This window comes from Silene latifolia, chromosome 6 (genome assembly GCF_048544455.1).
Source record: "Silene latifolia isolate original U9 population chromosome 6, ASM4854445v1, whole genome shotgun sequence".
In the NCBI taxonomy this organism is placed as follows: Eukaryota; Viridiplantae; Streptophyta; class Magnoliopsida; order Caryophyllales; family Caryophyllaceae; genus Silene; species Silene latifolia.
This window is the reverse complement of record NC_133531.1, coordinates 61,214,704-61,286,792: the sequence shown is the minus strand read 5'-3', so window position 1 is coordinate 61,286,792 and position 72,089 is coordinate 61,214,704. Positions and strand designations below refer to the sequence as shown.

At 35.9% G+C, this 72,089-nt stretch overlaps 1 protein-coding gene and 1 non-coding gene across 2 annotated transcripts; one reads left to right on the top strand and one right to left on the bottom strand.

The window, feature by feature from the left end:
* The first annotated feature begins 34,964 nt into the window (after positions 1-34,964).
* Positions 34,965-35,071, top strand: LOC141588916 (small nucleolar RNA R71). Its single transcript, XR_012519882.1, has one exon. It is a non-coding gene; the product is annotated as a small nucleolar RNA R71 (small nucleolar RNA).
* Positions 35,072-39,526: 4,455 nt separating this feature from the next.
* On the bottom strand, positions 39,527-41,000 carry LOC141588142 (uncharacterized). The gene is made up of 5 exons (XM_074409596.1): positions 40,780-41,000; positions 40,550-40,710; positions 39,955-40,472; positions 39,643-39,861; positions 39,527-39,592 (listed from the first exon to the last, which is right to left on the bottom strand). The coding sequence occupies exons 1-5, from the start codon at positions 40,998-41,000 to the stop codon at positions 39,527-39,529; spliced, it is 1,185 nt and encodes a 394-aa protein (XP_074265697.1).
* Positions 41,001-72,089: the final 31,089 nt, after the last annotated feature.

Genomic DNA, 72,089 nt, shown 5'->3' with positions numbered 1-72,089 from the left:
AATTCCTATTTCCTCTTTATGTCATCATACAAGTCCGGTTCTATCGTCAAGTCCCCGATGGCATCGCCCTTTCAAATCATATGGATCCCCATGTTAGACATCTCATCCCTGAGTTTCATCAAAGACATAGTTGTGCACAACGAATGTACACTCTTTCTTCTCAACGCATCTGACACCACGTTAGCTTTACCCTCGTGATAAATGATCTCCATGTCATAGTCCCCAGTCAACTCCATCCACCGTCTATGTCGCATGTTCAGCTCTTTCTGTGTGTAGAGTTACTTCAAGCTCTATGATCCGAGAACACCTTAAAGGTCGCCCCATAAAGATAGTGCCTCCAAATATTTAGAGCAAAATAACGGCACCCAGTTTCAAATCGTGAGTAATATAGTTCTCCTCATACGGTTTCAGCTGCCTCGATGCATAAGCGATAACCTTCCTATTCTGCATCAACACACAACCCAACCCATTCTTTGAAGCATGAGTGTATACTTCAAAGTTCTCACTTCCCTCAGGTAGAGCTAGAACATGAGCTGTGGTCAAACGCTCTTTCAAGGTTTGGAACGCCGTTTCACAACTCTCATCCCAACGAAATCTGGTCTCTTTCCGCATCAAAGCTGTCACAGATCTGGCGATCTAAGAAAAGTCCTTCATGAACCTCCTGTAGTAGCCAACTAAACCCAAGAAACTCCGAATCTCAGCTACATTCTTCAGTGCTTCCCAGTTGGTCACTACCTCAATCTTACTAGGATCCACCAAGACACCCTCTTGTATATCACATGGCCCAGGAAAGCCACTTTCTCAAACCAAAACTCGCACTTAGATAACTTGGCATACAACTGATTATCTCGCAGTCTATAGTACTAACCTCAGGTGCTCCTCATGCTCCTCCTTAGTCTTAGAGTAGACCAAGATGTCATCAATAAAGACGACCATAAACCTATCCAAGAACGGGCTGAAAATCCGGTTCATAAGACCCGTGAAGACTGTCGGTGCATTAGTCAACCCAAAACGCATCACCACATACTCATACTGATCATACTGTGACCGAAACACTGTCTTTGGAATATCCTCATCTACTATCCTCAACTGGTGATATCCCGGTCTCAAATGGATCTTAGAAAACACTCATGCGCCACTCAGCTAATAAAAAAGATCAACAATCCTTGGCAAAGGCCTGTTCTTCACGGTGACATGGTTCAACTCTCTATGGTCGATGCATAGCCTCATACTCCCGTCTTTCTTTTTCACAAAAAAAAAACGGTGCACCCCAAGGTGATACACTAGGTCGAATGTACCCCTTGTCAAACAACTCATCCAGCTGTTTCTTCAACTCATCTAACTCTTTAGACCCCATCCGGTACGGTGCTTTAGATATAGGTCCCGTCCCCAGTTTAAGTTCAACACTGAAATCGATGTCCCTCTTAGGAGGTAACCCCGGTATCTCATCTGGAAAAACATCACCAAACTCACAAACTACTGGTATATCAAAAGCTGACGGCTCCTCCACATGCATATCCCTCACATGGCAAACGATTAAAGGACACTTCTTCCTCAAACAAGATATTAAAGTCATTACCGCGATCAACTTCATCTTAGGTCTTACTATGACCCCCCTATATGATACCTTTACTCCCTTAGGTCCCCTTAAAGACACCCTCTTCTGCCGACAATCTATCTGTTGGACCATATAGATATATGATTATTTTTGATAATGACAGGTGTGTACTTTATATTATATATACTCTTGCTCGTAAACGTTTATTTAGTCTTTAATAGATTGATTAAAGTTTACAATTTAAGCAAGTAATGTTATAGCAACCTTGGCTATAACATTGAAGATTTGTGAAGCATCATTCAAGTAATGTTATAGCAGCTTGAGCTATAACATTGAAGATTCTTAAAGCGTTATAGTAACTGTAAAAAGTTTCAAGTATGATGATCACTCAAGCAAAAGGCTCGATCAAGTTTACAACAAGCTCAAGATGAAGAGCTTATGATCAAGATAAAGAGATGATCCTACCACTGAAGATCTTCAGAAAGATTAGCTAGTATAGGACTTCGTCTTATAACGGTATCTTAAGAAGTAATATTGGGAAGGTAAAGTTATAGTTACTTCACCTATAACTTTACTTACCAAACTTATGGTTATAGTCATTTCTACTATAACTTTAGGTTGCATTTTAAAGGCACGATTTTAATAATTTTAAAATCAATTTTCAAAAGATAAAATTCTTCAAATATGTTTCGAAATCATGTGTGTATATGATAGAGATGAAATACGGTTTATTTAGAATGAATAATTTACGTTATCCTATTGGTTAGTAAAACGACTTATGAGTCGTCATGCTACCTAGGGTTTGCTAAATTATCTAAACCTAACCCTAATCTACACCTTAATATTTTTACCTAGGGTTTCGGCTAAGATGGGCTTATGACCGTGTGGGTGCCGAGTTGCCTTCCTATGCAAGTAAATATTATTAGTTCAAATCTATAATATATTGCTATAAGATATTTTCATATCTTATCAATTATATTAGATTTACCTTATTTACTTAATCAAAATATTTAGTAGATCTAATTAAGAAGAGATAAGATTTGTTTCTTATGAGACGAACTTCCATGCCTCACGGCACACTTAGGGTTTCGACCAAAACACTAGTGTCTCTCTTCTATTATATATACGCATGATGTTCATTAATTCAAATAGGCTTTTCGAAATATAAAAATCTTGCCAACAAATTGAGTTTAAATTCTAATCGAGTATTTTTTTTGTTTTTTTTTGGTGAAATGTGAGCTTTGATTAATGAAATAATCAGAATTACATGTAGTCCACTTTGGATAATACAACTAGGCTTTAAATAACATCACATATTAAGTCCTAAGCTTACAAGCCAATCCTTATCCCCTACTAAAACAGGCCGAGTAACCACTTGTATCAGCCTTGCCATCACTTTAGCTTTTATCTCGTCTGCAACAATATCAGGTCTTCTCAGTTTAAGATCAACACGATAATGGTTTCTCTCCATCCAGACTGCATAGCAGCAAGCCAGTCTGATCACTCTATAAACCTTCTTCTGTGTCTTAGATATACCAGTGACAGTGCTCAAATTAATATGTAACCAATCCTCTAGCACAGCAACAACCTTAGAGCTATAATCACAGCTCCCAAAGAGATGGCCATGCCCTTCTTCTTCCTTCTCACAGAGAACACACCTGTTAGTATTACACAGGCCTAATGAAAACAAATGACTTAGCTCTTGTGTTCAATGCTTCATGTTTGATAAGCCAGCCTATGAGAGAATGCTTAGGAGTAGCCCAGCCATCCCAACCATCCTTATACCAGTGGACAGGGGGGGTGTGTTCCCTGCATCCACTAGTAACCAGAAGTGACAGTATAACCATTTGGACTTGCTAACCAATGAGTGCCCTGAAAACCAGCAGCTAGCATAGTCCTAACCTTACAGATATTCCTCCGTTCGGTTTGAATCTGGAGGAGGTTGATAACTGTTCCAATCTGTCCCTTTCATATACACATGGTCAATCCATAGAACCCATAGACGATCAGCTTTAGTATAGATCCAATTGACAAGTTTACCCACTGTTGCAATATTCCACACCCTAGCATCTTTCACACCTAAACCACCTTCCTTCTTGCTGCAGCAGACTTTCTTCCATGCTACAAGAGGAACCCTTTGATACTCAGCATCACCAGCCCATAAGAAATTTCTGCAAATCATTTCAATCCTACTGATAACTCCTTTAAGAATCAGAAATATTGACGCCCAGTAATTATGCAAAGTGTTAAGAACTGAGTTAATAAGAATAAGTCTGCCTGCATAGCTTAACTTTCTAGCTCTAATTCCCCTGATTCTGCAAACAATTTTCTCAATCAAAACCTTGCAGTCACTTCTTTTTAATCTCACTACCTGCACTGGAATACGCAGGTATTTGAAAGGCAAAGAGCCTTCCTGAAAACTTGAGACTTGAATAATATCCAACTTGAGGGAAGCAGCTACACCATTGAACACAACTTCAGATTTTGAAGCATTAACCCTCAGTCCAGAGGAGGCAGAGAAGGTAGATAAAGCCCTAAGAAGTAGCATAATAGAATGCACATCCCCTTTACAAAACATAAGGAGGTCATCAGCAAAAAGTAGGTGAGTCAGCTTCAAGCTTTTACAAAGAGGATGGTATCTAAAGAACCATCTATTAGTAGCATAATCAAGTATTCTTGATAAGTACTCCATACAAACACAGAAGATAAGGGGGGAAATAGGGTCACCCTGTCTAAGCCCTCTCTTTCCCTCAAAATATCCAAAATGTACACCATTCAAACTTAAAGAGTAAGTAGGAGAAGAAATGCAACACATCACCCAATTCTTAAACTTGCTAGGAAAATTCAAAGCATCCAACATTTGTTCCACAAATTGCCATTCAATTGAGTCATAAGCTTTTTGCAAATCTAATTTGAATAAGCACCTAGGGGACACCATACTTCTATTATAGAGCCTTACCAGGTCTTGGCAAATGAGAATATTCTCCAGAATACTTCTACCTTTAACAAATGCCCCTTGGTTCTTACTAATAATATCTGGAAGTATAGCAGCCAACCTATTGCACATGATCTTTGAGATAGCTTTGTAAAGAACATTGCAACAAGAGATTGGACGAAAGTGCTTCACATTGGTAGGCCTGTCCATCTTAGGAATGAGTGTAATTGTTGTAGCATTGATCTGAGTTAGTAGCTTACCAGTATCAAAAAAATTTCTAACAGCATCACACACTTCATCACCCACAATATCCCATGCATCTCTATAAAATTGGCTAGTATAACCATCTGGACCTGGTGATTTGTCCTTAGGTATACTGAAAATGCTCTTCTTCACCACCTCAGCAGTGATGGGAGTGTCTAAAATGTTCCAGTGTGCTGCTGTACAGCAAGGGCCCCTGGTGACTACATGATGCTGGACTGCCACTTTATCAGTGTGAGAGCCTAGCAGGTTCTGATAATAATCTAGAAAAGCCTTTTGTATAGCATCACCAATGGTACAAACATTACCATTCATATCTTCTATCTGCATTACCTTATTCAGCATCACTCTCTTCTTGATAACTTGGTGAAAATAGGAAGTGTTGAGGTCCCCTAAAATTGACCACTGAATTTTTGCTTTCTGAGAAAGGAAGCTATCCCTGGCCAAAGTAAGATCCTTGAGTTCATTAGCCAGGTCATACTCCTGCTGAATCAGGTCCAAATCCCTAGGAGACTCAACCAACTTCTTTTGAATTTGTTGCGATGCAAAGACCAGCAATGTTAGTCTTTTTTTTCAATATCGAAAAAACAATTTTTATTTAAATTCTTGAGAACAGGTTTAAGAGCCTTCAATTTCTTCACCACATTAAACATTTTAGTCCCTCTATATGACTGCTTCCACACACCATCCACACTAGCACTGAAACGCTCAGAAGCTCCCCACATATTAAAGTACTTGAAGGATTTTTTCCCATTGGATTCAACTTTCCTGTCTACAATTGTGCATGGACAGTGATCAAACATACCCTCGGGATGGAAATCGGCCATGTACTCTCCATAATGACTCATCCATTCAGGGTTTCCCATTGCCCTATCCAGTCTACTATAAACTCGTCGAGGGTGCTTGCTTGTTAGACCAGGTAAACAATGCCCCAATAGCCTTAATATCCTCCATTTCACATAAAGAGACACATTCCTGGAAGTGTTCCATCTCTGCATCTGTAGTGTTACCCCCTAATCTTTCAATTGGAGATAAAACAGTATTAAAATCTCCTACCCACAACCAAAGCATAGTGCAAGTAGAAGCTGTTTCTTTCAGAAACTTCCAAAGAATAGTTCTCTCCATCAGGTCATTAAAAGCATAAATCACAAATCGGAGAAATTTCTTGTTATCCACTTTGGATTGAACCAACATATGGATATACTGAGAGCCATAGTTCAGAAATTGAACATCAAAACAAGTAGGATTCCAGAGCAACCAAATCCTACCCCCTTTATGCCAACTACAGTTGGTAGATATGCTCCAGCCATCACAAATTGTAGTTGCCTTGTTCAGTAAATTACTAGGTTTAAGTTTAGTTTCTAATAAACCAAATTATTATGCATGAACCACTTAACAATCTTTTGTTTATTCAGGTCATTGAGACCCCTGACATTCCAAAATCCAATGCTATGCATGATTAACTTGATGAGGAGGGTCTTTACCACTGTTCTCTACCCTGAGTCTAGGTGTAGCAGAACCATTCAAAGGATCCGAAAAGTGTACTTGACTGAACTTACCAGAGAGCCTTACTCCCACCATATTCTCCTGTCTACTGACCCACGTAATTTGTTTTGCAGGTGTAGCTTTTACAGTAGGAGTGGACCTCACCATTGACAGGGGGGGGGGGGGGAACACTTCAGGAGTAAAGGCAGGAGGGGGCTTAGAAGTCTCAGCAGGTTGAGCTTTCTGTACAGGCCTCCAAATTTGTTTAGGCTTGGGTTTAGGTTGCTGCACTTTAGACCTCTGAGTCTTAGGTTTCCTGCACTGGGACATGTCATGCCCTATCCCATTACAGCTAGAACTTGAGATAGGATTCCACTCATACTCCACATTAACAACAACCACATGCCCAGACTCATCCAAAAACCTAACTTTATCAACAAGCTTCTGGTTAAAAGGCACTTCAACCATAACTCTTGCATAACTCAGACGAATCTTATCCTTAGTAGCATCATCCATACGAATAAAATTCCCCACCAATCCAGCTATCTTAGGCAAACAAGCCCCCCAAAATCTCAAGGGTATACCAGATAATCTTGCCCACACTGGAACAATATCAACTTTCTCCTTAATCAACTCAGTTTCAGGAAGCCAGGGACGGATAACCACAGGCTTATTATCAAACATGTAGTACCCCGAGTTTAATAAAGCCTCCCTGTTCTCAAACTTAGTAAAACGAACAAGGAAGATTCCATTGTCTAAGAAAGAAACTTTGTCTATCCCAAATTGACCCCAAATACGATACACAAAATTCTCAATAATCTCAGCAGGAGGGTTAGCACCCAAAATATAGCAAAAAACAGAGTTGTTCCAAAAGGCTACCTCTTGTTTAACATCCTCGTGTGTGAATTGCAGTAAGTCTGAGAGCTCTTCCTCCTCTGAAATAGTTTCCATGATTGGGATACTTTTTCCTTGGTGTTTCAGCATCCACCCATCATTGAGGTGTTCAGGAGCACCTTCACTTAGATTCAGTACCGGGATTCCATTAATTTCATTAACAGACCTTGTTTTACCAGTATCAATAGATGAAGGACCCTGAAAGGTACCATCTTTATGTTTGTTTTGAGTAGTATTTTGAATAGAAGGACGTATTATTGAGTGTTTAACAGGTGTTGTAGTTTTTGAAGAGGACATTAATGGCGAAAAACGGTTTTGTGTTGCCTTAACAGCCGTCATTCTCACATAATTTTAGGTTAGAATTTCAGAGCTTTTTCTCTCTCATGTTTCTCTCTCCCTACTCATTACATTTGAAAAGCTATTTTATTTGTTTTGCATTTAAAAATCTTTTACAAAAATTCATGCTCTTTATTTTGCATATTAATTCTTAAGTTTACGTTATAAGATAATAGTACTTCATATTGTTTCTACTCATTCAATTGTGTGAACACCTAGAAGAACAATCAAGTGCTTTCTTAGTAACTTAAGATAGTCAAAACCGAATATCTAGTGATATTCAAATCGAGTTATAGCTAGAGTTAGTTATACGAGTAGTTTGATAATTTTGTAATCTTGAGAAAGGTACTAAAATTATTAATCGAGAATAGTGGACGCAGGCTTCGACGTGTGAAGCTGAACCACTTCAAATATTGTGTGTCCTTTCAATTTTATTTATCGTTCATTTCATTACGTTTATAATTGTTTATTTAACTAATTTAATCAATAAACTTTAAATAATTAACTACTTAGATATAAAATAAAAAAGTGGGCCTAAGTCTTTAAATACTCAATTCATACCCCCCCAACCCCCTCTCGAGTATTTCGACTTGGACAGACTGTTCAATTGGTATCAGAGCCTCGTGCTCTTGTTTGCCTAACCGCAAAGAGGCTGATCCGTCTATCCCTCTATCTTTTTATTTTATTTTATTTCCGCTGCCTTACACGTGTGAAATGGATTCCAAGTATCTTAAGTGTCCTATTTTTTATGGGAAGAATTATGGACTATGGAAAAACATGATGACACACTACATAAAAGGACATGATTGGGCGTGCTGGAAGATCGTTCAAAACGGACCAAATAAAATTTTGGTCATTGGATCTACTGAAGGTATTACCTATGAGAAAAAGAAAGAAGACTATATTGAGGCTGATTACAAGAAGGCTGAGAAAAACTCGAAAGCGATAAGCCTGTTGCAAAACGGCATGAAAACGACTGAATTCGATCGTTTTTCTTCTTGCACTTCGGCCAACGAAATATGGGATGGTCTTGAATTGGCCTATGAAGGAACGTCAGCTGTTAGAAAATATCGTATTGACTTGCTGATTCAAAATTACGAACTTTTTAAAATGGAAAAGAATGAATCGCTCGATAGCATGTCGGCACGATTTTATACTATCATTAATGAGCTGAAAAATATTGGTAGAACTTTTAACTCCGAGGATATTGCTAGGAAAGTACTTAGGATTTTGACCAAGAAATGGCGTCCCAAGGTCACAGTTATGGAGGAAGTTTGAGATCTCACCTCTCTACCTTGTACAGAACTAATTGGAGCTCTTATAGCTCATGAACTCGTCCTTGATGACGATGAGGCCGAGTCCAGCAACAGTAAGAGCATGGCTCTACAAGCTTCTGCTAAGGAAGATGTCGATGCTGAAATAGAGGACGAGACGGTTTTGTTTGCTAAAGGATTCAATAAAAAAATTTTTAGAAATAAGCAAGCAAAATCGTTTAACAACAACAACAAGTCCTATAATAAGAAAACTTTTGAGTCTAAGAATACGTTTACTTATAGAGGATGCTTCAAGTGCGGAGAATCCAGTCATATGATGAAGTTTTGTCCCATATAGAAGAAAATTAAAGACAAAGCAAAGTGTGAGAAGACTAAGAAAGAGTTAAAGCAACTAATGATGGCATCGTGCTGGGGAGATTTTGACACGGAGGACGACGAAGGATCCGAAGAAGAAGAAGTTGCTAACCTATCCCTAAGCAACGTAAGCCTTGACCTATTTTCAGACGATGATAAAGGTAGCGTGGACTCCTATTGCTTCTTCCTAGGAGATTCAGAAGAAGAAGAAGAAGAAGAAGAAGAAGAAGAAGAAGAAGAAGAAGAAGAAGAAGAAGAGGTAAGCTATCTTGAACTCAAGAAAAGTGTTAAGAAACTGTCTAAGAATGCTTTAATCGAATACTTTGAGCAATCTCTTGATAAATGTCAGGAACAAGATCTGGAGTTGAAAGACTTAAAGGAACAAATTCTCGATATTTCTGAAGAGAATCATCTCCTTAAATACAAGTCCAAGAAGCTCAAATCTAAAGTTACAGCCAATATGGCTACAACTTTAGATGTGACAAATGCTGAGAAAAAGGTTCTTGAGTCTAAAGTTATAGCTAATAAAGATATAACCTCAGATCTGAAACTCAACATTAAGCATCTTCAAGCCAAGGTTACAGCTAGTGAAGCTATAACCTTAGAATTAAGGAAAGTCAAAGAGCTTCTTGAGTCAAAGGCTACAGTTAGAGAAGTTGTGATCTTAGATCAAAAAAAGGAAATTGACTCTCTAAATCAGCAATTGAAGGAATCTAAAACCGTACTATTAAATACAAAAAGAATGCATACTGAAATGGTACGAGTTCTTGACGAGAGATTCCAAAACTTTCATGACAATTATGAAGAGACTCAACCTCCCAAGGTTGTTGAGTCAGACCATTCCAAATGCAATAAAGAGACCCAGTCTTTAAAAGACTTACTCTTACATGCTAGAAAGGTCCACGAAAAGAGGGAACACTACGCCAAATCTAGCAATCAATAAGGAGCGTATCACAATGGTTTAATGCATTTAATAACGACACTTAGATTACCGTTTTCCAAATATTGGCGGAAACCTAGACCGCGTTAATAGGAATAACGGTTTCCCTCAAAAATCGTTGTTATTATAATTTTACAACGGCTTCTTAACAAACTGGTTCGTCGAGTTTGTTACTCGTCGTCAAAAGTTACCTAGACCAAAACAATATTTATAACTTCACAAACTACTCTACTTTTAGTAAAGAGGTAAGTAAAGGTCGGATCCCAAGGGACGGGTATTGATGTAGGATTTTCGATTACAAATGGTCGTGTCTAAGGGTGTCACAATTTGGGTTGAGGTAGGAGATCAACTAAACTAAATAACAATGTAAATAAAGTAATGAAAGCAAGCAAGATGATTAAAATGAGATGTAAACAATTGATTAAAAGCACTAGGGTGTCATGGGTTCATAGGGGATTCATGGGATTTGATCATACAAACATGTTCTCTACTAGATGAAAGCAATTATTGTTGTCATGGGATCGAGTTAGTGTATATCTTACAATCCCTAGGAAGGTTTGGGTCCCGGAGCTGAATCGATGAGATTGTACAACACCTACAAGTCGACTTAATCCTCCCTATCCAACTATATGCATGGTCTAATGAGACTCGAGTTGGTTTATGTCTTACAAGTCTCATTGAAAAGATAAGTGATGGGTAAAAAATGCAAGGATTCATAGGCTCACATTTCATCAAACATAACATGTGCATAAGTTGAAATCACAACAAGCAAGCAAATGAATTATGAAAGCATATTAGATTAAGCATGAATCAATCCCCATGTTGGCTTCCCCTAATTCCCCATTAACCCTAGTTAAGGAAACTACTCACTCATTATCAAGTTTAACATGCTAACAAGGTTGTCAATCATACTAGCAAGGCAAAACATGGTGAACAAATGAAGATGATTAACAATAATTAAAAAGGATTAAGAGAGAATTATACCTAAAGACGATTCCAAATAATAAAGCAAAGAATAATAGAAGTACTTGATGATTGATGGAAGGTTGTCAATCCTCCAAATAAACCCCAAATAATCTTCAATTACCCAAAATAAATGATGAACAATAGAGAAATTAAGTAAAGATTAAGAAATGAGATTTGTATTAATGCTAAATTAAGAGTTGATTACAAGATTAAGATGAGATTAAGAATGCATAAAAAGAACATGATAATCCAATTAGTACAATGGGGTATTTATACTAAGGATTAGGTACATAAATTAGGGTTACTAAGGGCCTAAATGACGATTAAGATCCTTAAGAAAAGTGGAGGAAGTGCTCCTCTCCAAGGAGATGCGCAAATTTGTTTTCATAGTCTTCAGGAAATACGCTCGTCCCGAGCGGCTTGGCTGAGGGACAGTTTGCACTGGAGAGGAATTCGAGCGGATTGGGGGTCGGGACGCTCGGATCACAAGGCCTCAAGACGAGCGTCTTGAGCACGGGACGCTCGGACTGTAGCAGGGCGACGCTCGTCCTGGGCACTGCGACGCTCGGATTGCTGGGCAGTCACTTCTCTTCTTTTCTTTCTTCAACAATCATCAAGGATCTTGTTGGAGATGCAAGGATCCTTTCACCATTGCCCAAGCTACTTTATTATCTACGTAGGCTTTCTAGCATTGTCTTCCCTTTGATGCTTGGTCATTGAATTCGATCAATTTAGCTCCATTTTGCCATGAAAATGCAAAGTTCTTACTCCTTTCCTACCAAGGGATCAAAACCTCAAAGAATACGCAAAACGAAAGACTAAAGATAGTAAATGACCCAATTATGCACTAAAAAGCATAGGAACGAAGCTAATTCGGGGACATAATATGCTCAAATATGAGTCACATCAAATATCCCCAAACCAAACCTTTGCTCGTCCTGAGTAAAGAGGTGACAAACACTAGGACCTTTATTCAAACTAACCTACTAATATAGCCAATGTGAGACAATTAGCGGGTCTCACTCCGCCCCATCAACTCACAACAAGACAACCATGAGGTAGGATGCCTTCTTGCAAGGCAAGGTGGGGCTTGCCAAAACGGCGACACATCCAAGCATTTATGCACACAAAACAAGTAATGGATACATCTACAAAAGAATAGCCACTTTCCTCATCTAAGTGGCGGAAAATATCTAAAGGGGAAGCAATTCAAGGGTACATATTCCATCATAGATACAGTTTCTTCAAACTACTAAGCCTAGAAGGATACCAATAAATCACCTCCAAGTTGTGTCAAGCTAGGGTAACTTTGTCTTCAATCGTTAAATGCTTTCGTCGAGAGTAGGCTCCCTATGGTGTTAGAAACACTGGAGGATCGCTGAATTACCCTTCTTGCCTAGACAAGAAGAAGGGTCGTCCCCTCTCTACCGTGCACAAAAATGGATACGATGGAAAAGGGATCAATAGATTTTGAGTTTCATGTGGGAGTTTGCTTTTGTTGTTGTTATTCCCCCCAATTTCTTGTGGTATTTGACATTTTGAGAACATTTCTTTTGCCATTTCTTTGATGTTTGGCATTTTCAACACTTGACAATTTTTTAACTTTCTCTTGCATTTCTTTTGAACATTTTCAAAGCTACCCCATTTGTAGTGAGGGTGCTTATATTTGAGGCATAGGAGTTTTCATTTTTGTTACTCCTCTTTTCTTTTGATGCAATTGCAAACTTTTTCTTTTTCATTTTCAATTCTTGATCTCAAATATTTGAACAATTTTTGTGCCCATTCCCTTTGATGACAAAATGTGGTAGAATATGGATGATGGATGGTTGCATGGTTTCAAGGGCCACCTTGGAATAAACGGTAGCCAATGAGTTATCACACCACAAGGTACTCTTGACTAGGCCTTAATCCATGGGTCAAAGGATACTAGCATGACACACCCTAGGGTGTTTTACAAGTATTCTAACAAGCACAGTCTTAAGAAGAAAAAGTATCTACAAGGGCCTTATATACTCTTGTCAAGCTTCCCAAATAGATGTTTTCACAAAATTTTCCTAAATGCAACTATATGCCATGATGCAACTATCATTTATACATCCTAATGCATATGCTTCTACCAACTAGTATGCCAAATAATCTAAATGCAAGTCCTATAATCACATTGTTTATACAGCATCAATCAAAATGAAGCCACATAGTCATTAACATAAAGAGGAAAAAGGAGATTGGAAAGATCATACCATGCGGTCTTCTATATCCTCATGTCTCGGATGCGGCGTAGTCGATCAATGTGATAAAGGATAAACAAACACAATATATATAAGACTACACTACAAAGGAAATGAACATGTTTTATGATTTTTGAATTTTTCAAATTTTTATGGATTTTGTTTTAATGAAATTAAAAGACATGTTTTTGTATTTTTCAAAATTTTTAAATTTTTATCATTTTTGTTTAAAAAGTCAAGTTAGAATTTCCCATCCCCACACTAGTATGGGCATTGTCCTCAACGGCCAATACGATAGGAAATTATGCAATTTATATGAAAATGCATGATTTCTAAGCTAAATGCAAACTATATTACATTTAAACAAGAGTGAATGCAAGCTATGTTATATGATGCTTGGGTTTTTGTTATGTTGGAGACCATAATTTAGATTAGCTCCCAATGCATATGCATAAACTTCCCCAAACCAAAATAGACACTATTTTTAATGTCAAAAATTGGGGGAGTTCATGCATAGGGATGCTATGCATGAAACTACATTTGTCATTTTGGATTTTGAATGTGGGAACAATAAAAGAAACACCTCAATGTGGCCGAGGTGTGAGTCCTCTAGATGATGCTAGGACTTCAAACTATGATCAAGATACAAATTATATGAAAAACAAGAGAAATAGACAAACCTCAATCTTTGCCCATGGCGTCATCACTATCATCTCCATCATCATCACCATCTTCACTTGAATCATCATCATCAACCTCCATAGATCCGGAGTTATCATCACTTGCACTTGAACTTCCTTCTTCTTCCTCACTACCCTCTTCTTCTTCTTCTTCATTCTCTTCACTTTCTTGAGCACCACTCTCAACAAAAACCATCTCCTCTTCACCCAAGCTATCACCTCTAGAAGCACTAGGAAAGAAGGTTTCCTTATCCGCCCAACTAGGCAAAGGACAAGATGGGTCAAGAAGTCCTTGCCTAGCAAGATGTAGGAGAGGCGGATATTATGCTTTATAAGCATTGACTCTATCCTTATAAGCTTTCTTGTGCATTTCTTTCATCAAGAGAGTCAAGTAGTCATTCCCCGCCATAACATTTTCGGGTTGAAATTCATGGTAGGTGAATGGGTGAGGTGGGGTGATAATGGAGGAGGAGGGCTCGGCAATGTCTTCCCCTTGGTGTTGTATAATAAACTTGGCTTCCTCGGAGAGTGGGAGAAGGTAGTTTGGCCTATGAACATTCAATCGGCAAATCTTGCTTGGCAATGTGAAGGATTTAGCATCTTTTGTTAACCACCCAAATTTGTCATCAAGAGTATCATTCGTGACCCATTTGAATTTTTGAACCATGGTGGCTAGATCAATGATATGGCCTCCCTTAACCGGTTTATAGGTGCTATCCTTGTTGAAGTTCCGGTTGAAGTGTTTTACCAAATAAGTTACTAAACCTCCATTAACAATAAAGGTCGTGCCTTCTTTGCCATGATCGACTTTGAGCCACCTCTCAATCAAAAGTTGAAGGATGTTGTACTTTTTGGTGAACTCTCTTCCAATGTTCAAGGTCGACTCGAGATAAATAAAGTCAAGTTCGGTGAAATGGTTCGTGCCCTTCCTAGCAATCAAAGTATGCCCAACAACCTTGTGCCATACCCTTATGGCCGGATGATGGACAAAAAGAGCACGACAATCATGATAAGATGTAAACTCTCTACCGGTAATAGCCTTCCATAGGGGAGCGGGATCATACTTGGTAGGTTTCTTCGTGTAGGTCGGGTCATTGCTAAGGCCAAAAACATTACCAAACTCTTAAAAGACAATTTCCTATCAACATTCTCGAGCCGGAATTCAATATTCCTTAGAGCCTCCACCTTGGTAACTTTTAAAGAGCTTAAGAACTCTAAGGTGAGGGATGAGTAAGTCAACTCTTGCATATTAAACAATGTACTCAATCCCATGGACTCAAAAAAGGTCTTGGTTTGTTCAAAGACACCCAATTTTGACAAGGTCTCTTAGCATACGAATTTTGTGGGTAAAATAGATTTCTTAGCAAAGGAAACAAATTTCACCCTATGAAAGTCGGAAGTGAAAATTACCTCCGGATAATCATCTAGTTGTTCAACAACCGGAGTAGAAGTAGTAGCTTCCATAGGAGGAATAGACTCTTGAATTTCCAACCTTGCATTTTGAACCACCAATGCCTTAGATGCTTGAATAGCTTGAAGAGCTTGTTGTCTTTTGGAAAGGTTCTTCTTTGGGGGTGCCTTACTTCCACCTTTTGTTCTTGCCATGCTCCTTTATGTAGTAACACCAAAGATAAGCTTGATTTCTTCAAATTCCAATAAGACCCAAATCGATTTAGGATATTTGAATGTTGCCTTGTATCCCAAAAATCGACTCAAACTTTGAAGATGTTGGTGTTCTAATCACTTGTTGTTGGTAAAGGGGTGATTTAATTTGGTTTTGAGGGAGTTTGGTTTTAATTTGAGTGATTTTGTTTGAGAAATTTGATGTTGGTTGATGGAGAGAATGAGGGTTTTGAGGGTTTGGAGTTATGTTTATGTTATGAATGAGGAAATGAATTGGGAAAGAGGGGTTTTTAAGCCCGTTATATTTGAAAATCAGAGGGGGAGACGAGCGGACTGGGGTCGGGACGAGCGTATTCTGTTGCAGTTGGCTTCAGGAAAAAGACGCGCTGGGACGAGCGTCTTTCTGGAGCAGGACGAGCGGACTGGATTGGAGACGCTCGGATTCCTTGTCAGGGAGGAATCCCAAAATTTGTTAGTTATAAAACGAGCGGATTCCCAGTAGGACGAGCGTCCTGACTGAGACGAGCGTATTCTCAAGTGGGACGCTTGGAATCTCAGTCAGAGCAAAATCTTCTTTTTCCAGCTTCTTCAGGACGAGCATATCCTACCCAGGACGCTCGGGTTCTTCTCAGGACGAGCGGATCCTCGTCGGGTTGCTCGGATTGTCCCTCTGCCACACGGATTCAGGTTCATCCGTGGGCATTTCATAACCCGAGTCATTTACTCTTCATTTCTTGTGGTCATCATTGTGGGGGCATTACGAAGGCTTGGATAGCCTAGACAATTTGCTATCCCCACACTATGTCAAAACACTACACATCAATAATCTCATAAGTCCCTCCCTCACTTTCTCTCAAAATGATGAAAATCTTGATCAAGGCATAAAAATGTAAATCCAAAGTTGACAAAAATGCAATATAATAATTAAAATGCGAGTTAGGGAGTTAGAATATTTACAAGTGGTGGTTTAGGGAGGACTCCACCAAACTCTCATCCAATAATGAGATGTCAAGGGGGCATGTTCAAAGTGTTGTTGATGTTGCTCAATACCTTGAAGAAGTAGTCGAAAGCTTGTTCAATGTCATGATAAAGATCTTCAATAGACCTTTTCACTTGTTGTTCTTCATGGTGGTCTTGGGTCATAGCATTACCGATATAGGGATTGAATATCCCTTCAAACTCATCATCCCAAAGACCGCATACTTTATCTACTTGTTCCCCAATAATATCAGGAGTTGATGAGAACAACTCTTCTTCCTTCTTGTCATGGCCAATGAGGCCTGCTTCTTTACTTGTCATGGTTGAGCTTTTCAAGCTCTCTTTGTTGAAACTTCGTTGCTCTTTTGATGGAGCATCATACACTTTCTTCTTCCATTGAAATGCCAACATCTTCCAATCATCTTGCCGGCTATAATGATCAACCATGAAACACGGCTCATGTAATCAGGGAGCTCTCATTGTCTTGTCAAGATTAAAAGTGATTGTTTCATCTCCCACTTCTAGGGTGAGTTCTCCATGCTTCACATCAATCACCGCTCCCGCGGTGTGTAAGAAAGGTCTTCCTAAAATGATAGGAATGTTGAAGTCTTCCTCCATATCAACAATAACAAGGTCCACCGGGATGAAGAACTTGCCAATTCTTACCGGCACATCTTCCCATACCCCTAAAGGTGTCTTCGTTGATCGATCCGCCATTTGATGTGTGATATTAGTGCACTTATGTTCTCCCATTCCTAGCCTCTTGCTTTCCGAATATGGCATAATACTCACACTGGCCCCAAGGTCACATAGAGCTTTGTTGATTGTGGTGTCGCCAATGGTACATGGAATAGAGAAGCTTCCCGGATCCTTTAGTTTTGGAGGTGAACTTCCTTGCAGGATGGCACTACTCACCTTAGTGAAAGCAATAGTCTCAAGTTTCCGGATGGATTTCTTCTTTGTAATAATATCTTTCATGTATTTCGCATAGGCCGGAACTGTTGGAAAATGTGTCCTCAACAATAGTGCGATCACATGATTTAATATCATAATTAAATCTCATATAAATAATACATAAGGGATGATTCAGTTATATAGTCAACTGATCAACTTTAATCGGTAACGATTGGCTTGCTAGAGTTTGACGTTACTGTCGTAGGACGGTGGTGGTCAGTTGATCCCTTAAGGTCACACCTAAAGGATGATGCCCTTATCTTGATTAATTGTATGACGATACAAGTTAATCAATTCTTTAAAATTGAACAATTCATTTGTGAGAGAGAATATACTTATCTTATTGTAATGGGATTAAATAAGATTTATTTTAGTAATAAAAATGCTTTATTACTAAAATTATTTATTGTTTGAGAAACAATAGAGATAAGCATGAATGATTGATTATAATTACAAGATGTTGTGAATTATAATTATATGACCCATTGTATTTCTGTGATCAAGTATCACTAGTCAATTTGTTGTATGTAATTTAATTAATTTGTAAAATGATATTTATGTGATAAATATGCATTAAATTAATTAATAACATGTAACATAATACATGTGACATATTGTGTGACAAATGACAAGTTGACAAAATAAAATGGTAGTCCATTTTATGTATATGGACCGAAAATGGAGGGTGTGTTAGTGGGTTATGGTTGTTCTATTTTATTTGATAAAATGGCATAATGATGCCTACCTACAACTAGCCTTACACCTACTCTTACACATCTTACACATCTATTTCTTGTGAAGACAAAAAGGAGAAAGTAAGATGTCCTATTTGGACTACTCCAACCGTCCACCCTCCATCATCTTAAGAGAATTTTATTCTCTTATTATCATTCATTCACATGCAACATTTACACATGCATTTTTCCTCTCTACTCTTTCATCTTTCTCATAAACTTGAGAAATGATGATCCAATTTGTTCAATCACATTACTAATATTATTATTGTAATATATGAGAATTAGTAATCAATTTTAAGGTAAACTACTAAACAAATATCTATCACATATTATTTAGTAGTGATAAGGGTTAAATCTTGGGTGCAATCAAGAGGAGTGGCTTCTATACTTGGAGTCTTTGGAGGATCATCGTAATACTTATCATAGCTCAAGAACAAGTTAAGGTAGGAGACCTTACTTGTGCCCACAAAACCGAAATTAACAATGTAAGGGACATTGTTTTCTTATAAATCTCTTATTTTGTTATGCATCCACTAGATCTAAAGAACAAATAATTAAAAATTTAATTAGTTCACTATTAGAGGAGTCTAATAATAGGTATATGAACCTAACAAGTGGTATAAGAGCATAGGATGTTGCATGCATAATCGGTTATAGTTTTTCCGAGTTAAAATGTTAACATATAAAACTAAAAATTTGTGATTTATATGAGTAAGCCACGAAATAATTATGCATGTTATATATTCTGGTCCTAAAATATTTTTAGGTCATTTTTATGATTTATGGTAATTTATTGCTCATTTTTATGATTTTTTGTGAAATAATTACATGTTTATGAGTAAAATGAACTTCTATTCACTAAAATAAGTTAACCTTCACTACTGGCCGTGGTATTTTAGTATGACCTCATATGAATATTTTATGTATTTCATGTAAAATATCATATTAATGTGATTAATATTTCATGATTTATGAATTTTTAGTGTAAAAATGGCATAAATGGAGGTTAAAATAACTAAAAATGGTTAAACTTACTCTCTGACCTTGAAAATTTTATATGGCCTCACATGCATATTTTACAAGTAGTGTGTAAAATCTCGTATTAATTGGATTAATATTGCATGATTTATGATTTTTATGAGATAAAATGGATTAAAAGAGGTAAAATGGTTAAAAATAGTTACACTTCGAACCAGACCATGAACCTTTAATATGTTGTCACATGCATAATTTACACAGTGTATGTAAATTTTGAGTTGAAATGATCTCATTTTGCATGATTTATGAATTTTTAGAGTAAAAATGGCATAAATAGTGACTATTTTAGCATAAATAGCTAAAACAAATTGCATGACATGAGAAAATTATTTTTGGTTGCATTAATATCCCACTAATCAGATCTAAGGTTGTAAAATTGATTGGATTAATTTTTGGATATTTTAGATGTTTTATGAGATAAAACTATATTTTCTCAAAATTAATTCGAAAATTTTAACCATGATTTTTGACATTATGAGTGTCATGGAATTATTCCAGAATGTTCAAAAATTTAAAATTCAAATTTTGAAATTATTTTAATTTAATTTGGATTTATTTCATATATATTGTGATTTTAAGGTCAAATATGAGCATAAAAATTAAATCAAGTTGAATTATTGTCAAAAATTGAGTGATGACTAATTTTTGAGTCGTAAGAGTGTTAGGATAATTAACTTGAGCTTAGATGTGATTTAAGTGTTAATTAGTGATTTTAAAAGGTTATTATCACGCATTTCTTTAAAACCGGGTTATATGTACGACATAAGTTAAATAGGGCGATTTGGCACATAATTTAGCATGATAGGTACATATTATAATGCTGCATATTTCAATTGTTGAATGTCTTTTATTTATATAATTTTTGAATTATGTAATTTTGTCTTAGTATGGCCTTAGTTTTAATCGATATTACCCGTAATGAAATGGAATATTGATTCGATTGTAATTTAATGTGATCTCGTATCACTTTTATTTTATTAGTTTTTTTTTTCCATTTTACAAATGTATAATAGGAATAGTTTTGTTTTTTTATTATTATTTGTAATTATGGAGTTTCTTCAAAGACGGTGCCATTCCGAAAGGTGTTCCGACGAAGACGGTGTTTTTGGGAGGCGTGCCACCTGAAGATTCAAGGGACCAAAGGAGTTGGTTTCCGAATATGTAATAGATTATTTGATTTTCTATTTTTAGGAAGGCCATACTAGGAATTCACTATTATTGCTTTGCATTTCTTTTAATATGTTGCATGCATTGCCAAATCGCCATAACATCACATGCATATCATATCGAGTCATCGACCGTGTCAATTATAATTATTGTAGTTCACCGCTTTAGTTCACTTAAAACGTGATAGATAATAAATTGACAAGACCTCTCACATATAATAATTGAGAAATAGCCTTACCAAATAGTAGAAACCATGAATCCCAATTTCATAAGGGAGTTAAGCCAGCTTCACCGTAATACAAACCTTGTTACGTTGGGTAAGTGGGTAATAAAATGTTATTACATTGAAATTTGGATTGAGCTCAACGGAAGTATTCGTGACCGTAGTCGCATGTGTTCCGGGCTAAAGATGAAAATTAGAGTGATTTTTGTCGACCGAGAGTTCTAAAAGTAGAATCGGTTAAGAGGTTAATCCACCGAGTTATATTAATACGGGATGACTCGGCTCAACGTACCCGTATTAATATGAATTTGGATCTCGGAATCATTTATAATAGTTGGGTAGAGGTCACTATATAAATGCAATACTTGTTTACAAGTATTATTAAAACGATAGATGTTAATTATTTCCTTCATTTCCGTTTTTGTAGTTAATTATACACAATGAATTCATCTAATACTCCTACACCAATCACCATTAATTCATGGCTCCAATCATTCGATGAAAAGCGCTCCGAGTATGACAATGATACGATTAGAGAATTACGCGTTGGCATTGGTCAGGATGGAAATTTTTGCTTCTTTACCACCTCCACACCACCCACTCCAATATTAATGCCCACCACCTTGGTAAGAAAATCTTGTGAAGAAAATCTCAGTAAACCAAGGGCATCCTTGTTTGAAGAAACAAGGAGAAATATTAAATTGAGTGGGAGTTCTAGCAAGAGTGTCCTTGCAAATGAAAGGAGTATTGGCATTGTTAAAGTGAAGGCAAAGATGGGTGAGAAACCCAAACCTGATAATGAATTGGAAAGGGATAGTGGGACTACCAAAACCAAGACCAAGAAGGGTGCCCAATCATATGATGAATGCCATTATTGTAATGTCATGGGCCATTGGAAGCGAAATTGCCCCAAGTATTTGAGAGATATCAAAGTTGGACTTATTACTCCAAGTGGGACTTGGAAATGTAGAAATTAAAAGCTAAACAAGAGTGATATGAATCTCCGACAAGAAAATGGAGCTAGGGTAGCCGCCACTTCAAGAGGGACTTATGTACTTGTTTTAGTTAATAGCTTTGAGTTGTAATCTACATAATTGTTATTATGTACCCACCTTGTCTAAAACATTATTTCCATTTCTATGTTAGACATGAAAGGATTTATTTTGTTGAAAATAGACATGGCTGTGAGCCATGTCACTTATCTTTATGATATACAAGTTTTAGACACTTTCAACTCAAGCAAAGATATCTTCATAATACAATCCAAAAGACTCATAACTAATAATCCAAATGATTTGTACATTTGGCTTTTTCGATTAGGTGACATAAATGAGAAACGTATTAAAGGCTAGTGTCGACTAGATTTAATGAACCATTTGATTTTCAATCATATGGAATATGCGAATCTTGTCTCCATTGCAAAATAACTTGTACTCTCTTTAGTGGTAAAGAGACATGAGCAAATGATTTGTTGGGACTAATACATGCCGATGTATGTGTTCTAATAAGCATCACCGCAAGGGGAATTTATGACTACTTCGTCACTTTTAACGATGATTTAAGTAGATATGGGTATATTTACTTAATCAAATATAAAGTGAAGCATTTGAGAAATTTGAGAAATTTCTAAATCACGTAGAGAACCAATTGAACAAGGTACTAAAACATTACGATTCGATCGTAGTGGCAAAGATCTAAGTAATAAATTTGATTTATTAAAGATGGATTATGACCTAGTGTCACTACCCATAAGAAACTAATATGAGTCAGTTTGAGTTATCGAACTCAATTTTGGGAATTTGCAATCCAAAACGGACAAGTAATTCTAAACGGATGATCAACCATGAGATACCTAAAATAGAGAGTCTATTTAACATATTACATGAATCAAACTGCCATGATAGAGATGGTATTTTTATGTGCTAACACGTCAGTCTAGACAAACTCCTAATACTCCACCATATATATGTTTGTAACTCACAAAGCTATCTCTCAAGAAGATAGATGTATTTCTGAGAGATAGAGTGGGAGTAGATTAGATCGTCACAAACATGTCTTATAGTTAATGAGTTACTTTGTGAAAGTAATGGAACTATAATCTATAAAGATAGAGTGGTAGTATAGCTCAGTGGGAGTTTAGCACACATGTCATGTTGTTATTAATATTGCTTTGTGAAAGTAATGGTATTATGACCTTATTCCAAATCGACTTTGTTACATACGAGCCATAGCATTACAATCCGAAAATTGTTACTCAAGAGTAGATTTACTTTAAAGCGAGGGTCTCTTTAAAAGTAAATAGAGCTTTAGAGTACTCAAATGCATAAGATTGACATGAAGATGTTGATCAAGATAAATTATGTTAGGAATTGCCACATTTCATTTTAATGAAGTATGGCAAATGATAATTAAAATTCGCTTTTCTAAAATGGGAGTTTAGAGAAGGATGTGTTTGGAACACAAAACCTTAGATAAAGATCTAAGAGTCCTATGATCTTATGCGTAGCTTTCTTAAGTGATCCTAGAATGGTCTTAAGCAAGCATTAAAGGATTATACTTTTCGTTCATGTGATAATAGTGAATGGTTTCATTCACATGATTGAAGAATCATGATTATACATGAAATTAAGTGGGAGCTAGAATTGTTTCTCCATGTCTTATATGTTGATGACATATTACTTATTGAGAATAATGTACCAATGCTCTATTCTTGAAAGAGTGATTGGAGACTTGGAAGGGGATGCAAAGTATTCTAGATTGTTGAATCTATGTGAGAGTATATTGGCATAGATTTGAGAGTCTTATGAGAATAAGATCTTTCTTATCTGTTAAACATCAACAAGGTTGAATAGGTTATTCATGTTGATGAAAGTGGAATCACTATGATGGAATCATAGTCGTTCACTGAACCTATTAAGTTGTTGATTACATGAGATCGATTGCTAATGTTTCCGCCATTAGAATGATCATGTATGCCAACAGACGCACATGCCATGATGTGATATATGCCTAGGGCATGATTGTAACACCCCCATTTATTTAGGAGCCTTTAGCTAGACATTCCCAAATAAATAGGACTGTTACCATCTCGGTTTCCCGAGGTAGTGAATAACAAAGTCCAACTCACCAAAGTACTTTAAATTAAAGCTTAATAATTACATGTTTATTACAACTTAACCAACTAAAACTTAATATAAAATACAATACATCTCGCAGGAGAAATAAATAAAGTGATGTAATTGTTCTAGGTGATCTAGACTTCAACTATGGTCCAAGTCGAGCTCTTCTCCCAATGCTCCCAAGTCAGCTAATCTTTAGTACCTGTCAAATCTGCTCCGCATAAAACGGTTCACCGCAGGTGTTCACGAATACACAGTCAACCGCGAGGTTGAGTAAGAATAAATACTAACAACAAAACATACGATAACAATCCAATTTCCTTTTAACATTCCACAACTCCCTGACAACGTGCTCCTTCCTTTTACTTAGCACACTTAAGCCAAGTTCTACTCATCACACTAATCATCCCGCCAATCCCTGGCCGGGGCAGCCTCAACCCAAAGGTGAGTAAACACACACTACATTACCAAAAGGTAATGTCTGCCTCAACATATAGTTGAGTAATATCCACCAGGATGGCCCGCACCAACTGGGGGCCGCCTCGAGTAAACACGATAAATATCGTGCGAATAAATCAAAATATGTCACCCGAAGGCTCTTACCATGACGTCTGCCAATATAACCTCAATAATAATCTACATCACCACGAAGGGATGTCTGCCAGTATTAAACTGAATAACCGATGCAATAACAGTAACTCCATCATAACTAATCCCACATATACAATATAATTCCCCCTTCTAACAATTATGATTATAATTAACCAACACAATTCTCATATGATCAATTCATTTTAATATAAGCCATCCAATAAACCAAATATTATCGAGTAAGAGTTGAGTAGGATTTATTCCTACCTGATAGCAAATTCTCCAAATAAACAGCTCAAGCAATCCAAACAGTTAAGCAAGCGAATACCGTCACAATCCTTCACAAGATCGTCACCTAACAATTCCGACAATTATAATTAGTACTTTATCAAACCATATAATTAATTACTTTAATTATAAATTAGTTATTTAATTATGTTTTTTTTACGTAAATTATTAGTGTATTAAACCCGTCTTTAATCATAACCCAAATTCCGAGTCAAAACCGAATATAATAACTCATCCTTATTACCCTCTTAATCCCACGACATAAACTTCCCCTCTTTTCCCGTGGTTATCATATGCATCAAACACCCTTGCACGAGTTGCACCACCATTACACTCCCGTTACCAACACCACCACCAACACCCTCCACTGACTGCCCCTTCTACCGCCAACACTGCCACCCGTTGCCACCACCATTATACACCATTCACGGCCTCCCCAAGCTGCCCTAACCACGACACCAACACAACTACTCACACAACCACCAAAAACCCGACACTATTCTAACCCGCTACCATCAACACTACACGGCACCACACCACCTCTGGCCGCCACCGTCGTCACCACTGACTCACAGTGGTTCCAGGGGTGTCCCTACCGCTTCCTCAAACTGTCTACACAGGTCACGGCAGTCAGTTTAAGACGGTCACACACAAACACCAACACCTACCCTATTTTCGCGTTTTTCAGCCACCACCGCCGCAAACCACCATATACGGCCACCAAGACACCACCAAGGTGGTCGACTCTCATCCCTGGTCTCAACCCTAGTCCCGGTCAGGTCTGGGTCACACGCAATAAGGGTCAAAAACTCATATAACCTACGGTACACACACCCTCAAACACCTACACGAAAACCCATAAAAACACCCCTGCCCCGCCGGTCATTGGTGGTCAAACGGAGGTCCGGCTACCCTATGGTGGTCCATGGTCACATTCACGGTCAAAGCAAGTCCTATGGTGGTCTAAATAACAAGTTATAACGAAGCGAAGTGTATACATGAGACTGTCTTAAAGTATTACCTTGAGGCGATAATAAAATTAATTCCTTTGCCTTTCTCTTCCTTTATTCTTCTCTTCTATTTTTTAGATCTCTTCCTTCTTCTTTCATGAATTATTTTCAGATTTATTACGTATTTATAGTCTATGTTTGGGTGTATGAGATACCAATTAGGAAACTATTACTATTATACAATTATTATTACCATTATAAATTTTATTATTATTATTATTATTACATATTATTATATTGGTCTTTCCACAAGTAAGATTACTACATACTTCCTTTACTAATTATATTATATCACCTTGTAACCAAAAAAATAATAATTATATTATATCACCAATATTATTAGGATAATTAATATTATAATGATTATCACCTTCACATATTATTATTTCCATGATATATTATTATTAATTCCCGACTACTACTCGTACTATGCAATTAAAATCTATCCATACAATTATAGCATACGGCCCAATGCCTTATTATTAGCTAAGCCCAATTTCCGACTTGCTTACTTATTTAATTATTTAATTAACGTCTTATTCACAACTTATTATTAGAAATGTCATTAGTTATTTATTTAAATTACATAAATTATTCTCATAAATTATTATTAAATTACGGGGTATTACAGTCTTTGCCCCCTTAAAATGAACTTCGTCCCGAAGTTCGCCCATTACTACTACAACGACATCTATAAATATTCACACAACCAAGCACAATCCAACTTATGAGAATACAATTACTCATTTACAATTATTAACAACACCAATCTTATCACGAGATATCACAATTATAACTCAAAACATTCATAGTATCACATTTCTCCTCCCTAAAAATAAACTTCGTCCTCGAAGTTCGAGATATCAAACAACAAGAAATAATTAAACCACTTATTACAACACCACAAGAACATGCAATACACCTTGCAGCATAAAACAACTACCATTTTTAACAAAATATCAATTGATGAGTAAATGAATAACAACAACCTTTGATGTACTTCTAAATAGCAAAACCACAACATATAATATAGTCGAACTAACTTTAATTAAACTCAACTACTTTAATTAACTATCGACGAATACATTGCCAAAATAAATAATAACCTATAACAAAACACGTATAATTCTTTAGTTAATCTTTTCTTCATAATGATATCTGACTTAGACATGGATGTAATTAATATAAATATTTAGGCATAGGGAAACACATTCCGCATATCACTAGACATGTCATTCTACTTCACATAATTGACCACATCAAATATAAATGTACAAGAGATAAGAAACAAAACTTATACTCTTCAAGGCTAGGAAAACATGTACTTTTTAGAAAATACACAGAGTTAGTAAACCATGAGAAAAAGAATCAAGTCAAAAACTCAAAAGGTCAATTTATAATGTATTTTACAACTTATTTGGTCAAAACAGAAATTTCACAGCATCTTGTCAGAAACTTAGGCCAACTTGGAAAAATCACTATTAATTATCAAAAATTTAAATTGCGACATGGCTTATCAATTTGGGAACTTAGTGAGTCTATTAAACAGTAGAGTTGGAATTATAACAAATCAGTATGTAGTTTTTAAATTAAATGGCAAATTTTACAAAAGCATGGCGCGAAAACACAACTGTACAGGGACATTTCGACCACTGTCCACTAAAATATTTATTTCTCCTAAATCGTATATTATTTGAACATGAGACCAGTGGCATATGAAAACTAACTCACAAAGATATTACTCATAAAATTTTTGTATAAGGATTCTAAACAGGCAGTACATGGCAGCCAAAACAATCAAGGGTAAAATTTCGAGAAATCCACCAAAATCACATTCTTCACAATTCCACACAATTTCCTTAATACTTCACATGTTAATCATACTCACACCTCCCACATACATGACAACATATTTTTCTCATATCAACATGCTTATAACAATGCTTAAAAAAATTCATATCACATCCCTTCTCCGTAAAACAAAGTTACGTCCCTGTAACCACAATCATAAATGAAAGCAACATGCAAGCAAGACAACAAAACTTCCAAGGCAAAATAAATAATATTCATTTTAAATTACCCCACGATCTCAAGTATTCTCTCAGGGTTCCCGGTTCAAAACTGAGAGGGCCATGGTAGGAATTAAGGGCGCCTTCTCAACCGCACTAAGAGGGGCTCCTAACAGTTTCTACCCGGGCTTCATTTTATTTAGACACATCCTAAGTTCATTATTGTTCATTGGTTAGGCCTGAGGATCGTTTTTCTCTGATACCACTTTGTAACACCCCCATTTATTTAGGAGCCTTTAGCTAGACATTCCCAAATAAATAGGACTGTTACCATCTCGGTTTCCCGAGGTAGTGAATAACAAAGTCCAACTCACCAAAGTACTTTAAATTAAAGCTTAATGATTACATGTTTATTACAACTTAACCAACTAAAACTTAATATAAAATACAATACATCTCGCAGCGGAAATAAATAAAGTGATGTAATTGTTCTAGGTGATCTAGACTTCAACTATGGTCCAAGTCGAGCTCTTCTCCCAATGCTCCCAAGTCAGCTAATCTTTAGTACCTGTCAAATCTGCTCCCCATAAAACGGTTCACCGCAGGTGTTCACGAATACACAGTCAACCGCGAGGTTGAGTAAGAATAAATACTACCAACAAAACATACGATAACAATCCAATTTCCCTTTAACATTGCACAACTCCCTGACAACGTGCTACTTCCTTTTACTTAGCACACTTAAGCCAAGTTCTACTTGTCACACTAATCATCCCGCCAATCCCTGGCCGGGGCAGCCTCAACCCGAAGGTGAGTAAACACACACTACATTACCAAAAGGTAATGTCTGCCTCAACATATAATTGAGTAATATCCACGGATGGCCCGCACCAATGCTGGGGCCATTTTCAGTAAACACGATAAATATCGTCTGCCAGAATAAATCTGAAATACGTCACTCGAAGGCTCTTACCATGACGTCTGCCAATATAACCTCAATAATAATCTACATCACCACGAAGGGATGTCTGCCAGTATTAAACTGAATAACCGATGCAATAACAGTAACTCCATCATAACTAATCCCACATATACAATATAATTCTCCCTTCCAACAATTACGATTATAATTAACCAACACAATTCTCATATGATCAATTCATTTTAATATAAGCCATCCAATAAACCAAATATTATCGAGTAAGAGTTGAGTAGGATTTATCCCTACCTGATAGCAAATTCTCCAAATAAACAGCTCAAGCAATCCAAACAGTTAAGCAAGCGAATACTGTCACAATCCTTCACAAGATCGTCACCTAACAATTCCGACAATTATAATTACTACTTTATCAGACCATATAATTAATTACTTTAATCATAAATTAGTTATTTAATTATGTTTTTTTACGTAAATTATTTGTGTATTAAACCCGTCTTTAATCATAACCCAAATTCCGAGTCAAAACCGAATATAATAACTTATCCTAATTACCCCCTTAATCCCACGACATAAACTTCCCCTCTTTTCCCGTGGTTATTATATGCATCAAACACCCTTGCACGAGTTGCACCACCATTACACTCCCGTTACCAACACCACCACCAACACCCTCCACTGACTGCCCCTTCTACCACCAACACTGCCACCCGTTGCCACCACCATCAGACACCATTCACGGCCTCCCCAAGCTACCCTAACCACGACACCAACACAACTACTCACACAACCACCGAAAACCCGACACTATTCTAACCCGCTACCATCAACACTACACGACACCACACCACCTCTGGCCGCCACCGTCGTCACCACTGAATCACAGTGGTTCCAGGGGTGTCCCTACCGTTCCCTCGAACTGTCTGCACAGGTCACGACAGTCAGTTTAAAACGGTCACACACAAACACCCACACCTAGGGATGGCAGTGGGTCGGGGACCCGACCCAGACCCTGAGGGTCGGACCCTAATGGGTCGGGTATGGGTCTCATTTTTTCAGACCCAATGGGTATGGGTCGGGTATGGGTCTTAAGAAAATATTTTGGGTCCGGGTCCGGGTCTAAGTTATGAGACCCATACCCGACCCTTAGACCCTTTATTAAAGAAAAAAAAATCAAAATTACAACTTTTCTGAATTCATATTGGCAGACTGTAGAAACTCAACTAAAGTCTCTTTCTCTTCCCTCATCCCATAAAGTGATAAAAATCAACCAAACTCTTCTGACAATACCACCACTCCACCACTGACACAAGAAAACCACCACCACAACACTGATACGCGACTGGTAACCACCTCTCTAATAGCCGGCGACCGACAACCACCATTAACGGCAGATTAATAAACTCATAATGTTAAAGTAGTATGATTTGTTTTTTTTAATATTATAGACCCTATAGCTTTTAATCTTATTACTAAAGTGGCTGAAACTCGGACCCGCGGGTAGACCCAGACCCTACCCTTACCCATAGGGTCCGGGTATGGGTCCTTAAATTTTAGACCCTTACGGGTCTGGGTCGGGTACGGGTCCAAAGGGAAAATCTCGGGTCGGGTCCGGGTCTAGGCGGACCCTACCCAGACCCTACCCATTGCCATCCCTACCCACACCTACCCTATTTTCGCGTTTTTCAGCCACCACCACCGCAAACCACCATATACGGCCACCAAGACACCACCAAGGTGGTCGACTCTCATCCCTGATCTCAACCCTAGTCCCGGTCAGGTCTGGGTCACACGCAATAAGGGTCAAAAACCCATATAACCTACGGTATACACACCCTCAAACACCTACACGAAAACCCATAAAAACACCCCCTGCCCCGCCGGTCATTGGTGGTCAAACGGAGGTCCGGCTACCCTATGGTGGTCCATGGTCACATTCACGGTCAAAGCAAGTCCTATGGTGGTCTAAATAACAAGTTATAACGAAGCGAAGTGTATACATGAGACGGTCTTAAAGTATTACCTTGAGGCGATAATAAAATTAATTCCTTTGCCTTTCTCTTCCTTAATTCTTCTCTTCTTTCTTTTAGATATCTTCCTTCTTCGTTTATGAATTATTTTCAGATTTATTACGTATTTATAGTCTATGTTTGGGTGTATGAGATACCAATTAGGAAACTATTACTATTACCTTATTACTATTATACAATTATTATTACCATTATAAATTTTATTATTATTATTATTACATGTTATTATATTGGTCTTTCCACAAGTAAGATTACTACATACTTCTCTTACTAATTCTATTATATCACCAAATATTATTAGGATAATTAATATTATAATTATTATCACATTCACATATTATTATTTCCATAATATATTATTATTAATTCCCGACTACTACTCGTACTATGCAATTAAAATCTATCCATACAATTATAGCACACGGCCCAATGCCTTATTATTAGCTAAGCCCAATTTTCGACCTGCTTACTTATTTAATTATCTAATTAACGTCTTATTCACAACTTATTATTAGAAATGCCATTAGTTATTTATTTAAATTACATAAATTATTCTCATAAATTATTATTAAATTACGGAGTATTACAATGGTAAGTCAATAACAAGATAATTCCCATCATATGGCTTCTGAAAGCCTTAAAGAACAATTGAAGATTTGTTCAAATATTTGGATGATGAAATAAGTTATGTGTTGAAGGGTTGCATAAACTTTAGTTTCCAAACTAAAAGGAATTTGTTGAAATTCTAGGATGTCTTATTGACTAAGGAGTAAGAGACTAAAAGGGTGTTTTAGTTTCCCGCATTGCAAATTCAACAAAAGGAATCTAAGTAAATTGTGATAAAATGGTCAAGATAGGGATTAAGAGTGAATCCATCTACAAATGACTTTATCACATGTTATGGGATAACAGTGGTAGCATCTTTCAAGTTTAAGAGCCCAAGTCTAGTAAGAAGACTAGACAAATACTTAGAGATAGATTTATGTCATTAGAGATGACATTGAATAGAAGGAAATAGCAATTGGCAAAGTTGGAATTTATGGATTTAGGGTATATCCCCTTGCCAAGCTTTTATTACATTTCAACCAGTGTAAAAAGTACACTATAGATTATAAGATATGAATTAGTAATAGTGTATTGACTATTCATATATGATAATCACATTTATTGTTTGAGTTTAATCAAACTCACCCGTTACTTTGTTATATCCAAATGGGTTGTAGAGACAAGTTGAACCCCATTAAAGTGAACAGGATTGACATAGTATTCGCCCCTAGTTACTTATATGAGGTGACGTCTCGAAGTGACTAGAGTGTGATGCGATTGATGGCAAGTTCAAGTGCCATAGAGTCATACGGGATGACTAGTCGATCACATAGGCAGACTGTATGGGACACTCTGTCGGGCAGTGACCGCTTATAAAGTTCTGGTAATTCATAAAGCCTGGTCGTGGCAAGAGCTAATATAGTATTCTTATGAGTCAATTCTTTTGACTAGAGACTATTCGCCCAAGTTGGCACAAATTTCTGATTAGCTTTGATTTATACTCTACGACTTTGTAAATGAGGTCAAACTGGGTATATTTTGGGTTATGATGAACTATGGCTGAACAAAGGGAATAGTGCAATAGGAATTGTCCACCTCTTATCAGGGTTGTTTGAAAACTCAAGGGCACTCGAGGAGTAGTTAACTGGAAATGCATGGCGACGCTCGGAAGGTATCTATGGTAGATAATTCCTATCAGACAGTTACTCTCCAGATCGAGGAAACCACTCAAGATATGATCAAGTGCAAGTACAACTTGCAAGACACCTTGCATTGAGTGGGAGATTGTAATAGGACAAGAGAATTGGTGACGCACACTTGTCTCGGACAAGTGAGAGATTGTTGGAAAATGTGTCCTCAACAATAGTGCGATCACATGATTTAATATCATAATTAAATCTCATATAAAGAATGCGTAAGGGATGATTCAATTATATAGTCAATTGATCAACATTAATCGGTAACGATTGGCTTGCTAGAGTTTGACGTTACTGTCGTAGGACGGTGGTGGTCAGTTGATCCCTTAAGGTCACACCTAAAGGATGATGCCCTTATCTGTAAAGTTGATTAATTGTATGACGATACAAGTTAATCAAATCCTTAAAATTGAACAATTCATTTGTGAGAAAGAATATACTTATCTTATTGTAATGGGATTAAATAAGATTTATTTTAGTAATAAAAATGCTTTATTACTAAAATTATTTATTGTTTGAGAAAAAATAGAGATAAGCATGAATGGTTGATTATAATTACAAGATGTTGTGAATTATAATTATATGACCCATTTTATTTATGTGATCAAGTATCAATAGTTAATTTGTTGTATGTAATTTAATTAATTTGTAAAATGATATTTATGTGATAAATATGCATTAAATTAATTAATAACATGTAACATAATACATGTGGCATATTGTGTGACAAATGATAAATTGACAAAATAAAATGGTAGTCCATTTTATGTATATGGACCGAAAATGGAGGCTGTATTAGTGGGTTATGGTTGTTCTATTTTATTTGATAAAATGGCATGATGATGCCTACCTACAACTAGCCTTACACCTACTCTTACACATCTTACACATCTATTTCTTGTGAAGACAAAAACGAGAAAGTAAGATGCCCTATTTGGACTACTCCAACCGTCCACCCTCCATCATCTTAAGAGAATTTTATTCTCTTATTATCATTCATTCACATGCAACATTTACACATGCATTTTTCCTCTCTACTCTTTAATCTTTCTCATAAACTTGAGAAATGATGATCAATTTGTTCAATCACATTACTAATATTATTATTGTAATATATGAGTATTAGTAATCAATTTTAAGGTAAACTATTAAACAAATATCTAGCACATATTATTTAGTGGTGATAAGGGTTAAATCTTGGGTGCAATCAAGAGGAGTGGCTTCTATACTTGGAGTCTTTGGAGGATCATCCCAATACTCATCATAGCTCAAGAACAAGTGAAGGTAGGAGACCTTACTTGTGCCCACAAAACCGAAATTAACAATGTAAGGGACATTGTTTTCTTATATCTCTTATTTTGTTATGCATGCACTAGATCTAAAGAACAAATAATTAAAAAGTTAATTAGTTCACTATTAGAGGAGTCTAATAATAGGTATATGAACCTAACCGGAACGTGATTGATTAATTCCGTAAATGGAATTGAGACTTCCAAGTTTTTCACAATCTCCGTGAATTTTCCAAGATGGTCATCAAACTTAGGCTTAGCTTGACGACTTGGAAAAGGAAGTCTAATCACAATAGGCTCTTTCTCTTTAGCCTTCTCTTCATCCGTCTTTGAAACTTCTTGAATGGTGGGTTCTTCTTCTTTAGAGTTTTCAACAACTCTTTCCTTGTCACTAGCATTCACAACATCTTCATCAACGGGCCTCTTCGGCCCTTCATACCTTGTACCACTCCTCAAATGGATGGCACTCACCGATTCTTGTCTTGGGGGATTACCTTGAGGTGGTAATTGCCCTTTTTGTCCATGTGAACTTGAAGATGCCAATTGAGACATTTGGGTCTCCAACATCTTTGTGTGAGCTAGTATGTTGTTAATGGTGATGTCTTTTGCTTGGCTATCCTTTTCCATTTGAGTGAAAAATTCTTGTTGGTTCTTTTGCATTTGGAGGACCGCTTTTTGAACATCAAAACCTTGGTCATTTGTTTGATTGTATGGAGTTTGGTTTTGATAACTTTGGTTTTGATTGTAAAAGGGTCTTTGAGCTTGGTTTCTCATTGGAGGTTGGGTGTATGTTGTTTGAGGGTTTTGAACATTTTGGCTTTTGTATGAGAGGTTGGGATGGAATTTGGTGTTTTCATTGTAATAGTTGGAATAAGGGGTACCACTCTTGTATGCTTGGAAAGCATTCACTTGTTCACTTGTTCCCCTACATTCACTTTGGCCATGTCCCAAAGTTCCACAACTCTCACATACTCCACTTGGAATTGATGAAGATGCCACCATGGCATTCACATGTTGCTTAGATTTGGAGGCTTCTTCGAGCTTAGCCATAGCCTTCTCAAACTTTAAATTAATGGTATCAATATGAGCACTAAGTTGAGCACCCAATTGAGTAATAGAGTCCACTTCATGCTTTCCTCCTCTAGTAGCCTTCCGAGGTCTACTATATTGTGAGTTATGGACCGCCATTTCCTCAATCTTGTTCCATGTTTGAATATCATCAACTTCGGTAAACATACCATTTGATCCCATATTGAGAATGTTTCGGGAGTCTTCATATAGACCATTCCAAAATTATTGTACAAGGAACCACTCGCTAAGTCCTTGATGTGGACAAGATCGGCAAGTGTCCTTAAATTTCTCCCATGCTTCATACAAAGATTCCTCATCCCTTTGTTTGAACCCGGTGATTTGGGCTCTCAACATGTTAGTCTTTTCCGGAGGATATAATTTCTTGTAGAAAGCAAGTGCCAATTTCTTCCAAGAGTCAATACCAAGAGTAGCCTTATCAAGGCTCTTTAACCATTGTTTCGCAGAACCAATCAAAGAAAAAGGAAATAAGACCCATCGAATTTGGTCTTGAGTAACTCCGGTTTGAGAAATTTCATCACAATAGTCACAAAAAGTCTCCATATGAGAATGAGGGTCTTCACTAGGCATCCCCCCAAATTGGCTTCATTCGACTAATTGGATAAATGCGGATTTTGCAATGAAATTACCGGTCAAATGTTGTGGTGTGGGAGTACCATTTGGTAGGTTCTCCTCAGTTGGTACGGAATGTGATGAAAATTTAGGCATTGTGGGTTGATTTTGTGGTTGATTTTGTGTTGGGTTATCCTCTCCTCTTGCAAAAGGGTTGATGAACTCAATATTATTTGGTTGAATTTCCACAATATCACCAATACCTCTCAAAGTATTCCTAGCAAGTCTTCTATTGTTGGTCAAAGTTCTTTCAATTTCAAGATCAATGGGTACCAAGTTAACTTGTGATCTCCTAGACATGCAAAATATCAAACAACTTGAAACAATTAGAACAAACCTTGAGGAGTTTGACTTCCCCAAGGTAAAGAAAGACACAACTAAAAAGCAATCAAAGAAAATCAAATCAAATTAACACCGTCCCCGGCAACGGCGCCATTTTTGGTTCGTCGGTTTTGTTACTCGTCGTCAAATGTTACCTAGACCAAAACAATATTTATAACTTCACAAACTACTCTACTTTTAGTAAAGAGGCAAGTAAAGGTCGGATCCCAAGGGACGGGTATTGATGTAGGATTTTCGATTGCAAATGGTCGTGTCTAAGGGTGTCACAATTTGGGTTGAGGTAGGAGATCAACTAAACTAAATAACAATGTAAATTAAGTAATGAAAGCAAGCAAGATGAATAAAATGAGATGTAAACAATTGATTAAAAGCACTGGGGTGTCATGGGTTCATAGGGGATTCATGGGATTTGATCATACAAACATGTTCTCTACTAGATGTAAGCAATTATTGTTGTGATGGGATCGAGTTAGTGTATATCTTACAATCCCTAGGAAGGTTTGGGTCCCGGAGCCGAATCGATTAGATTGTACAACACCTACAAGTCGACTTAATCCTCCCTATCCAACTATATGCATGGTCTAATGAGAGTCGAGTTGGTTTATGTCTTACAAGTCTCATTGAAAAGATAAGTGATGGGTAAAAAATGCAAGGATTCATAGGCTCGCATTTCATCAAACATAACATGTGCATAAGTTGAAATCACAACAAGCAAGCAAATTAATTATGAAAGCATATTAGATTAAGCATGAATCAATCCCCATGTTGGTTTCCCCTAATTCCCCATTAACCCTAGTTAAGGAAACTACTCACTCATTATCAAGTTTAACATGCTAACAAAGTTGTCAATCATACTTGCAAGGCAAAACATGATGAACAAATGGAGATTATTAACAATAATTAAAAAGGATTAAGAGAGAATTATACCTAAAGATGATTCCAATTTCCAAATAATAAAGCAAAGAACAATAGAAGTACTTGATGATTGATGGAAGGTTGTCAATCCTCCAAATAAACCCCAAATAATCTTCAATTACCCAAAATAAATGATGAACAATATAGAAATTAAGTAAAGATTAAGAAATGAGATTTGTATTAATGCTAAATTAAGAGTTGATTACAAGATTAAGATGAGATTAAGAATGCATAAGAAGAACATGATAATCCAATTAGTACAATGAGGTATTTCTACTAAGTATTAGGTACATAAATTAGGGTTACTAAGGGCTTAAATGACGATTAAGACCCTTAAGAAAAGTCGAGGAAGTGCTCCTCTCCAAGGAGATGCGCATATCCGTTTTCATCGTCTTCAAGAAATACGCTCGTCCCGAGCGGCTTGGCTGAGGGACGGTTTGCACTGGAGAGGAATCCGAGCGGATTGGGGGTCGAGACGCTCGGATCACAAGGCCTTAAGACGAGCGTCTTGGACACGGGACGCTCGGACTGTAGCAGGGCGACGCTCGTCCTGGGCACTGCGACGCTCGGATTGCTGGGCAGTCACTTCTCTTCTTTTCTTTCTTCAACAATCCTCAAGGATCTTTTTGGAGATGCAAGGATCCTTTCACCATTGCCCAAGCTACTTTATTATCTACATAGGCCTTCTAGCATTGTCTACCCTTTGATGCTTGGTCATTGAATTCGATCAATTTAGCTCCATTTTGCCATGAAAATGCAAGGTTCTTACTCCTTTCCTACAAAGGGATCAAAACCTCAAAGAATATGCAAAACGAAAGACTAAAGATAGTAAATGACCCAATTATGCACTAAAAAGCATAGGAACGAGCCTAATTCGGGGACAAAATATGCTCAAATATGAGTCACATCACAAACCGTTGTCAAAAACTTTTAACGGTTTCCAAAAACTCGTTATAGAATCACTCTTAACAACGGTTTCTAGAAAAACGTTACCAGTTTAAGATATCGGCATTTCGAAAACCGTTACTAAATTAACACCAGCAACGGTTTTTATTACCCGTTGTTATGTTATAGCTACAGATTTTTTGTAACCGTTATTATTTTCTATTATGAGATAACGGTTTTTCAATTCAACCATTGTCAGTATTTGATTAGATTTTTCAATTTGATTACTGCATTCAAAACTGAACTTTAATAAATATTCAATTTGACCAATAATATTCAATTTGACCAAAATAATTCTATAAATATGTCTTCATAATGTTTTAGGTCAAATTCTAAATTATCAAACATTTACTCTTTAATTTCTTTCTAAATTTCTCTCTAAAAAAAATATGGCGGTGTATCGGAGCTACAATCACATTCTCGTTACGCATAGCCTTTTACTTGCATTCTCCATAATCTCCCGGTTCATTATGGTGTGAATGGAAAGGGTTTAAACCCTAGTTTTGGGTGGTTGACGCATATGCTTCATAACTCCGGTTTCACCGCGATTAAAAAAGTGTACCCTGTGTCTACAAACAAGCAAGGTTTTGTAGACTTTGCTTTTATCGTGTTTGACGAAGCCAACTGCCATGATAGTTTTCATCAGGCAAGAAAATTAGGGGCTAGATTTACGGGGGATGATGCGGGGAAAGAGGACTTCTATTCGGATGATAAATAACAAGGCCCTTATCTATGGGTTGCGACTCATCTTGATCATCATCTGCTAAAACATTGCAGGAACCATCACATTCTTGCCACCGTGCCTATGTCATGGGAGAAAGAGGTCATTCCACCTGCGCTTCCCGGTGATAATGAAGGGCCGATTTACGACTTGCTCTATACCGAAATTCATAATGAGTATCCTTATACTTCATCAGTTTCAAATAATTAAGTCTTTAATTATTATCTGCCATTGTAAGTTGTATTTGGATTATGGTGGTGGTTTGAATTAATGTTTTTTTATTTATGTTTTTTGTTACGTTTTTAGCTACCCCATCCTCTGGAATTTAGAGACAATATCACCAGAAAAATATCAAACTTTTATTATAATGACTTAGGTTTTTAGGAGTACATTAAAATATCAAGCTAAAGAAAAACAAATCGCGTAAAACAAACGTTGACGAACGTGAAAAAGCAAATGTGTAGTGTGGAGTTGAATGGAGGGAGTATGTTTTTTGTTACCCCGTCCTCTGGAATTCAGAGACAATATCACCATATATGTCTCTTTCGCCTTCAGCCCAATCCACACAGTCGTTTTCCCATTGCAACGGCACTGTCCCCTACTCGGCAATACGACCTTGGCGGTGCAGAATCAGAAGTAGTAGGAGACGGTCAGATTCATTCGCAACCCATAAATATGGGCCTACCTGTTGTTCATCCTGATCAAACCAGAGTCTCGAAGAGTCATTGTTATAGAATGCCTGCTCAAGTTTGCGAGCCTGACGAAATCATTCCCACTCCTCATCCCCGCTAAACTCGATGAGGGCGCACTGCCCGAAGCCATGATGCGCATCATTGTCCGGGTAGATAGTTTGAACCAAATTCAATCCAGCTAACCGAATCAAACCTATTAACCAGTCAAGGCTATATGAGAGTATAGCCTTTCCATGCCCGTCCTCTGTATACGAGAGATTGTGAATGATGCACGTAAAGGGTTTAGCGTACATAAATCTACTTGGGGGTCCTACAAGAGGTTCATATGATCCTTCATCATCATCAGCGGATGAATAATATGAACCACTATAAGTTGATGAACTTTTTTTTTGGTAACATGTGAGCATTTTATATAATAATGAATCATCCAAAAGGATATTACAATTCAGCACATTTTCCAACGTTTTCTAGCAAGACTAAGTACACAAATTACATTGAATTGCTAAAAGACTAAGCCAAGCACAATCTGACTGCTGCACTACAGAATGTACATGATGTACAATTCTATAATGCAGCTGCATCTTTAGAGCTGCTACCAGATGCTGAGGTCTGCGAAGTTGAAGTGCCAGCCTGCAATTATTGCGTTCAATCCACAACATATAGTACACAACCAACCTTACCATTCTGCAAATCTTCCTCTGAAACTTCGAATAATGATTCATAGGGCCACTTATACGAAGACAGAGCCACTGCTCCATTCCATCCAACACCTGAGAGCTATAAACACAATCCCCAAAGAGATGTTCATGAGTTTCCTCCATGACTTCACAAAGAACACATCTATTTGACATACAGAAGCCCAGCTGGTAAAGCTTTGCCCGAGTATTTAAGGCCTTTCTCTGAATCAATCAGCCTATAACTGAATGTTTTGGTAAGATCCAAGTATCCCAAACATCTTTATACCAAGGAACAGGGGGGTGGGTTCCCTGCACCCATTGGTACCCTGCACCAACTGAATAACCACCAAGGGTAGCTATCCAAGAACTGTTCTGAAAACCACCTTCCATCAACCTCTTGACACGGCAAATGTTTCTCAAGTTCCAATTGGAATCAGGAGAAGGTACATATGTATCCCACTGTGCCCCTTTCAAATATACATGATCAATCCATAGGACCCAAAGTCTATCAGCTTTTGTATGTAACCAATTAACAAGCTTTCCTACGCTTGCAGTATTCCACACCCCAGCATTCTTTATGCCCAGTCCACCCTCTTTTTTACTGCAGCAAATGCCATACCATGACACTGAAGGTGTTCTGCCATAATCAGATTCCCCACTCCATAAGAAGTTCCTACAAATTGCTTCAATCCTCTTAATAACCCCTTTAGGAATTAGGAATATAGATGCCCAATAATTATGAAGTGTGTTGAGCACAGAATTAATAAGAACAAGCCGTCCTGCATAACTAAGTTTTCTTGCTCCTATACTTAGAATTTTAGCCACAATCTTCTCTAACGGGACATTACAGTCAGATTTAGTAAGCCTACCAGGTTGGATGGGGACACCCAAGTACTTGAAAGGGAGATACCCTCCTGGAATCCTGAAACCTGGGTAATGTCATACTTCAACTCATCTGCTACACCACTGAAAACCACCTCAGACTTGGATGGATTAACCTTAAGACCAGATGCAGCAGAGAAGGTAGCTATAGCTCTCAAAATAAGCATTATAGATTGTACATCCCCTTTACTGAACATAAGCAAATCATCAGCAAATAACAAATGAGTTAACTTAAGGCTCTTGCAAAGGGGGTGATACCTGAAATACCATTGAGTAGTTGCAAAGTTCATAATTCTTGTCAAATACTCCATACACAGACAGAAGAGTAGAGGGGAGATAGGGTCCCCTTGCCTTAACCCCCTTCTACCCTTAAAATAACCAAAGTGGGCACCATTCAAATTGAGAGTGTAAGATGGAGATGAAAGGCAGGCCATAACAAGTAACCTAAAATTATCAGGGAATCTCAAGGCCACTAACATCTATTCCACAAAAGTCCACTCGATAGAATCATAAGCTTTCTGCAAGTCTAGCTTAAACATACACCTGGGAGAGGCTCTTCCTTTATGATACATCCTTACAAGGTCTTGACAGATCAATATATTCTCAAGAAAAGTTGATGAACTTGACATCATAATCGATGTGGAAAATTAATGGAGGACTTAGCAAGTTAAGAATTGGAAAGTGCAAACGGTACAAGTTAAGATTGTGAAAATTATAATTCTATTTATAATGAGTTTGGGTTGTATTGGAAACGGTACAAGTTAAATAAGAATTGATCAACTCTACCGTGTTAAGCATATTAGCTTACAACGGTTATCAAAAAACAGTTGTCCAATGAGTAAAAACACAACGGTTATCAAAAATCCATTTTCCAATTAGTAGCAACAAAATGATTATCAAAAAACCGTTGTCCAATCACTAAAAAACACAACGATATTGATTTGACTAATGCATGCCTTGTAATTTTTACTTTTTCTTATTCAAAGTTGCAGTATTGCGTATTTGACCATATGTATAACACAAAATGATAACGGTTCTTTGTTAAGCCGTTGTCATATTACATATATCAACAACGGTTGGACAGAACCCGTTTTCTAGTGTTTGTGATTTGACTAATGCATGCCCTGTAATTTTTACTTTTTCTGATTCAAAGTTACAGTATTAATTATTTGACCGTATGTATAACACAAAATGATAACGGTTCTTTGTTAAGCCGTTATCATATTTCATATATTAACAACGGTTATTGTAAATCCGTTGTCATATTACACCAATAAACAACGGTTTTTCTTATAACCGTTGTAAATACAGATCCACTGTGAAAGCTGAAAAGTTTGTGGTTTTACCAATGCATGCCCTATTATTATTGTTTGTTTAACCATTATTCACCTCATGCATGCATGCACAATTAATACAAGTTTGAATGTAACGTATGGATGAAATTAATCCAATTAATTATAGCTTTATTATACTATAAATAGCATCACATTTTGCAGTAACAATAAGAATCACTTTATTATTACTAACCTTTCTACTTCACTTTTTAAATAATCTACATATACATACATATTATAATTAAAATAATATCGTCGTCTTCATCATCCGCAGCCGCACCTCGTCAGCAATCGGTAACCCGCTATATCAACCCGATTACGTGCATAATTCACAATCTCCCAGTCATACGCGATGTTGCTGGGAATCCAGCTTCTAAGTCTCTTAATCCATTGAGGGACATCCTCATTGAGAATGGGTTTTCAAATGTTAGGTCAATCTACCCGGCTTGGATTTATGGTCGTAGGTTTCTTGGATATGCTCTGATCGTGTTTCGAGGGGATGGTCTTGACGATTTTCGCCAAGCAAAACAACTCGCTGCAAGGTATGCATCACGTGACCATAAAAGGGGCAAAAGTGACTTTTATGGCGACGACCCTAAGGATCGTTATGTTCACGATGGACCTCACTTATGGGTTGCCACCGCTGAGGACGCTCATCTGATGAGAAGGCTCATTCCCTACAATTTTATTAATGTACCTAAATCATGGGAAGACGAAGAATTGCCTCATTTTGATCCCCGTCTTGATGCTGATGTAGTACGCTTGATTTATAATCATGTTTATCCTCAATACCCACCTCCTAGTCAAACTCCTATTAGGGTGTTTGATTAATGTACTAATTAGTTAGCTGTTTGTTTTTGTGGTTTTTTTTATTTTTTATTTTGTTTCCTTTTTTTTCCCTTGTTGTAATGTATTTTTTTTATGCCATTGTATAATTTGCTCTTTTTAATATATTGTTCTACTCTTTATTACATGCAAATGCTTATTAACATAGATTTTAAATAATTTGTGAACAGACAAATGAATGAAACAATAACATATAATATAATGACTACGGTAGTGCATAAAAACTGTGTTAGATCACAAACACCTCTAAAAATAAATGGAAATTGGAAGATATTAATAAGATAATTACAACAATTCTTATAAGAACCGTGTTAAATTATGCAATTGCTGAATAACATTATTTTAAATAACCTTCTTTCTTTCTTTCTTTCTTTATTTCTTCATTTCTTACTCTCTCTCTCTCTCTCTCTCTCTCTCTCTCTCTCTCTCTCTTATTACTCGAATTATGTCAAGTGGTAGCTCTTCTTCTTCCTCTATTTCAACAGGGACATGTAATTGCTCAGTTCCGGCAGCATTGCGGACTTCTTGGACTTTGTAAAATCCGGGAAGAAAGTTTCTTACTTGCAAATTCTATAATCCCGAGACTAAAATGCGTGGATGCAATTACTTCAAGTGGGTTGATGAACCAATGACTGAGTGGCAGAGGAAGGTTATAAACAGGTTAGTAAATGAGAAAAAGAGCATGGATATCGAGATTACTCAAGTGAGAAGTATACTATATTAATTTGAAGAATCGAAGCGGGGAAATGACAATGAAATATTGAAGGCAAAAGAATAATGCAAGAAGTTAACCATGGATATCGCATAACTCAAAAATAATGAGGCATGGCTTAAGTTAATTGTCAAATTTCTTCTTCTAATTGTTATTTACCTAGTTTATTATGTATGGTGGTAGTTTGTACTTTTTATGTGTAAACTTGTAATCCTTTAAATTAAGTGAAATAACCAAGATTTTCTAAGAAACATATTGTAATTAGCTGGCATATACCAAATGATGCTTTATTTCTTGGCGGTAAAATCAAACACAATGAAATATAAAATAAAACGATTATACCCAAACCGTTGTTTAGGACGTATACAGTTATAACGGTTCAGGCCGTTGTTATGTATATAAAATCGATGCTTTATTTCTTGGCGGGAAAATCAAACAACATGAAAATTTTACAAACAACGGTTATTTCTAACCCGTTGTAGATAGTACGAATCAATTACGGTTTCAAACAAAACCGTAGTCTATTTGGAAACAAAATATAACGGTTTTTGTTATACCATGTTTATTACTTTCCAATAAACAAGGTCTTGCAAGTGTTGTATTATTCACACATATATACTCTGAGCTTCCCCTCCCCCACATAATATTCTCAAACATTGAGCTTCCCCTCAACCACCAGCCTACCCCATCGTCGTCGCAGTCATCGTCATCATCGTCGTTGCCGCCGCCAGATCAATCCGGATTCTCCTCTTTAAAGAAGTAATAAACCCTCCTCTCGGTAGATTTGTTTGTTATTAAAAGTATGCATTGTTATTATTTGTTTATTAATTTCTGCTTTAGATATGGTCCAAATGCGGAAAATAAATGATGGAAATGTGTCAGGCGATGACTCAGGTGATGAGAATAATTTGCAACACACTGCGGGTCGAATGCGCCACAGGGTTTCCCTAGAAGCAATAAATTCAAAGATACCTAATCCTTTACAATGGGATAAAGATACGGGGCTGCCATATGGTGAGTATGCCGGGTATTTTGCGAGCTGGATTGGTTGTTGTATAAGACAGTATGTGCCTCTCGGTACGCCGCGTATCAGTGAATTGAGTAAAATACGGAACACCATGCTAATAAACCGAATAAAGGTATGTATTTACAATAATAAATATTTTTGCTGAAATAAAGTTACTACTTGATATGTGTGTTAGCCGAAACACTTGTACCAACTATGCTCATCATATATGCAGTTAGCTTACGTTGTCCCCGAAAAGTATGATAAGTACCTAAAAAAAGACATGGGAAGCCCTCAGTTCTTGGAAGTTAAAGATTGCTGAGAAGCACTTGTTCAACAAGGAAACCGAGGAGATGAACAAGAACCCACCAATAAAGAAGTATCCGTATGTCAGTCAAGACCATTGGGATAGCTATATCGCTTATAGGCAGTCTGATAAGTTTAAGGTAACTTAATAATAATAAGTAAAGAAGTATACTTAGTTTAGTGTTTGGTCATGCTTACGTTTCTTGATACAATTTATTTGATGAAGGCTGTGAGTGAGAGGAACAAGGCGAACATTTCAAATAAAAAGACCGTCTTTTACGGCTCCCGAGGTGGTTATAGATTGATTAAGAAGAAACTTGTAAGTACATAATTCTTATAGTATTAGACTATTAGGTGTTTTAGTCGGATGTTATATATGTTCATAGTAATCATAAATATTTTGAGAGGATATCAATGTGATGAATGAATTGTAGGCAAAGCTTGAAAAATAGTCGTCACGACCCTTGGGTGGAAGGTCACACTCCTAAGAATGGAAAGACGGAACGTAATACTATGGATTTTTTTAAGCTGAATACTCGACCGAGTAGAGCCTACTCGGCCGAGTAGTGCTATTTATGTAGTCTGTTTTGGTTCTGCCGAGGAATACTCGGCCGAGTATGAAGAATACTCGACCGAGTAGAGGATACTCGGCCGAGTATACACTTTACTCGACCGAGTATCCGGTCTGGCGAGTATTATTTCAGCGGTCTGATGCGGGAGTGTTTAGGGTTATTTAATATTCGAAGTCAGTTTCTAAAATGTCATTTTCAACCCTAATCATTTTACCATTAATTTAATCACTCCCTAATCATTCCCTAGTCTCATTGTGGGTGCAATCGTCGTGATCCTTGCGTGTAATATCTCATTCTACTGTTGGTAAGTTTTATTCCCCATGTCAATTGTGTATGTTTTAGGGTTACTTTATATGGAATTGGGAATAGGGGGAATTGTGCAATGTGTAATTGGGTTATGTGGTTATTGTATAGGAGAAAACTTCATAGAGGAGCCTTTCTGATTGTTCGGTTTCCGTACTGCTGTTGATTGCTAAGGTAGGGTTTTCCCTACTCAGTTTACTGTTCATTGATTAAGACATGATTGTATTGTAATTGTTGTTATCTGCTGATCATCGGAGTATGGGTGTTGTTGTGATGGTGTTGGTGTGGAGATGTTGTGACAGCTGTGATGATGTGTGTGTTGTGATTGTGGTGGAGTCACTTGCGGGAGTGGCTTCACACCCTAGTTCGCCCTCCGTGGAACCCGCCACGGGAGGGGATGTGCACATTAAGGGACAGGGATTGTTAGTCGCTCGTTGATGAGCTGGACTAGGTGGGATGGGCTGCGGTCACCCACTGGAGGCGAGGATTACCTGTTGTGATGGGTAATCTGGCAGGGCTACACACTTCGGTGTGTAGTCGGTTACTGTGTGAGATCGGGAGACCGGGGACGGAGGATGATAAGCCGGTTACCTTGTTTGATTGTCTTATATTGATTGAGTAGTACTGACCCCGTTGTTTTTTGTGGAATCTGCTGTTATCCATTCGGGGATGGTGAGCAGGCTTGACAGGTGTTGCTATTGGTGAGCTTGGGCAGTCATGGGGGAGTTGTCATCACCAGTCGTAGCCTCACAGTTCGAGTCTTAGTTATGATTTCGTTGTCAGACATTGGATTTATTTATTGATTCAGTTTTGGTTTTGTTTTGATGTAAACACTTATACTTTATTTTACTTTTAATAAAAGTGCTCAGTTCAGACGCCTTTCATATTTACTAACCTCGGGCAACCGAGATGGTAACACACTTTCATGGTAGGGTGGTCCTAGTAAGACACCTTGGTATGAGGGGGTGTTACACGGAAACTGAATATGATAAGGACATCAAAGAGAAAATTGTAAGTTTGAATAAATATGTCACTTCTACCACTGGTAGTCGGAGTTATATAATTGTGAGTTGCTTAATGGTTTTATGTGTATGTAGAGGATCTGTGAGAAGGAGGTACATGAAGGAAAATGGAAGCCTGAAGGATGTGATGACATTCTTGCTAGGGCAATCGGCAAAGCAGAGCATCCAAGTCGTGTGAGAGGGGTATCGACGCATGTTGGTATCACTAAGTATTTTGGGAAAACTACTCGAAGTGGTGATGATTCCAAGAAGGTAATCTATAAATACTGTATTTAAACCAACGTAATTTATAACTATATATGCTGACACTAATTTCTACTACACAGCTACCTAAAATAGCCAGGTTGATGATGAGAATGTTTGAAACTGGGGAAAAGCCATCAGAAAAAGAGTTGGATATGGTTCAAGAAGTCATAAAGGAAGCAGAGGAGGAGGAGAAGGAGGAGGAGGAGGAGGAGGAGGAGGAGGAGGAGGAGGAGGAGGAGGAGGAGAAGGAGGAAGAAAAAGAGGTAATAATATTTATGTCTTATATATATATACAATGTGTGATATGATTTGGAAAATCAGTACGTGTTATATGGACAAGTGTTAATGTACAGAAGGAAGCCAAGGAAGAAATGGCAAGGGAGAAGGAAATGGAAAAGGAGACTCAAGTGGGAGCCGAGGATCGATATCAGGCAGTTGAAGAGGAAGAGGAAGCCAGGAAGGCCGTGACACAGGAAGAGATTGAGGTAGTTGAAGATCAGACGTTCTTCTCTACAACGAAAAAGGTAATAGCTGGTAGTTTATAATTATTCATCTAAGTACACGTTTTTTACTTATGAAATTTATTAAAGGTAGTGAATGTATGTGTACTAATTGATTAAAGCTGTCGTAAAGGGCGATTGCAAGGTGGCTTGTCGTCTGTTCTATTTACGGGGAAAACAGAAAGTTGTTGTTGCCAGGGGATACGTGTTCGCTTACGACCGGCTTCAACAATTTAAGGTTCATGGTATACCCCTTCGTCACAATTGCAGTAAAGTGGAAGTGTCCCCATTATATAAAGACGAGTATGGGGAAGTAAAAGTATCATTTCCTAATGAGGAGATCACTTATTTGAAAGAAGCCCTGAGCTCTTATGTGCAATGGCCTAACAAACTCATCAATGTTGTCATCCCCGAGGTACCTATACGCAGACGTTAATTATTACTTGTTCTTTAAATATATTAGGGTACGAATATTAACACATCGCATGTACTTTATGTTGGAATATGTGTCCTCAACAATAGTGCGATCACATGATTTAATATCATAATTAAATCTCATAATAAGAATACGAAAGGGATGATAAATTAAATTGTCAACTGATCAACATTAATCGGTAACGATTGGCTTGCTAGAGTTTGACGTTACTGTCGTGGGACGGTGGTGGTCAGTTGATCCCTGAAGGTCACACCTAAAGGATGATGCCCTTATCAGTAAAGTTAATTAATTGTATGTCGATACAAGTTGATTAATTCCTTAAATATGAACAATTTATATTTATGAGAGAAAATATGTATCTTATTGTAATGTGATTAAATAAGACCTATTTAGTGGATTAATATGTTAATTCACAAAATTATGTTCAGGTTTTATAAATGTTTCGAGGTAGAAGTAATTAGTTTTTTACATTTACAAGAGGTTGTAAATTTAACTAACTAGCTATTATGGGACCCATTATATGTTGATATAATGGTAAAATATTACTCAAAAGGTTGAGTGAATATATGATTATTAATTTGTCACATAATTGATGTATGATCAAATTAATATTTAATTATGTAAGATAATTAAACATAAGATTTATAAGAATTTGTGGAACAAATATTATAAGACAAAAAATGGACCATAAGAGCTCATGTGTGTCGTCCAAATGGGGTGGATGCTTGAATTTTTGGTTTTGTCATTTAGTTGTTAGAAAGATACTCCAACAACTTATGACATAGTTTAAAGCTAGTCTACACCTACACACTAACAGGCATCTTGCATGTGACAAAAATTGAAAAGACCATAAATGTTCCATATAGAGCATTTTGGACGGTATGAAGAGAATAAGAGGGAAGTTGTTCTTCTCATTTTTCCTTACACTATTTTTCTCTAAAAATATTCATATGCAAAACCTCTTACATGCTTATTTTTCCTTCTCAAAAACTTGAGAAGTTTTAATTCAAATTGTTCAAAGAAATTACTAATATTATTAGTGTAATATATGAGTATTAGTAATCAATTTTAAGGTAGACTACTAAACAAATATCTAGCAAATATTATTTAGTAGAGGCAAGGGTTAAATCTTGGGTGCAATCAAGAGGAGAATCTCTACATTGGGATTTTTGGAGGATCATCCAACATATTAAGCTCAAGAACAAATAAGGAAGGTGACCTTATTTGTGCCCATTAATTTCGAACCAATATACAATGTAAGGGACATTGTTTTTCTTATAAATCCCTCATTTTGTTATGCTTGCACTAGATCTAAAGAACAAATAATTAAGAAGTTCATTAGTTCACTATTAGAGGAGTCTAATAAGAGGTAAATAAACCTAACAAGTGGTATCAGAGCATAGGATGTTGCATGCATAATCGGTTATTGTTTTTCCGAGTTAAAATGTTAACGTATAAAACTAAAAATTTGTGATTTATAAGAGTAGGTCACGAAATAATGATGCATGTTATATATTCTGGTCCTAAAATGTTTTTAGGTCATTTTTATGATTTATGGAAATTTATTGCCCATTTTAATGATTTTTAGTGATTTTATTACATTTTTATGAGTAAAATGAACTTTTATTCACTAAAAAAAGTTAACCTTCACTACTGGCCATAGTTTTTTAGTATGACCTCACATGAATATTTTCTGTATTGCATATAAAATATCATATTAATGTGATTAATATTTCATGATTTATGAATTTTTAGTGTAAAAATGGCATAAATGGAGGTTAAATGACTAAAAATGGCTAAACTTACTCTCTGACCTTGAAAATTTTATATTACCTCACATGCATATTTTACAAGTTGTGTGTAAAATATCGTATTAATTGGATTAATATTGCATGATTTATGATTTTTATGAGATAGAAATGGATTATAAGAGGTAAAATGGTTAAAAATAGTTAAATTTCGAATTAGGCCATGAAACTTTAATATGTTGTCACATACATAATGTACAGAGTGTATGTAAATTTTGAGATTAAATAATTTTATTTAGCATGATTTATGAATTTTTATTGTAAAAATGGCATAAATAGTGACTATTTTAGCTTAAATAGCTAAAACGAAATGCATGACATGAGAAACTTATTTTAGGTTGCATTAATATCCCACTAATCAGATCTATAGTTGTAAAGTTGATTGGATTAATTTTTGGATACTTTAGATGTTTTATGAGATAAAACCGATAAATTGCAACTATATTTTCTCAAAATTAATTCGATAATTGTTAACCATGATTTTTGATATTATGAGTGTCACGGAATTATTCAAGAATGTTCAAAAATTTAAAATTTAAATTTTGAAATTATTGTAATTTAATTTGGATTTATTTCATAAATGTTATGATTTTAAGGTCAAAAATGAGCATAAAAATTAAATCAAGTTGAATTATTGTCAAAAATTGAGTGATGACTAATTTTTGAGTCCTAAGAGTGTTAGGATTATTAACTTGAGCGTAGATGTGATTTAAGTGTCAATTTGTGATTTTAAGAAGTTTTTATCACGCATTTCCATAAAACCGGGTTATATATACGATATAAGTTAAATAGGGCGATTTGGCACATAACTTGGCATGATAGATACATATTATAATGCTACATATTTCAATTGTTGAATGTCTTTTATTTATATAATTTTGAATTGTGTAATTTTATCTTAGTATGGCCTTAGTTTTAATCGATATTACCCGTAATGAAAGGGAATATTGATTCGGTTGTAATTTAATGAGATCTCGTATCACTTTTATTTTTACTAGTTTTTCATATTACAAATGTATAATACGAATACCTTTGTATTTTTATTATTATTTGTAATTATGGAGTATCTTCAAAGACGGTGACATTCGGAACGGTGTTCCAACGAAGACATTGTTCTTGGGAAGCGTGCCATTTGAAGATTCAAGGGACCAAAGGAGTTGGTTTCCGAAGATGTAATAGATTATTTGATTTTTTATTTTTAGGAAGGCCATACTAGGAATTTATTACTATTGCTTTGCATTTCTTTTAATATGTTACATGCATTGCCAAATCGCCATAACAACAACATGCATATCATATCGAGTCATCGACCGTGTCAATTATAATTATCGTAGTTCACCGTTTTAGTTCACTTAAAACGTGATAGATAATAAATTGACAAGACCTCTCACTAATAATAAATTGAGAATTAGCCTTACCAAATAGTAGAAACCATGAGTCCCAATTTCGTGAGGAAGTAAGCTCGGCTCACCGGGGTACTAAACTTGTTACGTTGGGTAAGTGGGTAATAAAATGTTATTACATCGAAATTTGGATTGAGCTCATCGGAAGCATTCGTGACCGTAGTCGCATGTGTTCCGGGCTAAAGATAAATATTAAAGTAATTTTTATCGACCGAGAGTTCTAGAAGTAGAATCGATTAAGAGTTAATCCACCGAGTTATATTGATAAGGGATGAATCGGCTCACCGTGCCCGAGTTAATATGAATTTGGATCTCGGAATCATTTATAATAGTTGGGTAGAGGTTACTATATAAATGCAATAATTGTTCACAAGTATTATTAAAACGATAGATGTTAATTATTTCCTTCATTTCCGTTTTTGTAGTTATTTATACGCAATGAATTCATCTAATACTCCTACACCAAACACTATTGATTCGTGGCTCCAATCATTCGATTAAAAAATGCTCCGAGTATGACAATAATACGATTAGAGAATTACGCATTGCCATTGGTCAGGATGGAAATCTTTGCTTCTTTACCACCTCCACACCACCCACTCCAATATTTATGCCTACCACTTTGGTAAGAAAATCTTGTGAAGAAAATTTCACTAAACCAAAGGCATCCTTGTTTGAAGAAACAAGGAGAAATATTAAATTCAGTGGGAGTTCTAGCAAGAGTGTCCTTGCAAATGAAAGGAGTATTGGTATTATTAAAGGGAAGGCAAAGATGGGTGAGAAACCCAAACCTGATAATGAATTTGAAATGGATAGTGAGACTACCACAACCAAGACCAAGAAGGGTGCCCAATCTTATGAAGAATGTCATTATTGAAATGTCATGGGCCATTGGAAGTGAAATTGCCCCAAGTATTTGGGAGATATCAATGTTGGACTTATTACTCCAAGTGGGACTTGGAAATGTGGAAAAGCTAAACAAGAAATGTGGAAAAGCTAAACAAGAGTGATATGAATCTCCGACAAGGAAATGGAGCTAGGGTAGCCGCCACTTCGAGAGGGACTTATGTACTTGTTTTTGCTAATAGCTTTGAGTTGTAATCTACATAATAGTTATTATAAACCCACCTTGTCTAAAACATTATTTCCATTTCTATGTTAGACATGAAAGGATTTTGTTGAAAATAGACATGGATGTGAGTCATGTCACTTATCTTTATGATATACAAGTTTTAGACACTTCCAACTCAAGCAAAGATATCTTCATAATACAATCCAAAAGCCTCATAACTAGTAATCCAAATGATTTGTACATTTGGCTTTTTTGATTAGGTCACATAAATGAGAAACGCATTAAACGCTAGTGTTGACTAGAATTATTGGACCATTTGATTTTCAATCATATGGAATATGCGAATCTTGTCTCCTTCGCAAAATGATTTGTACTTCCTTTAGTGGTAAAGGGACACGAGCAAGGGATTTGTTGGAACTTACACATGCCGATGTATGTGTTCTAATGAGCATCACCGCAAGGAGAATTTATGACTACTTCGTCACTTTTACCGATGATTTAAGTAGATATGGGTATATTTACTTAATTAAATATAAAGTGAAGCATTTGAGAAATTTGAGAAATTTCTAAATGACGTAGAGAACCAATTGGACAAAGTAATAAAGCAATACGATTCGATCGTAGTGGCAAAGATCTAAGAAATAAATTTGATTTATTAAATATGGATTATGACCTAGTGTCACTACCCATAAGATTAAACTAATATGAGTCGGTTTGAGTTATTGAACTCAATTTTGGGAATTTGCAATCCAAAACGGACACGTAATTCTAAGCGGATGGTCAACCAGGAAATACCTGAAATATAGTGTATATTCAACAAATTACATGGATCAGATTCGCATATAACATGAATCAAGCTGCCATGATGGAGCTGGTCTTTTATGTGCTAACACTTCAATCTAGACAAACTTCCAATTACTTCACCATATATGTTTGTTACTCACAAAGCTATCTCTTAAGAAGATAGAGGTATTTCTAAGAGATAGAGTGGGAGTAGATCGTAACAAACATGCCTCATAGTTAATGTGTTACTTTGTGAAAGTAATGGAACTATAATCTATAGAGATAGACTGGGAGTATAGCCCAGTGGGAGTTTAGCACACATGTCTTGTTGTTAAAATATTGCTTTGTGAAAGTAATGGTATTATGACCTTATCCCAAATCGACCTTGTTACAAACGAGCCATAGCATTATAATCCGAAAATTATTACTCTAGAAGTAAATTTACTTTAAGGTGAGGGTCTCTTTAAAGGTAAATAGAGATTTAGAGTACTCAAATGCATAATATTGACATGAAGATGTTGATTAATATAAATCATGTTAGGAATTGCCGCATTTCATTTTGAAGAAGAATGGCAAATGATATTAAAAAAATTCGCTTTTTTAAAATGGGAATTTAGAGAAGGGAGTGTTTGGAACACAAAACCTTAGATGAAGATCTAAGAACCCTAATATATTATGCGTAGCTTTCTTAAGTGATCGTAGAATGGTCTTAAGCAAGCATTAAAGGATTATACTTTTCGTTCATCTGATAATAGTGAATGGTTTCACTCACATGATTGAAGAATCATGATTATACATGAAGTTAAGTGGGAGCCAGAATCATTTTCCCATGTCTTATATGTTGATAACATATTACTTATTGAGAATAATGTACCAATGCTCCCTTCTATGAAAGATTGACTGGGAGACTAGGAAAAGGTGCAATATACTTTAGATTACCGAATCTATGTGAGCGTATATTGGCATAGAGTTGAGAATCTTATGATGATAAGATCTTTCATATCTGTTGAACATTGACAAGGTTCAATAGGCTATTCATGTTGATGAAAGTGGAATTGCTGTGATGGAGTCATAGTCGTTCACTGAACCTATTAAGTTGTTGATCACATGAAATCGTTAGCTAATGATTCCACCATTAGAATGATCATGTATGCCAATAGACGCATATGCCATGATGTGATATATGCTAAACAAGATAATTCTCATGATATGGCTTGTGAAAACCTTAAAGAGCATTCTTGAGATTCTTGAGAGGAATTAAGGATTCATTCATATGTTTGGATGATAAACTAAGTTATGTGTTGAAGGGTTGCACAAACTTTAGTTTCCAATCCGAAAAGGATTTTTTGAAATCCAAGGATGTCTTATTGACTAAGGAGTAAGAGACTTGAAAAGTGTTTTAGTTTCGCGCATTACAAATTCTACAAAAGGAATCTAAGTAAATTGTGATAAAATGGTCAATGTAGGGATTAAGGGTGAATCCCTCTACAAATGACTTTATCACAAGTTATAGGATAACAGTGGGAGCATCTTTCAAGTTAAAGAGCCCAAGTCTAGTAAGAAGACTAGACAAATACTTAGAGATAAATTCACGTTATTAGAAATAACATTGAATAGAAGGAAATAGCAATTGACAAAGTTGGAATACATGGATATAGGGTATATCCACTTACCAAGCTTTTATTGCATTTCGACTGGTGTAAAAGGTACACTGAAAATTATAAAATATGAAGTAGTAATAGTGTATTGACTATTCATATGTGATAATCACATTTATCGTTTGAGTTTTATTAAACTCACCCATTACTTTGTTAAATCCAAATGGGTTGTAGAGACAAATTGAACCCCATTAAAGTGAACTGGATTGATATGGTATTCGCCCCTAGTTACTTATATGAGGTGACGTCTCGAAGTGACTAGAGTGCGATGCGATTGATGGCAAGTTCAAGTGCCATAGAGTCATATGGGATGACTAGTCGATCACATAGGCAGACTGTATGGGACACTCACAGCAAAGACCGCTTATAGAGTTCTGGTAATTCATAAAGCCTGGTCGTGGCAAGATCTACTATAGTATTCTTATGAGTCAATTCTTTTGACTAGAGACTATTCGCCCAAGTTGGCACAAATTTCTGAATAGCTTTGATTTATGCTCTACGACTGTCGTAAATGAGGTCAAATGGGTATATTTTGGGTTATGATGAACTGTGGCTGAACAAAGGGAATAGTGCGATAGGAATTGTCCACCCCTTGTCAGGGTTGTTTGAAATCTCAAGGCCACTCGAGGAGTAGTGAACTGGAAATGCGTGGCCACGCTCGGAAGGTATCTACGGTAGATAATTTCGGTCAGACAGTTACACTCCAGATCGAGGAAACCACTCACGATATGATCAAGTGCAAGTACGACCTACGAGACACCTTGCATTGAGTGGGAGATTGTAATAGGACAAGAGAATTGGTGACGCACACTTGTCTCGGACAAGTGGGAGATTGTTGGAATACGTGTCCTCAACAATAGTGGGATCACATGATTTAATATCATAATTAAATCTCATAATAAGAATACGAAAGGGATGATAAATTAAATAGTTAATTGATTAACATTAATCGGTAACGATTGGCTTGCTGGAGTTTGACGTTACTGTCGTGGGACGGTGGTGGTCAGTTGATCCCTTAAGGTCACACCTAAAGGATGATGCTCTTATCAGTAAAGTTAATTAATTGTATGTCGATACAAGTTGATTAATTCCTTAAATATGAACAATTTATATTTATGAGAGAAAATATGTATCTTATTGTAATGTGATTAAATAAGATCCTATTTAGTGGATTAATATGTTAATTCACTAAATTATGTTGAGGTTTTATAAATGTTTCGAGGTAGAAGTAATTAGTTATTTACATTTACAAGAGGTTGTAAATTTAACTAACTATCTATTATGAGACCCATTATATGTTGATATAATGGTAAAATATTACTCAAAAGGTTGAGTGAATATATGATTATTAATTTGTCACATAATTGTTGTATGATCAAATTAATATTTAATTATGTAAGATAATTAAACATAAGACTTATAAGCATTTGTGAGACAAATATTATAAGACAAAAAATGGACAATAAGAGCTCATGTGTGTCGTCCAAATGGGGTAGATGCTTGAATTTTTGGCTTTGTCATTTAGTTGTTGGAAAGATACTCCAACAACTTCTAACATAGTTTAAAGCTAGTCTACACCTACACACTAAAAGGCATCTTGCATGTGACAAAAATTGAAAAGACCAAAATGTTCCATATAGAGCATTTTGGACGGTAGGAAGAGAATAAGAGGGAAGTTGTTCTTCTCATTTTTCCTTACACTATTTTTCTCTAAAAATATTCACATGCAAAACCTCTTACATGCTTATTTTTCCTTCTCAAAAACTTGAGAAGTTTTAATTCAAATTGTTCAAAGAAATTACTAATATTATTAGTGTAATATATGAGTATTAGTAATCAATTTTAAGGTAGACTACTAAACAAATATCTAGCAAATATTATTTAGTAGAGATAAGGGTTAAATCTTGGGTGCAATCAAGAGGAGAATCTCTACATTGGGACTTTTGAAGGATCATCCAACATATTAAGCTCAAGAACAAATAAGGAAGGCGACCTTATTTGTGCCCATTAATTTCAAACCAATATACAATGTAAGGGACATTGTTTTTCTTATAAATCTCTCATTTTGTTATACATGCACTAGATCTAAAGAAAAAATAATTAAGAAGTTAATTAGTTCACTATTAGAGGAGTCTAATAAGAGGTAAATAAACCTAACAAGTGGTATCAGAGGATAGGATGTTGCATGCATAATCGGTTATTGTTTTTCCGAGTTAAAATGTTAACATATAAAACTAAAAATTTGTGATTTATAAGAGTAGGTCACGAAATAATGATGCATGTTATATATTCTGGTCCTAAAATGTTTTTAGGCATTTTTATGATTTATGGAAATTTATTGCTCATTTTAATGATTTTTAGTGATTTTATTACATTTTTATGAGTAAAATGAACTTTTATTCACTAAAAAAAGTTAACCTTCACTTCTGGCCGTAGTATTTTAGTATGACCTGACATTAATATTTTATGTATTGCATATAAAATATCATATTAATGGGATTAATATTTCATGATTTATGAATTTTTAGTGTAAAAATGGCATAAATGGAGGTTAAATGACTAAAAATGGCTAAACTTACTCTCTGACCTTAAAGATTTTATATGAGCTCACATGCATATTTTACAAGTTGTGTTTAAAATATCGTATTAATTGGATTAATATTGCATGATTTATGATTTTTATGAGATAAAAATGGATTATAAGAGGTAAAATGGTTAAAAATAGTTAAATTTCGAATTAGGCCATGAAACTTTAATACGTTGTCACATACATAATGTAGAGAGTGTATGTAAATTTTGAGATTAAATGATCTTATTTAGCATGATTTATGAATTTTTAGTGTAAAAATGGCATAAATAGTGACTATTTTAGCATAAATAGCTAAAACGAAATGCATGACATGAGAAACTTATTTTAGGTTGCATTAATATCCCACTAATCATATCTATAGTTGTAAAGTTGATTGGATTAATTTTTGGATACTTTAGATGTTTTATGAGATAAAACCGATAAATTGCAACTATATTTTCTCAAAATTAATTCGATAATTTTAACCATGATTTTTGATATTATGAGTGTCATGGTATTATTCCAGAATGTTCAAAAATTTAAAATTCAAATTTTGAAATTATTGTAATTTAATTTGGATTTATTTCATAAATTTTATGATTTTAAGGTCAAAAATGAGCATAAAAATTAAATCAAGTTGAATTATTGTCAAAAATTTAGTGATGACTAAGTTTTGAGTCCTAAGAGTGTTAGGATAATTAACTTGAGCGTAGATGTGATTTAAGTGTTAATTTGTAATTTTAAGAAGTTATTATCACGCATTTCCATAAAACCGGGTTATATATACGATATAAGTTAAATAGGGCGATTTGGCACATAATTTGGCATGATAGATACATATTATAATGCTACATATTTCAATTGTTGAATGTCTTTTATTTATATAATTTTGAATTATGTAATTTTATCTTAGTATGGCCTTAGTTTTAATCGATATTACTCGTAATGAAAGAGAATATTGATTCGGTTGTAATATAATGAGATCTCGTATCACTTTTATTTTTACTAGTTTTTCATATTACAAATGTATAATACGAATACCTTTGTATTTTTATTATTATTTGTAATTATGGAGTATCTTCAAAGACGGTGCCATTCGAAAAGGTGTTCCAACGAAGACGGTGTTCTTGGGAAGCGTGCCATTTGAAGATTCAAGGGACCAAAGGAGTTGGTTTCCGAAGATGTAATAGATTATTTGATTTTCTATTTTTAGGAAGGCCATACTAGGAATTTATTATTATTGCTTTGCATTTCTTTTAATATGTTACATGCATTGCCAAATCGCCATAACAACAACATGCATATCATATCGAGTCATCGACCGTGTCAATTATAATTATCTTAGTTCACCGATTTAGTTCACTAAAAACGTGATAGATAATAAATTGACAAGACCTCTCACTAATAATAAATTGAGAATTAGCTTTACCAAATAGTAGAAACCATGAGTCCCAATTTCGTGAGGAAGTAGGCTCGGCTCACCGGGGTACTAAACTTGTTACGTTGGGTAAGTGGGTAATAAAATGTTATTACATCGAAATTTGGATTGAGCTCAACGGAAGTATTCGTGACCGTAGTCGCATGTGTTCCGGGCTAAAGATAAATATTAAAGTAATTTTTATCGACCGAGAGTTCTAGAAGTAGAATCGATTAAGAGTTAATCCACCGAGTTATATTGATAAGGGATGAATCGGCTCACGTGTGCCGAGTTAATATGAATTTGGATCTCGGAATCATTTATAATAGTTGGGTAGAGGTCACTATATAAATGCAATACTTGTTCACAAGTATTATTAAAACGATACATGTTAATTATTTCCTTCATTTCCGTTTTTGTAGTTATTTATACGCAATGAATTCATCTAATACTCCTACACCAAACACTATTGATTCGTGGCTCCAATCATTCGATTAAAAAATGCTCCGAGTATGACAATATTACAATTAGAGAATTACGCATTGCCATTGGTTAGGATGGAAATCTTTGCTTCTTTACCACCTCCACACCACCCACTCCAATATTTATGCCTACCACTCTGGTAAGAAAATCTTGTGAAGAAAATCTCATTAAACCAAAGGCATCCTTGTTTGAAGAAACAAGGAGAAATATTAAATTCATTTGGAGTTCTAGCAAGAGTGTCCTTGAAAATGAAAGGAGTATTGGTATTATTAAAGGGAAGGCAAAGATGGGTGAGAAACCCAAACCTGATAATGAATTGGAAATGGATAGTGAGACTACCACAACCAAGACCAAGAAGGGTGCCCAATCTTATGAAGAATGTCATTATTGTAATGTCATGGGCCATTGGAAGTGAAATTGCCCCAAGTATTTGGGAGATATCAAAGTTGGACTTATTACTCCAAGTGAGACTTGGAAATGTGGAAAAGCTAAACAAGAGTGATATGAATCTCCGACAAGGAAATGGAGCTAGGGTAGCCGCCACTTCGAGAGGGACTTATGTACTTGTTTTTGCTAATAGCTTTGAGTTGTAATCTACATAATAGTTATTATGTACCCACCTTGTCTAAAACATTATTTCCATTTCTATGTTAGACATGAAAGGATTTTGTTGAAAATAGACATGGTTGTGAGTCATGTCACTTATCTTTATGATATACAAGTTTTAGACACTTCCAACTCAAGCAAAGATATCTTCATAATACAATCCAAAAGAATCATAACTAGTAATCCAAATGCTTTGTACATTTGGCTTTTTCGATTAGGTCACATAAATGAGAAACGCATTAAACGCTAGTGTTGACTAGAATTATTGGACCATTTGATTTTCAATCATATGGAATATACGAATCTTGTCTCCTTCGCAAAATGATTTGTACTTCCTTTAGTGGTAAAGGGACACGAGCAAGTGATTTGTTGGAACTAATACATGCCGATGTATGTGTTCTAATGAGCATCACCGCAAGGAGAATTTATGAATACTTCATCACTTTTACCGATGATTTAAGTAGATATAGGTATATTTACTTAATCAAATATAAAGTGAAGCATTTGAGAAATTTGAGAAATTTCTAAATGACGTAGAGAACCAATTGAACAAAGTAATAAAGCAATACGATTCGATCGTAGTGGCAAAGATGTAAGAAATAAATTTGATTTATTAAATATAGATTATGACCTATTGTCACTACCCATAAGATCAAACTAATATGAGTCGGTTTGAGTTATTGAACTCAATTTTGGGAATTTGCAATCCAAAACGGACACGTAATTCTAAGCGGATGGTCAACAAGGAAATACCTGAAATAGAGAGTCTATTCAACAAATTACATGGATCAGATTCGCATATAACATGAATCAAGCTGCCATGATGGAGCTGGTCTTTTATGTGCTAACACTTCAATCTAGAGAAACTTCCAATTACTTCACCATATATGTTTGTTACTCACAAAGCTATCTCTTAAGAAGATAGAGGTATTTCTAAGAGATAGAGTGGGAGTAGATCGTAACAAACATGCCTTATAGTTAATGTGTTACTTTGTGAAAGTAATGGAACTATAATCTATAGAGATAGAGTGGGAGTATAGCCCAGTGGGAGTTTAGCACACATGTCTTGTTGTTAAAATATTGCTTTGTGAAAGTAATGGTATTATGACCTTATCCCAAATCGACCTTGTTACAAACGAGCCATAGCATTATAATCAGAAAATTATTGCTCAAGAAGTAAATTTACTTTAAGGTGATGGTCTCTTTAAAGGTAAATAGAGATTTATAGTACTCAAATGCATAATATTGACATGAAGATGTTGATCAAGATAAATCATGTTAGGAATTGCCGCATTTTATTTTGAAGAAGAATGGCAAATGATATTAAAAAAATTCGCTTTTTTAAAATGGGAATTTAGAGAAGGGAGTGTTTGGAACACAAAACCTTAGATGAAGATCTAAGAACCCTAACATATTATGCGTAGCTCTCTTAAGTGATCCTAGAATGGTCTTAAGCAAGCATTAAAGGATTATACTTTTCGTTCATCTGATAATAGTGAATGGTTTCATTCACATGATTGAAGAATCATGATTATACATGAAGTTAAGTGGGAGCCAGAATTATTTTCCCATGTCTTATATGTTGATAACATATTACTTATTGAGAATAATGTACCAATGCTCTCTTCTATGAAAGATTGATTGGGAGACTAGGAAAAGGTGCAATATACTTTAGATTACCGAATCTATGTGAGAGTATATTGGCATAGAGTTGAGAATCTTATGATGATAAGGTCTTTCATATCTGTTGAACATTGACAAGGTTGAATAGGCTATTTATGTTGATGAAAGTGGAATTGTTTTGATGGAGTCATAGTCGTTCACTGAACCTATTAAGTTGTTGATCACATGAAATCGTTTACTAATGATTCCGCCATTAGAATGATCATGTATGCCAACAGACGCATATGCCATGATGTGATATATGCTAAGAGCATGATAAGTCAATAACAAGATAATTCTCATGATATGGCTTGTGAAAGCCTTAAAGAGCATCCTTGATATTCTTGAGAAGAATTAAGGATTCATTCATATGTTTGGATGATAAACTAAGTTATGTGTTGAAGGGTGGCACAAACTTTAGTTTCCAAACCGAAAAGGATTTGTTGAAATCCTAGGATGTCTTCTTGACTAAGGAGTAAGAGACTAGAAAAGTGTTTTAGTTTCGCGCATTGCAAATTCTACAAAAGGAATCTAAGTAAATTTTGATGAAATGGTCAATGTAGGGATTAAGGGTGAATCCCTCTACAAATGACTTTATCACAAGTTATACGATAACAGTGGGAGCATCTTTCAAGTTAAAGAGCCCAAGTCTAGTAAGAAGACTAGACAAATACTTAGAGATAAATTCAAGTTATTGGAAATAACATTGAATAGAAGGAAATAGCAATTGACAAAGTTGGAATACATGGATATAGGGTATATCCACTTACCAAGCTTTTATTGCATTTCGACTGGTGTAAAAGGTACACCGAAGATTATAAAATATGAAGTAGTAATAGTGTATTGACTATTCATATGTGATAATCGCATTTATCGTTTGAGTTTTATTAAACTCACCCATTACTTTGTTAAATCCAAATGGGTTGTAGAAACAAATTGAACCCCATTAAACTGAACTGGATTGACATGGTATTCGCCCCTAGTTACTTATATGAGGTGACGTCTCGAAGTGACTAGAGTGTGATGCGATTGATGGCAAGTTCAAGTGCCATAGAGTCATATGGGATGACTAGTAGATCATATAGGCAGATTGTATGGGACAGTCTGTCGGGCAGTGACCGCTTATAGAGTTCTGATAATTCATAAAGCCTGGTCGTGACAAGATCTACTATAGTATTCTTATGAGTCAATTCTTTTGACTAGAGACTATTCGCCCAAGTTGGCACAAATTTCAGATTAGCTTTGATTTATGCTCTACGACTGTCGTAAATAAGGTCAAATGGGTATATTTTGGGTTATGATGAACTGTGGCTGAACAAAGGGAATAGTGCGATAGGAATTATCCACCCCTTGTCACGGTTGTTTGAAATCTCAAGGCCACTCGAGTAGTAGTGAACTGGAAATGCGTGGCCACGCTCGGAAGGTATCTACGGTAGATAATTTCGGTCAGACAGTTACACTCCAGATCGAGGAAACCACTCAAGATATGAGCAAGTGCAAGTACGACCTGCGAGACACCTTGCATTGAGTGGGAGTGTAATACCCGGTATTTTAATATGATATTATATTAGGCCGAGTTACCAGCTGGGTCGTGTAGTGTATTTGTGACTCGGGTAAGTATGTGACTCGGGTTTTAATTAATCTAACTAGGCTAGGCCCGTATCGTCTTAATAGCACCTATCCTATATGTATAACTCATCTAACCAAACCCTAATGTCCCTATCACCATATTCACTTTAACCATGAGAAAAGAGAGAAAAGAGAGAAGAGGGAGCCGTGTGTGAAGGGAGCCGCGTGAGGCATTGCGAGGCGATTTCTCAGCCTATTCTCATCCTATTTCGTAAGTAGAGTATCCTATTACCTCTTTATTCAATTATTAACATAATTATAGTAGTAGTGGAATAATTTTTGTAACCCTAGAAATTGGTTTGGGGGTTTTGATTATAAATTGTATGAGATAAATGAATAGAATAGTTACAGCAATTTACAGATTCGTTGGTCTGTGTTGTTTGAGTGTTTTACCTGTCTTAAAGTCGTGGGATGCAAAAAGTTAAAGAAGAGACTCATGTTTATTCCAAGCCTAGTTTATGCCTGTGAAAATTGGTAGCATTTCACAGTGTAGTTTTTCCTGAAGAAATTATTTGTGAACGTCTATCTAAAACGTCCGCGAATTAGTAGAGGCTGAAAGATTACTTCTAAAACATAATTTAGATATTGAATTGGTGCTGGGTATTTTTCATATATTTAATTGAAAGAGTTTAGATGAGTTAGGCGTTGGTTTTACTTAAAAATCATTTGTCAAACTCGTTTTATGAATCAATACTTTTTATGCGACGGTTTCTGTCAGTTTTTGGAAATCAGTCTGAAATCCCTTGATAAGTTTGGAATTTGAGAAAAACACGTTAGATATAATTTGTAGCTAAGACTCATGGGGTTCCAATTCAATTGGCCTTGCATCAATTAGAATTTTGTGGAATTAGTTATTCATTTTATACCGAGTCTGCCATGTGCAGGAAAATCAGGGAAAGTCGTGTTTGTTCCTTAAGTTGATATTCCTATTAAATTACGATGAGTCTAGGTTATGTGAATGATTAATTGACTGAGTAGGTGGTAATTATACATAATTATGTTATGTAGGTGATGGATATGTGAAGGATCATAATTGATTGCTTGTGCGTGCTTAGATTGCGAAAAGGTAGGGAAATACACTTGACTTATTATCGTTGTTGTTGAATGGTGTTGATTTGTTGTGTTTCGTATGACCAAGTTGTGAACGTTGACTTATTTCGTGGTTGTTGCTTTATGCTATGACTCATATACTCGATTGTGATTTATCGAGTTGATCGTATTGAGTATGCTATCACAACATTTTGTAGCTGGCATGATTTTATAATTGATCAGTTCAATGGTATACATATTGCATTGCATTGTTTACTGTTAAGCATTTCATGTGCATTGGAGTTGGAGGATAGTGTGGTGGTGACGAGGTTGTGGGACGTTATGATGTTGTGATAAGGCCCAGGCGGGTTCTCAGACTCCGCCCTGGATAACCTCACCAAGTATGGTATATCGACGACGGTCGATTGATAGTCCGGGGGATCGGTATGGCTGGGCGTTCCGGGTTATGAGATATGAGTTGAGATGGAGGTGGAGGTGACGGAGGAGCATGCATATCATATTTTGTTGTTTCATTGTATTCCCTACTCAACCTCGTGGTTGACCCTGTGTATTCGTGAACACCTGTGACGATCCAAATATTGTGGAGCAGACTTGACAGGTTTATGAGATAGGATGGGAGCTTGATGGGCGTGAGACACTGGATCAGAAGACTTAGTAGCTAGATCATCATTTAGAAGACTTTCACTTTTATTTATGTTAGTTCTTTGTAATTTGATGTAAATGAGGTTTTGTAAAAATGTTAAGTTAAAGAAATTATGTAATTTGCCTTGGAGTTTAATTTGTTATTCACTACCTCGGGAAACCGAGATGGTAACAGTCCGGTTTATTAGGGAATGTCTTGCTAGAGGCTCCTTTATAAATCGGGGTGTTACAAAGTGGTATCAGAGCAAACGATCTTCAGGCCTAAACCAATGAACCCAATGAACGTAGGATGTGTCTAAATAAAATGAACCCGTGGGAATAAACTGTTAGGAGCTCACAGTGCAGTTAAGAAGGCGCCCTTAATGCGTGCTCTTTTGCCCTCTCGCTTGAACCAGGTAACCCGAGAGAAATCGAGTGAATGGGGTAGTTAGAAGGAAAACCTTGGATATAATCAAGTGGGTGTACACCTTAAGACCTATATATTCTAACCACTCTGCAGGACAACGTTACGGTAAGTATTTTGTATGAATGATGACGTGATCATATGATGTTGTGGAGATGAGAAATAAATTTTCGTGTTCAGGTTGATAATCAATGAAGTGTTGGATTGTGGTAATCGTGAGCGTAGAAATAATTGCGAATTGATGATATTTATCTGGATGGATGTTGAATGACGTGTTGATAGTGCTATTATGTCTAATGATATGCGGTTATGTGATCCCGAAGCCATGCTAGTATAGTATTGTGATAGTAATCAGAAACACTATTGAATTGCATGTTTCTAGTCATAGCAATCGTGATTTAGATGTAAGGAGTAGATCGAGATGCGAAGGGATTCTATGGGATAGATGTTTACGTAAGTACAAAGTGTGAGATTTAAGTTGGGATGGGTTTGTATACATAGTATGTTCATAAGAGCTTGTAACATAGTAAAGAATGACCTAGTGCTGAAACTCGTTTTGTTTGATTTTACTCTTTAATTGACCTTACTGCCTTTTCTTTTCTGTTTATTGCCTATGGATGAAAATGTTATGGGAGATAGCCTCGGGAGTTAGTGTTCATTTGGTGTTGGTTTCATGCTTATAGGATATACGGATTAGGAGTAATAAATATTTTAGTGGGTTGTGGTCAGGAAGTTCCTGTGCAGTGATGTTTTGACCAGCGATTTTGTAAAAATCCTCATTTAAATTGTATTAATAATTTTTGCATAATTCCAACTCCATCGATCAGAAGATTCGCATATGTTTTCAAATTGATAAGCCACGAAAATTCTTGATGTCTCTATATTAAATGGTAAGTTTTGCAAACTGACCCAAGTTTCGGACCAATTGCTGTCACATACTTGTTTGGACCAACTGAGTTGTAAAATCCTTTAAAAATTGAATTCTTGAGCTTTGGACCTCATTCTTTTTCTCACGAATTATTAACTCTCTGTATGTTATAAAAAGTAATATAACTCAAGTTTCCGTTGAACGGTTATTTATTCGTGATTTTTGGAAGTTACAACGTGAATCATAACTTTTAAAATGTGAATTCTATGTTGAGTTTTCATACAGTTGTTCGATTATTTCATGAGCCTTATTAATGTGAAATTATAGTGTCCTTATATGATGATAGTAGCACACATATTCATTGGTTATGTATCTTAACAAGTGATAAAAAAAAAATTAAAGTTTAGTTTATAACATTGTTGGCATGATAGTATGTGTGAAATTGAATAGCTTAATCTGATCCTTAATCGAGGGTGAAATATTTTATACGAATCTAGTTGTTGCATATTTTATATATGTTTGGCATGTTGTAATATCTCTGGTGTGTTCATCATATTTGTATAGTGGTCGGATATATATAAATATAAAACTATATTGTCATATCCTGGTAAAGTTGGTGGCGTTAAATGTTAACTTGATTGTTCTAATATACTCGCGTGAATATTTATAATAATTATGTTTAAATGTTTACACATGGATGGTAGTAATGAGTATGTCTAAATGTTCACACATGTAGGATGTCATCTGAGTTCTCATGTCTTTTATGTGAGTCTGTGTGCCTATAGTTATACTTATTACTTTCATTGCATTAATTTATTTCAGTTGAACCTAAACTTATGATATGATAATAAAATAGTGTTGTTGTTCCTTATTGGATATGTTCATAGTTGTATTGTCATGAACTGCTAAGGTGATTGTTGCAATTGTCACGATATTTGAAATATAGTTGATATAGTTACGATATAGTTACGATATTTGAAATATATTCTCGAACCGTCGAATTATAATGAGATAACCCTTTGATGATTCACATGTCATGCGTATGTTTAAATGATAGTCGTTATAGTTACGTTTAATTGAGCCGCGAGTTGCCTATTTGTTCAAACCGTGCAAACCAGAGAACTTGTTCACCTTACTAATCTTTTGTCATAGATAATGTTTTACAAGTTATATGATGGTATATGTACATGTTTAAGTTGTTTATGCGATATCTTTTATTTTTGCTGAAAATGAATTATACTGAGTTGATGGATACAATTGAATGGTATGGTTGCTAAAATGTTAAACATATTTGTGATAGGGAAGTAATTTTGTTGTTATTGGGAATCATATAACTATTAATACTCAATTGTAATTTCAGTTGTTTGACTTCTACATTATTAAGTTAATTACTCATGACGCACAGTCGATGGTTCCGTAAGGAGTTTAACTGGGAATTTTATAGTGTGCCTCCGATCTAAACTAATAATCTTCTTATATTGACTATATGGTTAGACTCTTGTCTAGTTCTTATGACGTGATAAATCGTTTTAAAATTTAACATGTAATTGAGTTGGTACTTATACTTTTGTTAGACCATGCAACCTGTGATAAATAGATCTGTAATAAAGAGGTAAAATTTTGATTGAACACAGTTAATTTTTAGTTACTTGCTTTACATTATGGTACGAATCGTATGCTTTGATGAGACGTCACCAGGGAATGTGTACTATCTAAAAGGTCTCCGATTAAATGCTGTAGTCGTGTTAGCCGTGAATATAACTGAGTAAAGAAGTGCAACTAAAATCCTGATGTTGAGGTAATAGTCGTTCATTAGTAAAGATAGGACTGAAATGAGTAAGATGAACCTGTAAATTACGAAATATGAGTCGACACCTGAGCTTTTATTGTTTGAAGGAATTGAGTTAAGTTTATCGATTCAGAGTTAAATGGATTCTATGGACGGCTCTGTTATAAGATTTATGTTAAGAAAGTTATTCACCGTCCAAAGATGAAAGTAAAAGTTTTGAAAATGAAGTTAAATTTTGTCGTGTGAGTATAAATTCGAATGAGATTTCCACCCGATTCCGGTTGTATGGTTTCATGATATTTGCTAGTCTAGAGGAATGAAGCTAGAACGGAGTCACAAATAGTGGGTTAATTTAGTCATGTTGTTCGTTCATGTAGTGAATTGGTGGGTTGTGGTTAGTTACGAATGTCAAAACGGGAAATGTAATGTGGTGATTTAAGTGAGTTGTGTGTTAACATGGTATGTTGATATTAGCATGATATGTAATGAATATTTGTAAAATTGGTGTAGTTAAATACATTTAATCTTTTATGTCATTGTGTTGGGTGCAGTTTAAATATATTTAACTCCAAGAACAAAATTTTATGTATGATAGTCTTGTATGTTAACTTTCCAATATCGTTGTTTACTCGCTTGACTGACTCGACCAATAAGCTCGTAAAATTTGCCAATCAATGTGCATTCGTCATTCGTGAATAAATCCCAACCCTTTGTTATGAGGATTAAAGATATTTCTAGGACGATAAGTGTTGTGAAACTGGTTGTCTTCATTTTATGGGTGATTCTGTGTCTTGACCTAAATCGGTACAGTTATGTAAAGGAAAGTCAGACTGGACCTATTAGGTTACAAATTTTCATAAATCGATTTATTAAGTTTTGACCCTAATTCTTTTCTTATGTTGATTGATTCCCTATGTTTCTAAGGTATGAGATTACAATGATTAGTGAAATGAATAATTACTAATGATTTTTACTGGTAACCTTGTAAAGCATTGTTCCATTCATAATTTGATTATTCACATGAATAAATGTTACCAATATTTCTTGGAAAATATGCTATTTGACATGAACCATATGTGAGCACCTAAGCATCTTCATCTTTGTAACCTGAGTAGTAATGTATAAATTAGATTGACAAGCAGATCCTGTGAATGTTATTGCATGTATTGATTGATATGAAGAGTGTTTAGATTAATACTGAAATGTCTTAAGTTATTCAACGTGGCTTTTGCTCCGATCCGTGGCGATGTCTTTGTAGCAAAGCAGAATCGTAGCTTCCTTGAGAGAGCTTGTATATTGATTGTCTTTAGTAGGGATTAGTTAACTTGAGCGTGAGTTGTGAATCTTTTATCCTCTTTCGGTTGTTAGCGAGTTTGAGAACTTTTGTTATAATAATGAAGGTTACGTGGACGTAACCATGTTTAAGGAGGGTAGGATTGTAAAATCTTTATACTTTCATGAGTGATTTCTCAGTTTGGCTATATTGGTTATGCGTTGTGTGGGTTATGTTGGAGTGTTACATGATGTGTTTCTGTTATGGTTAAACTTCGGGACGAAGTTTATTTTAAGGAGGGTGGAATGTAATCTCGCGTTTAATATTCAATTTGGTGGGTGCCTTACATACTTTTGTATATGCGTTCATAATTCGTTTGCGTTGGTTGGTAGAGAGGGTAAACTTCGGGACGAAGTTTCTTTTAAGGAGGGTAGACTGTAATACCCGGTATTTTAATATGATATTATATTAGGCCGAGTTACCAGCTGGGTCGTGTAGTGTATTTGTGACTCGGGTAAGTATGTGACTCGGGTTTTAATTAATCTAACTAGGCTAGGCCCGTATCGTCTTAATAGCACCTATCCTATATGTATAACTCATCTAACCAAACCCTAATCTCCCTATCACCATATTCACTTTAACCATGAGAAAAGAGAGAAAAGAGAGAAGAGGGAGCCGTGTGTGAAGGGAGCCGCGTGAGGCATTGCGAGGCGATTTCTCAGCCTATTCTCATCCTATTTCGTAAGTAGACTATCCTATTACCTCTTTATTCAATTATTAGCATAATTATAGTAGTAGTGGAATAATGTTTGTAACCCTAGAAATTGGTTTGGGGGTTTTGATTATAAATTGTATGAGATAAATGAATAGAATAGTTACAGCAATTTACAGATTCGTTGGTCTGTGTTGTTTGAGTGTTTTATCTATCTTAAAGTCGTGGGATGCAAAAGTTTAAAGAAGAGACTCATGTTTATTCCAAGCCTAGTTTATGCCTGTGAAAATTGGTAGCATTTCACCGTGTAGTTTTTCCTGAAGAAATTATTTGTGAACGTCTATCTAAAAAGTCCGCGAATGAGTAGAGGCTGAAAGATTACTTCTAAAACATAATTTAGATATTGAATTGGTGCTGGGTCTTTTTCATATATTTAATTTAAAGAGTTTAGATGAGTTATGCGTTGGTTTTACTTAAAAATCATTTGTCAAACTCGTTTTATGAATCAATACTTTTTATGCGATGGTTTCTGTCAGTTTTTGGAAATCAGTCTGAAAACCCTTGATAAATTTGGAATTTGAGAAAAACACGTTAGATATAATTTGTAGCTAAGACTCATGGGGTTCCAATTCAATTGGCCTTGCATCAATTCGAATTTTCTGGAATTAGTTATTCATTTTATACCGAGTCTGCCATGTGCAGGAAAATCAGGGAAAGTCGTGTTTGTTCCTTAAGTTGATATTCCTATTAAATTACGATGAGTCTAGGTTATGTGAATGATTAATTGACTGAGTAGGTGGTAATTATACATAATTATGTTATGTAGGTGATGGATATGTGAAGGATCATAATTGATTGCTTGTGCGTGCTTGGATTGTGAAAAGGTAGGGAAATACACTTGACTTATTATCGTTGTTGTTGAATGGTGTTGATTTGTTGTGTTTCGTATGACCAAGTTGTGAACGTTGACTTTTTTCGTGGTTGTTGCTTTATGCTATGACTCATATACTGGATTGTGATTTATCGAGTTGATCGTATTGAGTATGCTATCACAACATTTTGTAGCTGGCATGATTTTATAATTGATCAGTTCAATAGTATACATATTGCATTGCATTGTTTACTGTTAAGCATTTCATGTGCATTGGAGTTGGAGGATAGTGTGGTGGTGACGAGGTTGTGATACGTTGTGATGTTGTGATAAGGCCCAGTGCGGGTTCTGCAGACACCTTACTGGATAACCTCACCGCGAAATTGGTATATAGATCGACTGGTCGATTGATAGTCTGCCGGGGATCGGTATGGTTGGGCGTTCCGGGTTATGAGATATGAGTTGAGATGGAGGTGGAGGTGACGGAGGAGCATGCATATCATATTTTGTTGTTTCATTGTATTCCCTACTCAACCTCGTGGTTGACCCTGTGTATTCGTGAACACCTGTGACGATCCAAATATTGGGGAGCAGACTTGACAGGTTTATGAGATAGGATGGGAGCTTGATGGGCGTGAGACACTGGATCAGAAGACTTAGTAGCTAGATCATCATTTAGATGACTTTCACTTTTATTTATGTTAGTTCTTTGTAATTTGATGTAAATGAGGTTTTGTAAAAATGTTAAGTTAAAGAAATTATGTAATTTGCCTTGGAGTTTAATTTGTTATTCACTACCTCGGGAAACCGAGATGGTAACAGTCCGGTTTATTAGGGAATGTATTGCTAGAGGCTCCTTTATAAATCGGTGACGCACACTTGTCTCGGACAAGTGGGAGATTGTTGGAATATGTGTCCTCAACAATAGTGCGATCACATGATTTAGTATCATAATTAAATCTCATAATAAGAATATGAAAGGGATGATAAATTAAATTGTCAACTGATCAACATTAATCGGTAACGATTGGCTTGCTAGAGTTTGACGTTACTGTCGTGGGACGGTGGTGGTCAGTTGATCCCTTAAGGTCACACCTAAAGGATGATGCCCTTATCAGTAAAGTTAATTAATTGTATGTTGATACAGTTGATTAATTCCTTAAATATGAACAATTTATATTTATGAGAGGAAATATATATCTTATTGTAATGTGATTAAATAAGATCCTATTTAGTGGATTGATATGTTAATTCACTAAATTATGTTGAGGTTTTATAAATGTTTCGAGGTAGCAGTAATTAGTTATTTACATTTACAAGAGGTTGTAAATTTAACTAACTAGCTATTATGGGACCCATTATATGTTGATATAATGGTAAAATATTACTCAAACGAGTGAGTGAATATATGAATATTAATTTGTCACATCATTGTTGTATGATCAAATTAATATTTAATTATGTAAGATAATTAAACATAAGACTTATAAGAATTTGTGGGACAAATATTATAAGACAAAAAATGGACCATAAGAGCTCATGTGTGTCGTCCAAATGGGGTGGATGGTTGAATTTTTGGCTTTGTCA

Bases quoted from the DNA above. Each gene is read 5' to 3' on its own strand.
- LOC141588142 (XM_074409596.1), bottom strand. From the start codon at position 41,000: ATGTTAGTGGCCTTGAGATTCCCTGATAATTTTAGGTTACTTGTTATG. The intron at 40,711-40,779 runs GTATCACCCCCT...GCTTATGTTCAG, and splicing joins ACTACTCAATGGTATTTCAG to TAAAGGGGATGTACAATCTA. The intron at 39,862-39,954 runs GTGCAGGGAACC...TGATTGATTCAG, and splicing joins TTGGTGCAGGGTACCAATGG to AGAAAGGCCTTAAATACTCG.